The following is a 72,089-nucleotide window of genomic DNA, read 5'->3' as shown; positions in this document are numbered from 1 at the left end:
AAATATGCCTGGGCATGGAAGTTTCTAGCCTCCATAAAATTTATTGTTCCAAGATGACTAATGCAATTTGGCTTCTTTCAGCTTCTGATTGAACTACTTTGCCTAACCTCATACTAACTCTGGCAATGTGTTCTAAAATTTCTGGATCCTTCTCATTCTCTGGCTCATTCTCTCAATTTGTGTCTAGCTTGTTCTCTCTGTTTCTGTAACTGTCTCAGGAAAATTACTATACATACACACCACACATCATACCACAACCTTTCTCTCTCTCTCTCTCACTGCTCTCAAGTAGCCTCTTTTTCCTATGGGAGTTGGCCATATCTCATTTCCATGGGATTTGACTCATTTTGTCGAACTTTCTGATTTGGCATTATGTCTGATCCTCCATTAGAAGTCACATTCAAACATGGATACTTCATTCTGCAAACTAGCCTTACCTTCACTGTTAGGGATTAAAGACATGTAATAAGAGCATGTCTGTATTCCAACCTGATTAAACTGTAATCCAGAGAATGTCTTCATTCTGGCCAGATCACTTAGACCTAGAAGGTCTTTAGATATTATCTCTTGTGAGAAGAGCCATGTTGCTGGAATAAAATTCCTCTACACCATGAGCTAACACTTTTCAACTCAAGCCAAATATAAGTGAGCTAAGAGGAAAAGCAACAATATTTTTCTAGGAAAAGCATTTGATCACTGTACCTCTTTCAGTGTTATTCAAGTATCTTTAATTTTTACTTATTTTTTTCTGTTCAAGAAAATGTTTTCCTTTTGAGGCTATCTTGATGGGTATGTGTTTACTGAAAACTTTCCCATTTTAGAATTCTGAATTGACCCATTTTATATCTGTTAATGGTTCTTGTTTTGTTGACTATTTTCTGATATAGCTACATCTTTCTCATATTTCAGTCTATTTTTATTCAGCTTCATTTTTAAGTTTCACCACATAATTTTATGCAAATTGCATTTAAATTTTTGCTTTCTTAATATGAAGTTGACCTTTTGAATTAAATACTTTTCAATATAATATAATTATTAATGTTCTTGGATTTAGGTCTATTTCATTTGATGTCTCTTTACTTAATATGATTTACCTCTTTTCTTGTTTTCTTAATTGATCAAACATTATTGGTAACACATTATTTTGTTCCCTATATTATATGCCTATATGCTTATATTAATGACAATTCCCTAATCCTGTTCTATTTAATAAAACTTTTATTTTGATATTCCTCAATACTATATTAATTTATGACAATGGGATCAAATATGTTGTATGCTTAAAACATAATTGTTCTGTCAGATAGTATCTTTTCTGTAAAAGTCAGTCATATTTTCAGGGATAAAGAACAAAATTTAATTAGTCTAATCAGAGTATGAGTAATTCAAAAGTAGGATTCAATCTTTCTTAGTGTCTACCTTTGTGTTTTCTAGTTGCTTGTGATGTGTAACCCTACATGATTCCCAAATTATGAAGTACTAGAATTATTAGAAGTGCTCTCCAAATTTTTTCAAAATTTTTATTAGTTATTTATTTATTTACATTTTCAATATTACCTCCCTTCCAAGTTTCCCCTCCATAAACCCCCTATCTCATTCCCCCTCTCCACCCACTCCAGGCTCAGTACCCAAGTATTCCCCAACACTGTGTCATAGAGCCTTCAGAGGATCAAGGGTGTCCCATCCCATTGATACCAGTGAAGGCTCCTTAAGCTCCTTCACTCCTCAACGTAGTTTTATTTCAGCATTTCCTGTCATCAGTTCTGGTGTGTGCATGTGTGTGTGTGTGTGTGTGTGTGTGTGTGTGTGTGTGTGTGTGTTTTATACATGCATGTATGTATGCAAGGAGTGTATGGAAGAAGCAAGAGTTTGACATTAGGTGTTTTCTATTTACCCTCCTCTTTTTCTTCTTCCTCCTCATCCTACTCTTACTTCCTTATTCACTTTTTTTTATTAGTTTTTGTAATCAAACCCACGTAGATAAGACCTTACATATTTAATACAGTGTGTTACCCCTGTACAAATGGAAAAAACTTAAGTTCAACATTTCTAGACCAATATGGCTGTTAATTTCTGTACAGTGCCAACTCAACACAGTAAACGGGGATACTTTTTTCCAAAGTTGACAGCACAGCTAAAGTTTCAAAAAATTCAAATTATATATCTGTATATATATATATATATATATATTTATATTTATATAAAAAGACCAATAATAGCAGTGTGTTATGCATCAACAGCAGCAACAGCTTTTCCAGGTTCTGCAGTCATCTGAACAAAACTGTAGAGACATCCAGCACACTCCATTAAAAAAAAAAAGTAAAAAAACAAAACCCGAGAAAACAGCACAGTTCTGTTACTCTTGTGGTACCTGGCACCATTTTTTTTAAATTAGCTTCTCAATCATCATCTGGAAAGAAAACATTCTGAGCAACATCATTAAAAACAGCTCTGATAAAGCACGGTCACTACTACGTATCATAAAGCAGGTACAAGCTATTTTACATCCACAGAAGTATGATACAGTACTGTCCTACATCTATAATACTAGAGGATACAATTTAAAAGGCATTATTTGAGACTTGATTCTACTTTTCCAGCAGAGGGCCCAAAGGATGGTGTGACACAGCTTTGTAAAGAAACATACTCTAGACAGGATTTCCTTTCACTAGTGGCACAGTTCTAAGGATTCATTCTCTCCATGAATGTCAGCTAAAACCGTTATTAAAAAAATGAAATATCCCTAGAACAAAACCGTATAACCACCGGATTCACATGAAGATGACCTAGTGGAGACAAGCTGGACCTCACCTTACCAATAAGCTATCAAATCTGTTATGTTTAAACAGTGAGACCTCCAAGGAAGGAGATGCCAAGTAGTGCTTCAAAGCTTCGGACCACAATCAAACACAGCATCCTTTTCAACAGAAGCAGAAGCTCATCTGAATATGCTCAAGGATGCTGACATCAACATTTAATCATCTCCTCACTCATCCAGGAAGAAGGGGAGATCAGTTACTACTGTATTTTATTGTGTTCAACCAAATCACCATGTTACAAAAATAGCAAGCTGCCATAATAAAAAATAAGGCTCCTCTATCCAGCACCAGATAGCATCATTTTACTTTCAAGCCTTGAAACTGCACACTTGTATATAAACCAACCGAAGATGAGGATTGAGAATTCATCTTGGTGGATTTTTCCTTTGATGAATATGAAGTGTCCTTCCTTATCTTTTTTGATGACTTTTAATTGAAAATTGATTTTATTTGATATTAGAATGGCTACTCCAGCTTGCTTCTTCTGACCATTTGCTTGGAAAGTTGTTTTCCAGCCTTTCACTCTGAGGTAGTGTCTGTCTTTGTCTCTGAGGTATGTTTCCTGTAGGCAGCAGAATGCAGGGTCCTCATTGCGTATCCAGTTTGTTAATCTATGTCTTTTTATTGGGGAGTTGAGGCCAATGATGTTGAGAGATATTAAGGAATAGTGATTATTGCTTCCTGTTATATTCATATTTGGATGTGAGGTTATGTTTGTGTGCTTTTCTTCTCTTTGTTTTGTTGCCAAGACAATTAGTTTCTTGCTTCTTCTAGGGTATAGCTTGCCTCCTTATGTTGGGCTTTACCCTTTATTATCCTTTGTAGTGCTGGATTTGTAGAAAGATATTGTGTAAATTTGGTTTTGTCATGGAATATCTTGGTTTCTCCATCTATGTTAATTGAGAGTTTTGTAGGATACAGTAACCTGGGCTGGCATTTGTGTTCTCTTAGGGTCTGTATGACATCAGTCCAGGATCTTCTGGCCTTCATAGTTTCTGGCGAGAAGTCTGGTGTGATTCTGATAGGTCTGCCTTTATATGTTACTTGACCTTTTTCGCTTACGGCTTTTATTATTCTTTCTTTATTTTGTGCGTTTGGTGTTTTGACAATTATGTGACGGGAGGTGTTTCTTTTCTGGTCCAATCTATTTGGAGTTCTGTAGGCTTCTTGTATGCCTATGGGTATCTCTTTTTTAGGTTAGGGAAGTTTTCTTCTATGATTTTGTTGAAGATATTTACTGGTCCTTTGAGCTGGGAGTCTTCACTCTCTTCTATACCTATTATCCTTAAGTTTGATCTTCTCATTGAGTCCTGGATTTCCTGTATGTTTTGGACCAGTAGCTTTTTCTGCTTTACATTATTTTTGACAGTTGAGTCAATGATTTCTATGGAATCTTCTGCTCCCGAGATTCTCTCTTCCATCTCTTGTATTCTGTTGGTGAAGCTTGTATCTACAGCTCCTTGTCTTTTCTTTTGATTTTCTATGTCCAAGGTTGTTTCCATGTGTTCTTTCTTGATTGTTTCTATTTCCATTTTTAATTCCTTCAACTGTTTGATTGTGTTTTCCTGGAATTCTTTCAGGGATTTTTGCGATTCCTCTCTGTAGGCTTCTACTTGTTCTCTAAGGGAGTTCTTCATGTCTTTCTTGAAGTCCTCCAGCATCATGATCAAATATGATTTTGAAACTAGATCTTGCTTTTCTGTTGTGTTTGGATATTCCGTGTTTGCTTTGGTGGGAGAATTGGGCTCCGATGATTCCATGTAGTCTTGGTTTCTGTTGCTTGGGTTCCTGCGCTTGCCTCTCCCCATCAGATTATCTCTAGTGTTACTTTGTCCTGCTATTTCTGACCGTGGCTAGACTGTCCTATAAGCCTGTGTGTCAGGAGTGCTGTAGACCTGTTTTCCTGTTTTCTTTCAGCCAGTTATGGGGACAGAGTGTTCTGCTTTCGGGCGTGTAGTTTTTCCTCTCTACAGGTCTTCAGCTGTTCCTGTGGGCCTGTGTCTTGAGTTCACCAGGCAGGTTTCTTGCAGGGGAAATGTTGGTCCTACCTGTGGTTCCAAGGCTCAAGTTTGCTCGTGGGGCACTGCCTAAGTCCTCTCAGCTGTGGCAGCAACCGGGAAGATCTGCGCTGCTCTTTCCGCGAGCCTCCGTGCACCAGGGTTCCAGATGACGTTTGGTGTTTTCCTCTGGAGTCTGGATGCGCACAGAGTGCAGTCTCTTCTGGTCACACAGGCGTGTCTGCCTCTCTGAAGGTTCAGCTCTCCCTCCCACGGGATTTGGGTGCAGAGAATTGTTTTTCGGTCTGTTTCCTTCAGGTTCCAGCGGTGTCTCAGGCAGGGTTCCTGCCGCTCTCGGGCCCTCCCCTACGGGAACCCAGAGGCCTTATACAGTTGCCTCTTGGGCCAGGGATGTGGGCAGGGGTGGGCAGTGTTGGTGGTCTCCTCCGCTCTGCAGCCTCAGGAGTGCCCACCTGATCAGGCGGTGAGGTCTCTCCCACGGGGTTTGGGAGCAGAGAGCTGCTGCAGGCCGGGATCCGCGGGTGTGCCCTTATTCACTTTTATTATTCTCCTTCTTCTTCCCCTCCTACTCCTCCTCTTCTCCCTTTTCTTCCTCATTTTTCTTCAACGATGCCTCTCAATAAAACAAGAACTCATGATCTGCCAGTCCCCAGCACTCTAGTACCTGGATTTCAAGCATGTACTGCCAGAGCTTGATTTTCTCTGGATGTTTATATCCATACTCAGGTTCTGGTTATTTTTTATATTTTTGTTTGTTTTTTGTATATATTTGTATTGCTTGCATCTATTTCTGTATACCATGTATGTGCCTGGGGGCCACAGAGACCAGAAGGAAGTATCAGATTCCCCATAAATAGAGTTATAGATGGTTGTAAGAAAATACGTAGTTGCTGAATCAAACTCTGATCCTCTGGAAGAGCAGGAATGCCTCTTTACTACTAAGGCATCTCTCTAACCCCATTCTTGAACTGCAGGCACTTTAGCCTCTGAGCCATCTCCCTCATACCCAAAATGTATATTTTTTGAATATTGTCCTCTTGGAATTACAATATTGATAAGAATATTGTTGTGTTTTTCTTAAAATGGTACAGATTGAAAGGACAGTTGTACTATATATTATACTCCCTGGATTTTCCTGACAATTTAATAATAACATGAAGAAGTGTAACTTTCATTCAAATTTAAGTTGACCTTTTCCTATTGTGGGAACAAATATATGTCATTCCTATAATTAAGACCTAAAAGAAATAGGACTTCTTTTATATGACACTTTTGTGATATTTTAACTTGGAAGTAAGCTATCATGCTGCAAAGTAACCAGTCACTCTCTCACAGAATAACCATAGAAAAAAGTATTTAATGTAATGTTCCAAACTAGTAAACAGCATCAACCAACATCTCCAAACATTTAAGTGGAGAACAGGAGTCTCTTTATGTTTCCAACCCTAAGTTATAACATAACTCAGCTGAGGAGATCAAGAGCATGGCCCTTGGAAACCTTTCCCAAGTAATGAGAATCATGTGAAAAGTAGCATTACTGCTGCTTTGATTTATTAGTTTATAGACAGCTCATTTTTCATGAATAGGAAGTTTAAGCATATAACATTCTGCTTAGTTTTATGGATGCTCATGAAATTTGGACAAATATCCCAAGGGCAATACTTCCAAATAGTGTGAATCACAGATGTGTTTCCCTTTTTACTATAATCTCAGAGGAGTACATCTTGGCTGCCTTATCAGTCTCAACCTCCAATCTTTGTTTTGCAAGTCCCAAGAGATTGCCAAGCTCCAGGTTGCCTTCTTTGCCTCTTGACTGAAGCCTCTGACAAAATTCATGGCATAATTCCCAGTTCTAAGAAGTTGCAGGTGTCAGAAAAAGAAAAGGGACCTAGAGAATATTGGATCCTCTCTCTGCACATTGCTTCACTCTGGTATTTCAGCCTCTGAAGGGGATATTTTGCATTTATTTTTCATTTTGTTCTGTGGTTACCAATATTGGCTGCACAAGATTACTGTATCAGAGCCCAACATATTAGATGGAATTGCATTTTAAATAATCACAAAACCAAGAAATGCCATGTAAAATGCATGTGTTAAAATATAGAGACCAAATTTGGAAGAGATAAACTTAGAGTCATGAGCAGTGATATAGAGGACAAGTAATCATGAACAGAGATATAGCAAAAACAGCAGAACCAGAGAAGAGAATAAAATTGCTTAGTAAATGGTCTCTGCCTATGCAAAGAAATGAAAACCAGGATCTAAGAGTGCTGGCATACCTGAGAGCAGAGAAAAGACCACTAGGTCTGCTTCAAAGGACCACATGGAACCCTCAGGACACAGGAACCCAGAAGCAGTCTGAGACAGGATCCATCAGGTTTCTGCCTGTGACCTGATCTGACATGGTCCCACAGTTCTTTGTACCCAGATCCCATAGAGGAGAGAGCTGGACTCTCAGAAGTATGAAAAATCCTGAGAACACAGAGAGACCAACACTACTTCTCACATTTTTGGCCCAAGACGAACCCCCCTAGAGTCCTCTGGACACAGGATCTTAGGAGAATTCAGGAACAGGATGCTTCTGGTCTGGTCTGGCTTCCAGAGCAGAAAACCAGTCTCCAGGAGTTCTGACACATCTAAGAGCAGAGGTAAGACCACCACTTCTACTTTGAGGGAAGAGCCTAGAGTCCTCAGGACACAGGAACCTAGGAGCCATCTGGGACAGGATACTTCCAGGTTCTGCCTGCAGTAGGAACTGATGCTGTGACACAGCTCTTTGTATCCAGATCCCCTGCAAGAAAGCTGTTGCTTACAGGAGGGTCAAGCCACTGTCAGAGACAGCTGACCACCTAAGAGTAGAGATAACCAGATAGCTAGAGGCAAGCACAGGAAGAATCTAAGGAACAAAAACCAAGACTACTTTCTATCATCAGAGCCCAGTTCCCCATTAAAGAAAATACTGGATATTCCAACACACTGGAAAAGCAAGACGTAGATTTAAAATCACATCTCATTATGGTGGTAAAGGACTTTAAGAGGGACATAAATAATTCCCTTAAAGAAATACAGGACAACACTGGTTAAAAAAAAAGTAGTGGCCCTTAAAGAGGAAACACAAAAATCCCTTAAAGAATTATAGGAAAACCCAACCAAACAGGAGAAGGAATTGAACAAAACAATCTAGGATCTAAATGGAAAGACAAACGATAAAAAAAAATCACAAAGGGAGACAACCCTGGAGAGAGAAAACATAGGAAAGAGATCAGGAGTTATAGATGTAAGCATCACTAAAAGAATATAAGAGATAGAAGAGAGAATCTCAGGAAGAGAACAAACAATAGAAAACATTCATACAACCATTAAAGAAAATGTAAAACATAAAAGGATCATAAGCCAAAATATCCAGGAAATCAAGGACACAATGAGAAGATCAAACCTAAGGATGATAAGTATACAAGAGAGCAAAATCTCCAACATAAAGAGCCAGTAAATATCTTCAACAAAATTATAGAAGAAAACTTCCCAAACCTAAAGAAGGTGATGCTAATAAACATACACAAAGCCTACAGAACTCCTAATAGATTTGACCAAAAAAGAAAATTCTCCCATCACAAAATATTCAAAACACCAAATGCACAAAATAATGAAAGAATATTAAAAGCAGTAAGGGAAAAAAGGTCAAGTAACATATAACGGTAGACCTATCAGAATTACACCAGATTTCTCACCCCAGATTATGAAAGCCAGAAGATACTGGAAAGATATCATACAAACCCAAAGACAACATAAAGGCCAGCCCAGACTACTCTGTTCAGCAAAACTCTCAATTACCATAGATGGAGAAACAAAAATATTCCACGATAAAACCAAATTTACACAATATTGTTCCACAAATCCAGTCCTAAAAAGGATAATAGATGGAAAACTCCAATGGAAGGCGAAATACTATACCCTAAAAGAGGAGAAAAAAGTAATTTTCCTGCAAAACACCCCAAAGAATATAGAAACACAAGCATAACTCCATCTCTAAAAACAAAAATAATAGGAGGAAATAATCATTGATTCCTAATATTCCTAATTCCAATGGAATCAATTTAAAAAGACATAGACTAACAGATTCAATATATAAAAAGAACTCAGCATTTTGCTGTATACAGGAAAGACACCCCAGTGACAAAGACAGAAACTTCCTCAGAGTAAAAGGCTGGAAAACAGTTTTCCAAGCAAATGGTCCCAAGAAACAAGCTGGAGTAGCTATTCTGATATCAAATAAAATTGACTTTTAACCAAAAACTTTTAAAAAAGACAAGGAAGGACATTTCATACTCATCAAAGGAAAAATCCACCAAGATGAACTCTCAAAACCAAATATTAATTCTCCAAAAAAAGGGCACCTACATTCATAAAAGAAACCTTACTAAAACTCAAAGCACATATTGCACCTCATACCATAGTAGTGGGATATTGTAACATCTAACTCTCATAAATTGACTGATCATGGAAACAGAAGCTAAACAGAGACAGAAAAACCGAAGTTATAAACCAAATGGATTTAACAAATATCTATAAACATTTAATCCTAAAACAAAAGAAAATACCTTGTTCTCATGGTGCCCTCTCCAAAACTGACCATATAATTGAACAAAAAAGAGGCCTAAACAGATAAAAGAAGATTTAAAATAATCCCATGCTTCCTATCAGATCACAACAGACAAAGGCTGGTCTTCAATAACAACAAAAACAACAGAAAGCCTGCATATACATGGAAGCTGAACAGTGATGACTTTGTCAAAGAAGAAATAAAGAAAGAAATTAAAGACTTTTAAAACTTAGTGAAAATGAAGGCACAACATACAGAGATTTATAGGAAACAATGAAATCAGTGCTAAGAGGAAAATATATAGCTCTGAGTGCCTCCAAAAGCAAACTGGAAAGAGATTGACACCACACCTAAAAGCTTTAGAACAAAAAGAAGCAAATATACCGAAGATGAGTAGAGTGCAAAAACTAATCAATTTCAGGCCTGAAGTTAACCAAGTAGAAATAAAAAGAACTGAACCAAGAATGAACAAAACCAGGAGATAAACAAAACAAGAGAGATAAACTTTTATCCATACTAAACAGAGTGCACAGAGTATCCAAATTATCAAAATCAGTAAAGAAAAGGGAGATATAACAACAGAATCTAAGGAACTTCAAAAAATAATCAGATCCCTCTTCAAAATCCTATGTTCAACAAAACAGAAAATTTGGATGAAATGGACAAGATTTTATGCAAATACCAAGTACCAAATTTAAGTCAGGATCAGAAAAAAACAACCAAACTGTCCCAAATCTTATATAGAAAAAAAAAAAAGCCCAAAACCAGATAGGTTTAGTGGAAAATCTATCAGACCTTCATAGAAGACCTAATACCAATACTGTCCAAACTATTCCACAAAATTGAAACAGAAAGAACACAACACAAACCCTTCCATGAAACCACAATTATGTTTATACATAAACCACGCAAAGACACAACAAAGAAAGAGAACTTTGGACCAGTTTCTATTATGCATATCTATACAAAAATGCACAAAAAAATTCTCACAAAGTGAATCCAAGAACACATCAAAGTGATCACCCATCATGATCAAGTTGGCTTCAACCTTTGGTTGCAGGGATGGTTCAATAAAGGGCAATCCATCAGGGTAATCCACTGTATAAACACACTCAGAAAAAATCACACATGATCATTTCATTAGATGCTGAGAAATCCTTTGACAAAATTCAAAACCCCTTCATGGTAAAAGTCCTGAAAAGATCAGGAATTCAAGTCCCATACTTAAACATAGTAAAAGTAATATACAGCAAACCAGTATCAAGCTAAATGAAGAGAAGTATCATCAAGCTAAATGAAGAGAAACTTTAAGCAATCCCACTAAAATCAGGGACTAGGCAAATCTGCCCACTATCTCCTTCTTATTCAATATAGTTCTCAATGTCCTAGCCAGAGCAGCTAGACAACAAAAGGAGGTGAAAGGGATATAAATTGGAAAGGAAGAAGTCAAGATATCACTATTTGCAGATGACATGATAGTATACTAGGTGACCAAAAGAGTTCCACCAGAGAACTTTTTGCTAAGCCTGATAAACACCTTCAGCAAAGTGGCTGACTATAAAATTAACTCAAACAAATCAGTAACATTTCTCTACTCAAAGGATAAACAGACTGAAAAAGAAATTAGGGAAATGGCACCATTTATAATAATCACAACATAAAATACCTTGGCGAGACTCTAACCAAGCCAGTGAAAGATCTGTATGACAAGAACTTCAAGTTTCTGAAGAAAGAAATTGAAGTTCTCAGAAGCTGGAAAGATCTCCCATGCTCATGGATTGGCAGGATTAATATTGTAAAAATTACCATCTTGCCAAAAGCAATCTACAGAATCAATGCAATCTTCATCAAAATTCCAACTCAAGTCTTCGTAGAGTGAAAAAGACCAATTTTCAAATTCATATCTAATATCATAAAACTCAGAAAAGCAAAAACTATCCTTAACAATAAAAGAATTTCTGGGAGAAGTACCATCCCTGACCTCAAGCTGTATTACAGAGCAATAGTGATTAAAAAAAAAAAAACTGTATGGTATTGTTACAGAGAAATGCAGGTAAATAGATGGAATAGAACTGAAGACCCAGAAATGAACCCACACACCTATGGCCACTTGATCTTTGACAAAGGAGCTAAAGCCATCCAAAAGAGCATTTACAACAAATAGTGCTGGTTCAACGTGTGGAATTATGTTTGTGTGTATGTCTTTTTTGGTTTCCATGCAAGAAACTTTCTTGATTTTTTTGGGGGGTGTGAAATTTCCCTCCTACTGGTGAAGTTTTCCATCTATTCTCCTTTGTAGGGCTGGATTTGTATAGAGATATTGTGTAACTTTGGTTTTGTCATGGAATATCTTGGTTTCTCCATCTACATTAATTGAGGGTTTTGCTGAATATAGTAACCTGGCTGACATTTGTGTTCTCTTAGGGTCTATATGACATCTTCCTATGATCTTCTGGCTTTCATAGTCTGCTGAGAAGTCTGGTGGATTTCTCATAGATCTGCCTTCAGAATGTATTTGACCGTTTCCCCTTACTGCTTTTAAAATTCTTGTGGTGGGAGAAATTTCTTTTCTGGTCCAATCTATTTGGAATTGTGTAGATTTCTTGTATGTTTATGGGCATCTCTTACTTTAGGTTTGGAAAGTTTTCTTCTATAATTTTGTTGAAGGTATTTACTGGCCCATAAAATTGGGAGTCTTGACTCTCTTCTATAACTATTATCCTTAGGTTTGATCTCATTTTGTACTGCCTTTTCTGACTATTTTGTGCTAGGAGCTTTCTGCATTTTACATTATCTTTGATGGTTGTGTCAATGTTTTCTATAGTATCTTCTACCCCTGAAATTCTCTCTTCTATCTTGTATTTTGCTGGTGATGCTTGTGTCTAAGACTCCTGATCACTTCCCTAGGTTTTCTATCTCCAGTGTTATCTCCCTTTGTGCTTTCTTTCTTGTTTCTATTTCCATTTTTAAATCCTAGATGTTTTTTGTTTGGAGTGACGCCCTTGAAGCCCTCCATTGTTGATGTTATTATTATGGTTAGAATCAGCTGCAGAAGACTAATGCAAATCTGCTGGTCAGGATGAATGATATGATAAAGCTAAAACCAACATCCTGCTGACTAATAGATATTACAAACCTGTGACCTTTCTGACAACCTGTCAACATCAGCCTACTCCCTGACCACATGAATATTGTGTCCTTGGCCTGCGTAAATGTTTCATACTCCCCCCTCCCTCTGTTACCCATGTTATGGTATAAATTCAGCCTTGGGGAAAAATAAAATTGTCGCCTTGATCAGACTCTTGTCTTGGCGTCCTTCTTCGAGCCCCTTGTCCCTCATTCTCTTCCAGGTACCCCCGGACCCCTTTGTTTACAGTTTTTGTCTATTTCCTTCACATGTTTGGTTGTATTTTCCTGTAATTCTTTGAAGGATACTTTAAGGGATTTTTGTCTTTCCTCTTTAAGGGTTTCTATTTGTTTACCTGTATTGTTCTGTATTTCTCTAGGAGAGTTATTTATGTTCTTTGTGAAGTTCTCCATCATCAGCATAAAAGTAATTTTAAATCAAAATCTTGCTTTTCCTGTGTGTTTGGATATCCAGTATTTGCTTTGGTGAGAGAATTGGGCTCTGATGATGCCACTTATTCTTGGTTTCTCCTGCTTAGGTTCCTGTGCTAGCCTCACACCATCAGATTGTCTCTGGTATTAGCTTGTCTTGCTGTCTCTGACAATGACTTGGCTTGTGTGTCACCACTCCTGTATGCCTGCTTTCTTTCAGCTGGATCTGGGAACAGAGTGCTCTGCTCTCAGGTGTGTAGGCACTCCTGGCAACAGGCTTTCAACTCTAGGTGCAGGCAGAAATCAGAAGGGTCCTGCCCCTGACTACTCCTAGGTCTCTAAGGCCAGAAGACACATATGGCACTAAGGGATTTCCTCTTCTGTCAGGAATGTAGGCAGAATATAGTATTCTCCTCTGAGTTCTCTGGAGTGTCCGCACTTCTAAGGGACCAGCTCTTTCCCCCATGGGATTTGGGTGTAGGGAGCTGTGGTACCATTTTGGTTCAATTCAGTTCTGGGAGCAGCCAGAAACTGAAAGTGTCCTGTCCCAGAGGACTTCTGAATTTGTGTGTCCTGGGGACACCAGGAAGTTCACTTGGAGCAGAAAAGTTGGTCTTACCTCTGCTCTCAGGTGTATAGGTACTCCTGGCAACTAGCTTTCATCTCTTGCTGCAGGAAGAATCCTGAAGTGTCCTGCCCCTGACTGCTCCTAGGACACTGTGCACAGGGGGCACAGATGGCATGAGGTAATTTACTCTTGGGTCACAAATGTGGGCAGAAAGTTTTTGTCTTCTCTGGGTTTGAAGGAGTGTCTGCACTTCTGAGGATCCAGCTCTCTCCCTCACGGGATTTGGGTGCAGGGAGCTGTGGTACTGATTCAGTTCCAAATCAAACCATTCTTAATGCCCTATATAAAGCTCAAGTCCAAGTGGATCAAGGACCTCCACATCAAACCAGATTCACTCAAACTAATAGAAGAAAACGTGGGGAAGAGTCTCAAACACATGGGCACTGGGTAAAATTTCCTGAACAGAATGCCCATGGCTTATGCAATAGGATCAAGAATCAACAAATGGGACCTCATAAAATTGCAAATTTTCTATAAGGCAAAGGACACTCTCATTAAGACAAAACAGAAAACAACAGATTCAAAAAATATCTTTACAAATCCTACATCTGACAGAGGGCTAATATCCAATATATACAAAGAACTCAAGAAGTTAAGGCTCCAGAGATTCAAATAACCCTATCAAAAAATGGGATACGGAACTAAACAAAGAATTCTCTGAGCAATACTGAATGGCTGCAAAGTACCTAAAGAAACGTTCAACATCCTTAGCCATCTAGGAAATGCAAATCAAAACATCCCTCAGATTTCACCTCACACCAGTCAGAATGTCTAAGTTCAGAGACTCAGGTGACAACAGATGCTGGCTAGGATGTGGATAAAGAGTAACATTCCTTCTTCGTTGGTAAAATTGCAAGCTGGTACAAGAACTCTGAAAATCACTCTTGAGTTTCTTCCGAAAAGTGCACATAGTACTGCCTGAGGTCACACCTATACCATTCCTGGGTATATACCCAAAAGGTGCTCCAACATATAACAAGTACACATGATCCACTGCGTTCACAGCAGCCTTATTTATAAACGACAGAACCTGAAAAATCCCAGCTCTCCTTCAACAGAGGAATGGATACAGCAAATGTGTTACATTTACACAATGAAGTACTACACAGCTATTTTTGAAAAATGACTTTATGAAAATTTTAAGCAAATGGATGGAACTAGAAAATATCATCCTGAGTGAGGTAACCCAATTACATAAAACACACATGGTATGCACTCACTGATAAGTGGATATTATTTCAAAAGCTTGGATTACCCAAGTTACAATCCACACATCATATGAAACTCATGAAGAAAGATGACCAAAGTGCAGAGGCTTTAGTCCTTCTTAAAAGGGGGAAGGAAAAATATTCATAGGAGGAAATACAGAGACAAAGTTTGGAGCAGAGACTGAAAGAATGAATGGCCATTCAGAGCCTGCCTCACCAGGGGATCAACATATATATATATATATATATATATATATATATATATATATATATATATATATATATATATAATGTTGGATCCCTACATATCCAACACACACACACACACACACACACACACACACACACACACACACACAGAGCCACAAAATCTAGACAATATTGATGAAACCAAGATGTACATGCTGACAGGAGCATGATATAGCTATCTCCAGAGAGGCTCAGCCAGAATGTGGCAAATACAGATGTGAATGCTTGCAGTCCACCATTGGACTGAGAACTGGGTCCTGACTGGAGTAGTTAGAGATAGGATTGAAGGAGTTGAAGGGGTTGCAAACCCATAAGAACAACAATATCAACCAACCAGAGCTCCCAGGGACTAAACCACTACCCAAAGAGTACACATGGAAAGACCCATGGATCCAGATGCATATGTAGCATAGGATGACCTTGTTGGGCACCAATGGGAGGAAAAGCCCTTTGTTCTGCCAGTTCTGGAACCCCTGTGTAGGGGAATATCAGAAAGTGGAGGTAGGAATGGGTGTTTAGGTAGGTTGGAGACACTTTCATAGAAGCAAGGGGAGTGTGATGAGATAGGAGGCTTATGTATGGGAAACCAGGAAAGGGGATAACATTGGAAATATAAATTAAATCCAATAAAAACTCTTTAGAAAATTATTAGCATATGTAATTTGTATTATTAGTATATGTAGTTGGCATATTAACATGGTTCACTGAGTTTAATGTTTCATAACATAAATTCCCCAGTAAGATTATATTTGATAATGGAGGGGTTCGCATTTGAGATTTAGTTTAACCTTCTAAGTGGCAATTGACACTTGCCAGTGAATTTAGACCTCATAAAATCAACCTACAATGCAGACAGAGAGTTGGAAGGATACAGAATTCCTTTGGAATTTTGATTTATAAAAATTAACTAAAATCACCCAAGAAGAACACACAGAAAAACAGGAAAAAGCAGATGACAGAATACCTTAAACATGCTTTCTTACCTTTCAGCGTGAAGAGAGTTGAGCATATACATCAGAATGAGTTTCATGGTTTTAATCTTCATATTCTCATACTGGCTTTTTCTCCAATTTAGATTTAGATTTAGATTGTCATTACCTCCTGTGTAAAACATAGCTTTCAAATGAAGATTTGATTCAAATGAAAAACAACAGTTTCCTGTGGTTCTCAATTTTAAACAATATAAAGTGGCTGAAATAACTTTGGTAAACCATTATATCCCCATATTATAAGCCATGCTTATCATCTTGATTGACAGAAAAAATAAAATGCTCCAGAAATGCAAAACTGTAATTTCAGTGGATTCACTTTTAAAAAGCAAATGGAATTTAGTAGAAATATTATGAAATATAGAAAATCAACAGTGACAATGAGAGAAATTATGGTACTATAAAAACTTTGTTACTTACAGCTAAAATTCAGTTTTCAAAAGAATAATATGAAACATCACCTTCGATTAAGTCCATAATCTGAACCATGCAAGTACCTTTAATTGACTTATGAGAAATATATTAGACATTAGACTTAGTTTTACTTCTATTCAGAGTTGAACATATTAATTCAGCATACTTTATACATTAAAGAAACACCTATTCCAAAAATAAATAAAAATCAAGTAGGATCTGGAAAATGAAGTAATATGGAAATATATACACTATAGTATGGATTTCTTTTCCAATCTACTATCCATTATTATTTTTATAACCATAGAATATTTATTTTCTGCTTTACAGGATAATCAGCTGTAATTCATGTTTCTGAAAAGTAGGTCCAAGCACAAATAATTGTGTAATTCTGACTTCTTGTCAGCCAGGTGGATTGGTCCAAATAACTAGAAATAACTATCAACCACATTATTGTTTCCACTAACACCACAAAGAGGAAATATGACATTCTGGTACTATATTTGTTGTTATTATTATGCTCTTATACATCCAAATTGTCAAGAACAACACTAAATTATGTTTAGGAAACCATTATACTGGTTTAGCTAGTAACTGATAAAGAAACATTTCTTAAAGACAACCATTAAGATTAATTTTACAATTGATGAAAGAATATTTACGAAATAGAAAGTAACTGTGATGGTTTGAATATGCTTATCTCAGGGAGTGGCACTATTAGGAAGTGTGACTTTGTTGGAATAGGTGTGGCCTTGAAGGAAGTATGCCACTGTGGGGTTAGGCTGTGAGACCATCCTCAAGCATGGAAAGCCAAAGAACCCTCAAAGACATGGAAGCCAGTCTGCTCCTGTTTGCCTAGGAAAAATGTGTAGAACTCTCGGCTCCTCCAAAATCAAGCCTGCCAGATGCTACCATGCTCCCACCTTGATGATAATGGACTGACCCTCTAAACCTGTAAGCCAGCCTCAATTAAATATTATCCTTATAAGATTTGCCTTGGTACTTGTGTCTGTTCACAGCAGTAAATCATTGTAGGTTCCATTAGATAAAGGGGTAGTTTTTTTCCCCATATAATAATAATCCCATCTACCCAATCAGATTACCACAGAATAAGGCTGTCCTTCATTTACAAAAAGTATGACTGAAATCTCGCATACACATGGAACCTAAACAGTGCTCTACTCAATGATAACTTGGTCAAGGAAGAAATACAGAAAGAAATTAAAGACCTTTTTGAATTTAATGAAAATGAAGGCACAACATAGCCAAACTTATGCAACACAATGAAAGCAGTGCTAAGAGGAATACGCCTAAGTCTGAGTCCCCTTGAAAAGAAACTGGAACTAGCATATACTAGCAGCTTGACAGCACACCTAAAAGCTCTAGATCAAAAATAAGCAAATACACACAAGTGGAGCAGATGGCTGGACATAATGAAACTTGGGCATGAAATCAATGAAGTAGAAACCAAAAGAAGTATAGAAAGAATCAATAAAACCAGGCACTCGTTCTTTGAGAAACTCAACAAGATATGTAGACCCTTAAGCAGAGGGCACAAAGATAGTATCCAAATTAACAAAATTAGAAATAAAAAGGGAGAGTTAACAACAGAAACTGATGAAATTCAAAAAAATCATCAGATCCTACTACAAATGCCTATGTCCAACAACACCTGAAAATATGGATGAAATGGAAAATTTTCTAGACAGATACTAGGTACCAAAGTTAAATCAGGATCAAACAAATCATCTAAACCGTTCCATAACTCCTAAAGAAATAGAAGCGGTCATTAAAAGTCTCCAAACCAACAAAAGCCTAGGACCAAATAGGTTTAGTGGAGAATTCTATCACACATTCCTAGAAGACCTAATACCAATGAATACTGTGCAAAGTATTCCACAAAGCAGAAACAGTAGGAACACTACTCAATTTGTTTTATAAAACCACAATTATGTTTATACATAAACCACTCAAAGACCCAACAATGATAACTTCAGAACAATTTCCTTTATGAATATCAACCCCAAAATACTAAATAAAACAACCACAAACCAAGTCCAAGAACACATCAAAATGATCATTCACCATGATCTAATAGGTTTCATCCTAGCTTTCCAGGTATGGTTCAATATGTGGAAATCCATTATTGTAGTCCACTATATAAAAACATTCTAAGGAAAAAGATCACATGATCATATCAGCAGTTGCTGAGAAAGTATTTGACAAAACTCAACACACCTTCATTGTAAAAGTCTTAGAAAGGTCAGGAATTCAAGGCCCATGCCTAAGCATAGTAAAAGCAATATAGAATAAATCAGTACCCAACATCAAACTAAATGGAGCAATCTGAATAAAATCAGGGACTAGACAAGGCTCACCACTCTCTCCCTACTTACTCAATATAGAACTGGAAGTCCTAGTCAGAGCAATCAGACCACAATAGGAGGTGAAAGCGATACAAACTGAAAAGGAGGAAGTAAAAATATCATCATTTGCAGATAGTATATTTAATTGACCCCAAAAATTCCATCAGAGAACCCTAAACCTGATAAGAAATTCAGCATAGTGACTTGATATAAAATCAACTCCAACAAATAGGTAGACTTCCTTTATACAAAGGATATACAGGCTGAGAAAGAAATTTGGGAAACAACACTCTTCACAATAGTCACAGATAATATAAAATACCTTGATGTGACACAAACAAAGCAAATGAAAGATGTTGAAAGATGTGTATGACAAGACCTCCACGTCTAAAGAAAGAAATATCAGAAGATGGAAAGATCTCCCACACTCAAGGATTGACTGTATATATGTGTATATATTAAAAATGGCCATTTTGCCAAAAGCATTCTACAGATTCAATGCAATCCCCATTAAAATCCCAACTCAATTCTTCTTAGAATTGGAAAGAGCAGTTTGCCAACTCAATTGGAATAACAAAAAACCCAGATAGTGAAAACTATCTTCAGCAATAAAAAATCTTCTGGGGAAATCACCATCCCTGAACTCAAGCTGTATTGGAGAGTAATAGTGCTAAAAAAAAAAAAAACCTGTATGGTATTGATATAGACACTGGCAGGTAGAGAAGTGGAATAGAATTGAAGACCCAGAAATGAACCCAAACACGTATGGTCAGTTTTTCCAATATTAAACCTGCCAATCCATGAGCGTGGGAAATATTTTCATCTTCTGAGATCTTCAATGTCTTTCTTCAGAGACTTGAAGTGCTTATCATACAAATCTTTCACTTGCCTTGTTAGAGTCATATTGATGTATTTTCTATTATTTGTGACTATTGTGAAGGGCATTGTTTCCCTTGTTTCTTTCTCAGCCTGTCTACCCTTTAAGTAAAGGAAGGCTACTGATTTGTTTCACTTAATTCTATATCTAGCCACTTTGCTGAAGTTGTTTATCAGGTTTAACGGTTCTCTGGTATATTTTTTTGGGGTCATCTAATATACCATCATAGTGTCTGCAAATAGTGATATTTTGAATTTATCTTTTCCAATTTGTATCACTTTGACCTCTTTTTGTTGTCTGATTCCTCTGGCTAGTACTTTGAGTATTATATTGAATAAGTAGGGAGAGATTTGGCCTTGTCTAGTCCCTGGGTTTAGTTTAGGGGTTGCTTCAAGTATCCCTCCATTTAGTATGATATTGGCTATTGGCTTTAGTGTATATTGCTATTGCTTTTACTATGTTTAGGTATGGACCTTGAATTTTTGACCTGTCTTTACCATAAAGGGGTATTGAATTTTATCAAATGCATTCTTAACATCTAATGAGATGATCGTGAGTTTTTCCTTTGAGTTTGTTTTATATATTGGATTATGTTGATAAATTTCAGTATATTGAGCCATCCCTGCATTCCTAGCATGAAGCCTAACTGATCATGTTGGATGGTAATTTTGATGTGTTTTTGGATTCAGTTTTTGAGAATTTTATTGAGTAATGTTGCATTGATATTCACAAGGTAAATTCTCTTTCCTCAGTCTCCAGGGTACCACAGCAATCATGGCTTACTCACTGAATATACTTGCCAGTAAACCTTACTTTATTCTTATTCAACTTCATTATTTTTGGAAGTATTGCTATGTCTTTCTGTTTTTAAATATTCATTGTTAGAATATTGGTTTTGTAACTAAATATTACTAATCTTTTTCAGCATTATATAGTAAGTCTATAGACATGGAATCATGGGACCAATTGACACAGATCAATTTAGCATATAGTAAAGGCTTTATTTATCACAATGGAAATCAATAGGGTCAAACCAAATGGGTGAATTACATGAATGCAATTCCTTACCTAGTAGGTATATATTAAAGAAGAAATTAATGTGTGTGTGGGGGGGTGTGAATCATTGGTTCATCAGTTAAGAAGACTGGTTGCTCCTTCAGAGGTTGGGTTCAATTCCCAGAAGTCATATGGCAGCTCAGAACTTTCAATATCTTTAGTTCCAGAAGCTCTAACCCCCTGAAACAGACCACAAAGCAGGAAAAATAGCAATTCACATGAAGACACACACACACACACACACACACACACATATGTGTGTGTGTGTATATATATATATTTATATATATTCTATAAATCTCTATGAACTGATATTATATGTCTGTAGTTTTGTGGTTCTGAATCAAGAAACCATTAGAGAGCAAGAGTTTGAGGTCCCAGAAATCAACCCACACACCTATGTTCACTTGATTTTTGACAAAGGAGCCAAAACCATCCAATGGAAAAAAGATAGCATTTTCAGCAAATGGTGCTGGTTCAACTGGAGGTCAACATGTAGAAGAATGAAGATCGATCCGTGCTTATCACCCTGTACAAAGCTTAAGTCCAAGTGGATCAAGGACCTCCACATCAAACCAGACACACTCAAATTAATAGAAGAAAAACTAGGGAAGCATCTGGAACACATAGGCACTGGAAAAAATTTCCTGAACAAAACACCAATGGCTTATGCTCTAAGATCAAGAATTGACAAATGGGATCTCATAAAACTGTAAAGATTCTGTAAGGCAAAGGACACTGTGGTTAGGACAAAACGGCAACCAACAGATTGGGAAAAGATCTTTACCAATCCTACAACAGATAGAGGCCTTATATCCAAAATATACAAAGAACTCAAGAAGTTAGACCGCAGGGAGACAAATAACCCTATTAAAAAATGGGGTTAAGAGCTAAACAAACAATTCACAGCTGAGGAATGCCGAATGGCTGAGAAACACCTAAAGAAATGTTCAACATCTTTAGTCATAAGGGAAATGCAAATCAAAACAACCCTGAGATTTCACCTCACAACAGGGAGAATGGCTAAGATCAAAAACGCAGGTCACAGCAAATGCTGGCGAGGATGCGGAGAAAGAGGAACACTCCTCCATTGTTGGTGGGGTTGCAGACTGGTACAACCATTCTGGAAATCAGTCTGGAGGTTCCTCAGAAAATTGGACATTGAACTGCCTGAGGATCCAGCTATACCTCTCTTGTGCATATACCCAAAAGATGCCCCAACATATAAAAAAGACACGTGCTCCACTATGTTCATCGCAGCCTTATTTATAATAGCCAGAAGCTGGAAAGAAACCAGATGCCCTTCAACAGAGGAATGGATACAGAAAATGTGGTACATCTACACAATGGAATACTACTCAGCTATCAAAAACAATGACTTTATGAAATTGGTAGGCAAATGGTTGGAACTGGAAAATATCATCCTGAGTGAGCTAACCCAATCACAGAAAGATATACATGGTATGCACTCATTGATTAGTGGCTATTAGCCCAAATGCTTGAATTACCCTAGGTGCCTAGAACAAATGAAACTCAAGATGGATGATCAAAATGTGAATGCTTCACTCCTTCTTTAAAAGGGGAACAGGAATACCCTTGGCAGGGAAGAGAGAGGCAAAGATTAAAACAGAGACTGAAGGAACACCCATTCAGAGCCTGCCCCACATGTGGCCCATACATATACAGCCACCCAATTAGACAAGATGGATGAAGCAAAGAAGTACAGACCGACAGGAGCCGGATGTAGATCGCTCCTGAGAGACACAGCCAGAATACAGCAAATACAGAGGCGAATGCCAGCAGCAAACCACTGAACTGAGAATAGGACCCCCGTTGAAGGAATCAGAGAAAGAACTGGAAGACCTTGAAGGGGCTCGAGACCCCATATGTACAACAATGCCAAGCAACCAGAGCTTCCAGGGACTAAGCCACTACCTACAGACTATACATGGACTGACCCTGGACTCTGACCTCATAGGTAGCAATGAATATCCTAGTAAGAGCACCAGTGGAAGGGGAAGCCCTGGGTCCTGCTAAGACTGAACCCCCAGTGAACTAGACTGGTGGGGGGAGGGCGGCAATGGGGGGAGGGTTGGGAGGGGAACACCCATAAGGAAGGGAAGGGGGAAGGGGGATGTTTGCCCGGAAACCGGGAAAGGGAATAACACTCGAAATGTATATAAGAAATACTCAAGTTAATAAAAAAAATGCAAGGTTAAAAAAAAAAGAGTTTGAGGTCCACTTAAAAAACATATGAAGAACACATATCTAAACAAAAACAAAAAAGAAAAAAATATATATACAAAGGAGAGTTTCTTCAGCACTTCAATAATCGCAAGTGTTTTATTTGGCTTTCATACACCTATATCTGTATACCTATTGAATTTATTCTGTATATAGTCATATGTAGCTATCAATAATATACAAATTCATATGAACCAAGCCCTATTATGCAATAAATTGACAAATGCCAGTGTCATGCACGTGTATAAAGAAACATCTTTATTGTCCTCAATTAACAAATTATAGCAAAAATTACACCCTAAAGATTTCTCTTTTTCACATGCTCCAGATAGTTTTCTCCTTGCCTCCAAGATTCATAAAATAGTCCTTAGAACACATCTTGAGACAAGTCACAAATTTACCAAGAATTTAGTTCCACAGCCATATATTTCATCTTGTCTCTAAGCTTTATGCTTTCTAAATAAACTCCTTGATAATATTTAATTTTTTGAATTTCATTAAAGAAAAATGGAACTAAAAGTTATAAATAATTCGTGAAAACCAGTTGGAACATGTGAAGAAACATAGGAGAAAGAAAAAATTAACTAACATTTCACTTTTGGACAACCTCCTCTTACAAACTGATGATAGATATAAGGCCTTTCTCAAACAGTGAGAATGGCTAAGATCAAAAACTCAGGGGACAACAGATGCTGGCGAGGATGTGGAGAAAGAGGAACACTCCTCCATTGTTGGTGGGATTGCATACTGGTCCAACCATTCTGGAAATCAGTCTGGAGGATCCTAAGAAAATTGGACATTGAACTGCCTGAGGATCCAGCTATACCTCTCTTGGGCATATACCAAAAGATGCCCCAACATATAAAAAAGACACGTGCTCCACTATGTTCATTGCAGCTTTATTTATAATAGCCAGAAGCTGGAAAGAACCCAGATGCCCTTCAACAGAGGAATGGAAACAGAAAATGTGGTACATCTACACAATGGAATATTACTCAGCTATCAAGAACAACGACTTTATGAAATTCGTAGGCAAATGGTTGGACCTGGAAAACATCATCCTGAGTGAGCTAACCCAATCACAGAAAGACATACATGGTATGCACTCATTGATAAGTGGCTATTAGCCCAAATGCTTGAATTACCCTAGATGCCTAGAACAAATGAAACTCAAGATGGATGATCAAAATGTGAATGCTTCACTCCTTCTTTAAAAGGGGAACAAGAATAACCTTGGCAGGGAAGAGAGAGGCAAAGATTAAAACAGAGACTGAATGAACACCCATTCAGAGCCTGCCCCACATGTGGCCCATACATATACAGCCACCTAATTAGACAAGATGGATGAAGAAAAGAAGTGCAGACTGACAGGAGCCGGATGTAGATCGCTCCTGAGAGACACAGCCAGAATACAGCAAATACAGAGGCGAATGCCAGCAGCAAACCACTGAACTGAGAATAGGACCCCTGTTGAAGGAATCAGAGAAAGAACTGGAAGAGCTTGAAGGGGCTCAAGACCCCATATGTACAACAATGCCAAGCAACCAGAGCTTCCAGGGACTAAGCCACTACCTACAGACTATACATGGACTGACCCTGGACTCTGACCTCATAGGTAGCAATGAATATCCTAGTAAGAGCACCAGTGGAAGGGGAAGCCCTGGGTCCTGCTAAGACTGAACCCCCAGTGAACTAGACTGTTGGGGGGAGGGCGGCAATGGGGGGAGGGTTGGGAGGGGAACACCCATAAGGAAGGGGAGGGGGGAGGGTGATGTTTGCCCGGATACTGGGAAAGGGAATAACACTCGAAATGTATATAAGAAATACTCAAGTTAATAAAAAAAATGGGAAATTTCACACACAAGCCAGAGAAAATATATCTCAAAAATTGTTTCTGAGTAGTTCCAGAATCTACTCCTGTTTTCTTGTTTTGTGTCACAATCTTACTCATTCTTTCTAGAAAGTCATGGAAATACATGTGATCTTCTATTGTCTGTATACAACCACACACACACACACACACACACACACACACACACACACACACACACACACACACAAACCTAATACAAAATAAAATGGTGGAGGTATACCAAGAATTTAATGGAACTTAAAAAAAAAACTAATTATAGAGGGGCACAATTTTTTTCTTTAGTCTTATTCAGGAATGCAAGCCTATCTGTGACTTCATCCCTTCCAATTTGGATCCCTTTGACATCCTTTTGCTGTGTGATTGCTCTGGCTAGGATTTTGAATACTATATTGAATAAGTAGGGAGAGAGTGGGCAGCCTTGTCTAGTCCCTGATTTTTGTGGGATTGCTTCAAGTTTCTCTCCATTTAGTTTGATGTTAGCTACTGGTTTGCTGTATAATGCTTTTACTATGTTTAGATATAGGCCTTGAATTCCTGATCTTTCCAGGAATTTTATCTTGAAGGGGTGGTGAATTTTGTCAAATGCTTCCTCAGCATCTAATGAAATGATCATGTGATTCTTATCTTTGAGTTGGTTTTTATAGTGGATTGCCTTGATGGATTTTTCATATATTGAACCATCCCTGCATCCCTGAGATGAAGCCTACTTCATGATGATGGATGATTGTTTTAATGTGTTATTGGTTTCAGTTTGTAAGAATTTTATTGAGTATTTGCATAAATATTCTTGAGGGAAATTGATCTGAAATTCTCTTTCTTTGTTGGTTCTTTGTGTGGTTTTGGTATAAGAGTAATTTTGGCTTCATAGAAGGAATTTGGTAGTGCTCTGTTTCTATTTTGTGGAATAGTTTGGACAGTATTGGTATGAGATCTTCCATGAAGGTCTGATAAATTCTGCACTGAACCCATCTGGATCTGGGTTCTATTTGGTTGGGAGACATTTAATAACTGCTTCTGTTTCTTTAGGAATTATGGGGTTGTTTAGATGGCTTCCTTGTTCCCAATTTAACTTTGGTACCTGGTATCTGTCTGGAAAATTGTCCATTTCCTCCAGATGATCCAGTTTTGTTGAAAATAGTCTTTTGTAGTAGGATCTGATGGTGTTTTAAAAATTTCTTCAGATTCTTTTATGTCTCCCTTTTCATTTCTGATTTTGTTAATTTGGATGCATACTCTGTGTCCTCTGGTTAGTCTGGCCAAGGGTTTATTTATTTTGTTGATTTTCTCAAAGAACCAACTCCTGGTTTTGTTGATTCTTCGTATAGTCCTTTTCATTTCTTCTTGGCTGATTTCATTCCTGAGTTTGTTTATTTCCTGCCTTCTACTCCTCTTCGGTTTATTTATTTATTTTTGTTCTAGAGCTTTTCAGTGTGCTGTCAAGCTGCTGACATAGTAGAAAAGTGGATCTTACCTCTGCTCTCAACTGTGGCAGCACTCCTGAAAACTGTCTTCCAGTTCTAGACATTGGCAGAAATCAAAGGGTCCTACACCTGATTGCTTATAGGTCCTTGCAACGAGGGGGCACAGTTGGCACATGGCAATTCCCTCTTGGGTCTGGACTGGGGGAAGATGGTAGTTTCCTCTGATTTCTCAGGAGTATCCACACTTCTGAGGGTCTAGTTCTCTCCCCCACGGGATTTGTTTGCAGGGAGCTGTTTGACTGGGTTCTCTCTGGTCCTGGGTGCAGACCAGAACCGCGGGTACCAGAGGCTGTCTGTTCCTCTATCCCTGTGTCCAGAGGCACTGTGCAGTTTCCCCTTGGACCAGGGATGTGGGCAGAGATGTGCGGAGGTGGCAATCTGTCCTGCGGTCTCAGGATGTCTGTATTCCTGGGTCGTAATCTTTCTTTCTTTTTTTTTTTTTTCTGGAGCTGGGGACCGAACCCAGGGCCATCCGCTTGCTAGGCAAGCGCTCTACCACTGAGCTAAATCCCCAACCCCTAAAGTAATCTTTCTTTATATATGTTCTCTTCCTATATATCAAGATTCAGGCCCATGCTTTGAATGGGCATATATAAAATAAAATATCTGTTGCATGAAATATAAATGAGTTAGTTAATGAAAGAAATACATGCAGTTTTAGCTTATAAGTTTCAAAAGGCAAATACAAGGATTCAAATAAACTGCTTATTCCAACAGAAATTTAAAAGATACTTGCAATAGATTGAATTAGCTAATATCATATTCACAGTCACTTGATTACAATGGAGGTATGAGGTTGAAAATATAGTTGAATCCTTTTGAGTCTAATTTTACTATAGTAAAAACACTGTTCTGCACAGTTAAGGGTTTCAATTAGAGGAGATATGAGTATGAAATACTTGAGAGAAGCTTTTTAGATGCAAGATTTTGAATTAGTTTGGGATGCACAGATGAGCCAACAAGAAAACAGCCATATCAGATCAAGCCCTTCTCTGTTTTGTTTTGAACAACAGAAATTGGCAATTATTAGAATGCTGGTAGATTGAAAAGAGAGCAATTTTTGATGTTTACAAAGAAAACACCATAAAATCATTTTAAGCTATTGCCAAGGTAGCCTGAAACCAAGCAATATTGAGACTGCAGTGCTATTGAAAATGTACAGGAAAAAATGAATCTACAATAATTATAGCAAAGTAGAATTTTCAGTATTATCAATAAAATATAGGTCTTGTTATATTAATAATTTGTTGTTAGAACTTGTGTGTATACTAGTGAATCCTATCATTTTTCTATTCAGTCAAGTGGGCATTCTTGAGATGACATAAGGAAAAATGATCTGAAAAAAATATATTGTTTAACGCTTTGAAATTTTCAAAAAAGTATATTTTCATTGTTGACCACATTAAGTAAGTGAAAGAATTGTGTGACAAGAACTTCAAGTCTCTGAAGGAAGAAATTAAAGAAGATTGCAGAAGATGAACAGATATTCCATACTCATGGATTTGCAGAGTTAATATAGTCAAAATGGCCATATTGCCAAAAGCAATCTACAGATTCGATGCAATCCCCATCAAAATTCCAATCCAATTCTTCATAGAGTTGGAAAGAGCAATTTACAAATTCAATTGGAATAACAAAAAACCTACAATAGCAAAAACTATTCTCAACCATAGAAGAACTGCTAGGTCAATCTTGATTCCCAACCTCAAGCCGTTTTTCAGAGCAATAGTGATAAAAACTGTATGGTATTGGTACAAAGACAGGCATATAGATCAATGAACTAGAACTGAAGACCCAGAAAATGAAACCACACACCTATGATCACTTGATCTCTAGCAAAGGAGAGAAAACCATCAAGTGGAAAAAATACAGCATTTTCAACACATGGTGCTGGCTCAGCTGGTAGTCAGCATGTAGAAGAATGTAAATCAATCCATTTTATCACTTTGTGCAAAGTTCAAGTCCAAGAGGATCAAGGACCTCCACATAAAATGATTCACTCTATCAAATAAAAGGCAAAGTAGGGAAAAGCTCGAACACAGGCACAGAGGAAAGTTTCCTGAAGTTAACACCAATGGCTTATGCTCTAAGATCAAGAATTGACAAATGGGACCTCATATAATAACAAAGATTCTGTAAGGCAAAGGACATTGACAATAGGAAAAAATGGCAACCAACAGATTGTGAAAAGATGTTTCCCAATCCTACATCTGATAGAGGAACAATATCCAATATATCCTCAATATATAACTCAAGATGTTAGACCCAAGTGAATAAAATAAACCTATAAAAATGGGTGAACTAAAAATTGAATTCTCAACTGGAGAATATCGAATGGCTGAGAAGCTGCTAAAGAAATGTTCAACATCATTAGTCATCAGGGAAATGAAAATCAAAACAGCCCTGAGATTCCACCTCACACAAGTCACAATGGTTAAATAAAAATCTTAGGTGACAGTAGATGCTGGTGAGCATGTAGAGAAAGAGGAACACTCCTCCATTGTTGGTGGGATTGCAAACTGGTACAACCACTCTGGAAATCAGTCTGGAGGTTCCTTAGAAAATTGGACATATCTGAGGGCCCAGCTATACGACTTTGCTCAAAAATTTAACAAGGACACATGCTCCACTATGTTCATAGAAGCCTTATTTATAATAGCCAGAAGGTAAAAAAAAACCTAGATGTCCTTCAACAGAGGAATGGATACAGAAAATGTGGTACATGAATAAAATGGAGTACTATTCCTCTATTAAAAACTGTGACCTCATGAAATTATTAGACATGTGGATGGAAGTAGAAAATATCCTGAGTGAGGTAACCCAATCACAAAAGAACACACATGTTATGCACTCACTGAATAGTGGATATTAGCCCAAAAGTTCAGAATACTCAAGATACAATCCACAGACCACATGAAGCTCAAGAAGTGGGAAGACCAAAGAGTGGATGCTTCAGTCCTTCTTAGAAAAGAGAGCAAAATATTCACAGGAGAAAATACGGAGACAAAGTGTGGAGCAGAGACTGAGGGAAATGTCATCCATAGATGGCCCCATATAGGGATCTATCCCATATACTATCATCAAACCCAGACACAATATTGTGAATGCCAACAAGTACATGCTGACAGGAGCGTGATATAGCTGTCTCAGGAGAGGTTCTGCCAGAGCCTCAGATATACAGAGTCAGATGTTCTCAACCAACCATTAGACTGAAAACGGGGCCTTCAATGGAGGAGTTAGATAAAGCATCTAAGGTGCTGAAGGGCTTTTCAACTCCACAGGAAAAACAAAAATGTCAACCAACCAGACGGACACCAAGAGCTCCCTAGAGACTAAACCACCAACCAAAGAGTACACATGAAAGGACCCATAGTTCTAGCCACATATGTAGCAGAGGATAGCTTTATTAGGCTTCAATGAGAGGAGAAGCCCTCAGCCCTCTGAAGGCTCAATGCCCCTGTATAGGGAAATGCCAGTCTGGGGAGGTGGGAGAGAATGGGCTTGAGGGTGGGGGACACACTCATAGAGACAGTGGGAGGAGGAAGGGATAGGGGGATTCTAGAGGGGAAGTTGGTAAAGGGGATAACATTTGAAATGTAAGTAAAGATTATATCCAATAAGAAAAGAACCTGTAACTGAGATTACAAAAAGTAACAGAATTGATGAAGTACTTGGTCAAATTGATCTCCTGCTTCTTTCTGCAACGTTATTAAATTAACCAAAAAAAAAAAAAAAACCAAAAACCCCAAGTCAAAACATAACACAACTTGTATAAAATTAAACCAAGAAACACCTCTTGACTATTTCTTAGGTACTAGGTGATGTTCTCTGCACTAATTATGTATGCACATACAAAAGTACTATTAAGGCTAAAATTCTCAAAACGTCTTACTTAACATATTTATTTTTCAGTTACTCAGATTACTATCTGCAAAGGCAAAATCAGGCTATAGGTGTAGCATTAATAGTACACAGAATATACATGTCTCCCTATCCATTTATACTACACTGATATACACTGTGAAACACTGCTTTCACATAATAGAGAAAACTGAATAGATTTTATCATTACTAGGATGAAAGATATAACTCATAGAAGAGGATGTGCTTTGCTCATGCAAGAATAATTCAAGCAAACAAACAGGTGAAATTGTTATCATGTCAATACGTTTTCTACCAATTGTTTCAAAGGACAAAAAGCAAAAAATAAAAAATAAAAACAAATAATTTTCTGTGGCTTGTGGTGGGGAGCTGGCGGGCATCTACAGGCTATGACAAAGACCTGGGACAAGAATCATTGGAGGTGACCTTATCTGTGACTCACTACATTGGATATATAGAGACTGAATATGCTACCTCCTATAGCCAGGCAGGAATCTCAGTGGAGCAATAGGGACACCAACCCATTCACAACAGGTTCAATCCAAAATTTTACTGTCCACAAGAAAAATAAATGCAGGGGTGGGGATGGAGCAGAGACTAAGGAATCTCCAAACAATAACCAGCCTAACTTGAGAACAATCCTATTGGCAAGCCTCAATCCCTAACACTATTAATGATATGCTGTTATGTTTGCAGACAGGAGTCTAACATTATTGTCCACTGAGATATTCTACCCACTAGCTGACTCAGACAGATGCAAATACCCACAGTCAAACAGTGCATGGACCGTGGGAACATTTGTATTAGAATAGGGGAAAGAATTGTGGTCCCAAAATGGGAAAGAAACTGCACAGAAAGACAAACAGAGTCAACTAACCTGGACACTTGGGGCTCCCAGAGACTGAATAACCAACCAACAAGCATACAAAGGCTGGGCTGGATCTAGTTCTCCCTGTACAGATGTAGCACATGTGCAGCTTCATCTTCATGTAGGTCCTGAAATACTGGGTCAGGGGATATCCCAAAAGCTGTTGCCTATCTGTGGGACATGCTCTTCTTGCTGGGCTGTCTTGTCTGGCTCAGTGGGAGAAGATGTACCTATTTTTGCATTGACATAATTAATGTGCCAGGGCAGAGAAACCCAGGGGACTTTACCATCTCTAAAGGGAAAGGGAGGAAGGGAGAAAAGGCTATGAGTAGGATTGTGAAAGGAGGTGGCCAGGAAAGGGGTAGTGAGTGGGATGTAAAGTGAATAAATAGATAAGATATATGCTAAAAAAAGAACTAAAATTTCTACCAGTTGTTTAAAAGGAGGCAAAACAAAAATAATTTTCTGTGACATGTATATTCTATCTATTACCTACTTACTGGATTTAACTATGTTCATTAAGTTTTAGATTAGCATATACACACTATGCTTTCAGACTCGAACCTAACATGGCTGTCCTTGAGAGGATCTATCCAGTAGCTTATTGAGACAGATGCAGATACCTTAAACCAAGCATTGGATGGATACTGGGGACCCTGTGGAAGATTTAAACATTAACTGAAAGAACTGAAGGTAATGGCAAACTCATAGGAAGACCAGCATCATCAACTAACCTGGACGCCTGGGAACTCTCAGGAGACAAACCCACTAACCAATGAGCATACATGGGCTGGCTTGAGGCCCCTGGCACGTATATAACAGAGGGCTCCCTTATCCAGTCTCTGTGGGAGAGGATGCCCCTAGTACTGTAGAGACTTTAGGCACCAGGGCGGGGGAATATGCAGGGGTGCATCCTCTCAGAGGTAAAGGGGATGGGGAATGAGGAGAAGAACACGATGATGGGAGAATTGGAGAGGGCAGCATTTGTGATATAAATAGAATAATAAAAAATATATAGATTAGCATATGCATAAACAATATATTTATTGACACATTTACATACATGATTAACCTTAAATATTTTAGTCACATTTTTTCCAATATCATCTCTGTATATATAAATTGGTGTATATATATATATATATTTATATATACATATTATATATTTACCATATCAGTAATGAACCAGAAACCATTGACATAAAACACTCAAGATAAGTGTCTTCAGTTACCACTGAAATTTTCATTTACATTATATTGTTCACTCAAGTTTTAAAAATGTTCCTGCAACATGTATTTGTTCCTTGAAATGAATATTACTATATGTAAGAAGATATACTTTAAGTACATGAATTTCAAATGTTGAATTTAAAACAAAATTAACAGTTATTATACTATTATCAAGTCTTCACTTTCTATTTTGCTCTAAAAAATTTCAAGTCGTTTTCAAGAGCCATGGGAAAAATTCATCCTACATAAAATTACAATGCAGCTACTTTGCATTCTGTCAATTACTCATCTACTTGTATAATATATCTTGTATGTTCTAATCAAAATTCGTTTATTTTTTTGTAATAAAATGAAGTATTTAACTGGCTTTCAAGTTCTGGAGAGAGAGTCCACATTGCTACACTAAAGACATGGAAACAAGAATAGACTCTATAATGGAAACAGATTTGGTTTCTTTTCTTTTGCTTTTTTAATCATTCTCTAACATGAGGCTGAGGTTTAAATGGAGATTTTTTAGGAGGAGAAGCTGAAATGGTTAAGAATTTATACATTAATATTCAGGTACATGAAAGTCACTTTGTTTTTTTTGTTGTTGTTTACTATGCCTTTGATTAGCAACATTTAAATAGTATCTATTTTTTTAAGTTCACTTCCTATATTATGTGAGTTTTCTTCTTATGTAAAATTTATAGTTTACAGACCTCTAAGTAAATATGACTGAGTATATACATTTGAGAATGTTCTTTCCAGAAACTTTACTAAAACAATAGTAAAGAAATTGAAATTCTTATATGCTTAGAAAGAATTTTAGAATTGAAGTTACAATAACAATAGACAAGATGGGTCATTCACTTTTTGAAATAAAAAAGAATGCATTTGAATGGGTAAAACCCCATTCGGGAAACTAAAGAACTAAACATAAGGAAACTAAAGTAGTTACAACCTAAGTGCTATATAGGCAGGTACTGAAAATTAACAAGTCTATTTGCTAGAGAAATGGTATGCTCCTTAGTCTTGGTTAACTCAACACAAACTAGAGTCCCAAGGGAAGAGGAATACTCAATGTAGAGATTACTACATTGTAATCATGTAAACATGTCTGTGGGGGCATCTTATTGGCTGATGATTGTTGCAAGACCCATCCCTCTATATGAAATACTAATCCTGCATGGTGGTCCTAGGATATATGAGATAGCAAGAAAAATTAAACCATGGAAAGCAAGCAAGTAAGCAATATCCCTCCATGGTCTCGACTTCAGTTCCTATCTCCAGGCTCCTAACTTGATGGACTATAAACGATTAAATTAAATAAACCCTTTCTTTCACTTGTTGCTTTAAGTCATGGTATTTTGTCCCAGTAACAGAAACAAAACTAGGACAGATGTTTCACAAAAGAACAGGGTTCAGTTCCCAAAACCCATAAAGAACCTGTTGAGTTCAGAAGCACCTGTTGTACCAGTCCCATAGTATCTGATTCTTGCTTCTAGCCTCCACAGGTACCAGTCAAACACATGGTATACATACACGCAAACAGGTACTAAAATATGCATTCAAACTATTTTTAATTAATTAATTAGTTAAAAAACAAATTATGGCCCAAGAGTAGACATGTCTGTGTGTAGGTCTTGGGGCAGCATTATACATGTTTCAGTTTATAATTCACACATTCAAATTGCTTAAAACAATAGAAAGAACATCATGTAAAGAGTCCTTTGGAGATTTTATTGTTCTGTGTACACAAATGTTAGAATAGTATTTTACAGAAAATGAAGTCTCAGAACAATTATAGAGAAGACATCAGGGAAGCCCTAATATCAGTTAAACTACATTTATATGTCTAAATAGGATAAATGAAGTAGAATCTTAACAATGTTAGTCAGAAATTTATAGGGATATCCAAATGAAAGCCTGAGGCGTCTGATCGAAATGAGAAACACACAAAGAAACTGATGAGGAAAAAAAAAAAAGAGAAAATAACTTTGATTTAAGACACCATATATTTACCCAACATGGAATATAGCAGCAATATAAGATTGTAAATTGCAGCCCAGCCAAAGCAATATTACAAAACTTGCCTAAAATTAATGATGCATTTACTTTTTTTTTTTTTCATTTTTTTCGGAGCTGGGGACCTGTCGCGCGCCCAACATCTCGCCAGCAAGAACGAAGCGCAGCAACAGGATTCTTCTTCGAACAAGCCTTTATTGTACAGCTCTCTTGAACAGGGACAGGGGACCCCGAGGGAGGAAAAGGCACTGCTTATATATGCTTAGGAGACTCGTGTCGCTACCCGATTGGTGCAAGTCCCAATGCCCAATTTGCATGCCCCAAGAGCGGGCTGTGACGTGCTTGGCTCATGAGCACTGTGTCCTTTGGGGTGGACAACAGCTGTGCCCTGTTGACTCACTCACAGGAAATCGGCCCCACATTGGGCGCGGTACGGTGGCTACCAACAAGGACCGAACCCAGGGCCTTGCACTTGCTAGGCAAGCGCTCTACCACTAAGCTAAATCCCCACCCCGATGCATTTACTTTTAGTGAAATAAAAATGAATTTGGTAATTTTAATTTAAATTTTATGAAGTTCCAATGAAATACTGATGTGTGAAATTATATAAGGTCTTCCAATATGGAAAGGCTTTTAATTTAACCCATAAATTCAAATAAAATAAAAAATTTAATGACACACTGAGCAGCTTTTCTTTACCTCATACCACTGATACCCAGTTGTTTTTTGCTTAAAATCTTGGTACCCATTCATTTGAGTTTATTATCCAGTCATCTTGAAAACATGTGTAACTGCATTTATATATTTTATACTTACCCGTAGTTTTTTTTTTTTATTAACTTGAGTATTTCTTATATACATTTCGAGTGGTATTCCCGTAGTTTTTATACAGCATACAATTTCAATCAAAATTTTATGTAAAATTCCTCAAGAGAATTATTCTTTATACCTAACTTTGAATTTTGTGATTCATCTTTTCTTGTGAATGTACTAGTTGGAGCTGGTAACATGGCAGATGACTTGAATTCAATTTGGAGAAGCCACATGATAAAAGGAGAGAACTGTTTCCCAAATGTTGTCCTCTACCCTGTACACACCACAGTATACATGCATGGGCACATAGAATGAAGTAAAATAAAATCTTAAAAATGAATTAATTAGATTCTCGTACTAATCATTGGAAGGCAGTATAATATTTCATGTCATAAATTACAAGTAAGAAACAAACCTAATTGAGAACACTGCCATTTTCATTTAGCTACTGAACTTTAGCAAATCATACTGTTTTTAAATTTTAAATAGTTCTTAATAACATTGAAATTATTTTATGTATACCTTTATGCTGTGAAGATTAGCTGACATAACATGAGAAGGGCAATTAACAGTTATATATAGTAAGTTTAAAATGTTATCAAAATAAACAAGTTTATTTTGAAGATAGGGATTTTATTGCAAAATACCTCAATTGGTGCTTCATAAGTATGAACAGTATTTCATGACATTCTAAAGAAAGAGAGAAAGGAACTAAATTCATTCTTGTTTTTACCAGACTTTTAGAAAACTGTATTTTGAAAACTTACTGTTTAATTATATCTAAACACTTATATTTGGGCTGAGTTTCAGATATTACTGTTTTATTTTTTATTATTAGTATGTGTGTAATTTTTAAAGACACTTGGATAGGACATTTAACATCTCTCATAATCTAATGATTCCATATTGTATATCTGAATGCTGTCTTGACTTTCCTTTTCTTCCTATTTTTTTTTCTTTTTTTTTTCCGGAGCTAGGGACCGAACTCAGGGCCTTGTGCATGCTAGGCAAGCGCTCTACAACTGAGCTAAATCCCCACCCCCTCTTCCTATTATGTATGCCAGAAGTTTCTTAAACCTACTTCAAGGGATATTAATGGAAAGGTGTCTTGATACTCTGCCTTTTTATACTCGAAATTTCTGAAAATGTAATTGACAATATTCTAGTCAATTTTGGTTTAACTACTAAAATATCACATCAGATATCAATAAGTATTGAGTGTTTCTTGCTCATAGTTGTGGAGACTTGCAAATAAGAGGATCAAAGGGCCATCAGAAACTGTTTCAGATAAAGGCCTACTTCTTGGTTTTCTCATATCTGCTAGTCTTCTCCTTGAATCAGACAAACAGAAATCTGTTCCAACTCATTACAGAAGAGTGTGAATCTCATCAAAAGAGATCTTTCAGGTAATCTAGTGAGGTCACAGAGGATCTTTTAGGATCTCAAAATGTGACTTTTGAGAATGTATACACATTTAAATGGTACTGATAGCAATCATATAAGGTGCAATCTCAGACACTGTAATCTCATATGCTAAAACCTTTGAAACTAGAGTTAATATTTTTGTATGTTGGAAATCTGAACTATGGGGAAGAAATTAGAATATTCGCAAATGTATACAAAATGGCTACCAAAGTTTTCAGTTGCATACTTTTTCTTCACGCTTTTATCTTTTTTTTTTACTATTTTAATTTTTATTACATATTTTCTTTTCTTACATTTCAAATGTTTTCTCCTTTCCTAATCAACCCTGTAGAGTCCTCCTATCCCTTCCACCCTCCTCCTGCCTCTATGTGAGTGTTCCCCCACAAACCCACCAACTACCTCCCATCTCCCTGCCCAAGCTTTCATTGGGGCATTGAGCCTCCACAAGGCCAAGGGCCTCTCCTGTCATTGATCCTCAATAAGGCCATCCTCTGCTACATATGTGGCTGGAGCCATGGGTTCCTTCATGTGTACTCTTTGGTTGGTGGTTTAGTCTCTGGGAGCTCTGGGGGTTCTGGTTGATTGATATTGTTCTTCCTATGGAGTTGAAAACTCCTTCAGTTCCTTCAGTCCTTTGTTTAACTCCTCCATTAGGGGCTCCTTTCTTAGAGAACACCTGCCTCTGTATTTGTCAGGCTCTGATAGAGCCTCTTAGGGGACAGCTATATCAGACTCCTGTCAGCATGCACTTCTTGGCATCCACAATATTGTCTGGGTTTAGTGACAGTTTGAGGGATGGATTCCCAGGTGGGGCTGCCTATAGATGACCTTTCACTAAGGCTCTGTTCCACATTTTGTCTCTGTATTTTCTTCTGTGAATATTTTGTTCTCCCTTATAAGAAGAACTGAAGCATCTACTATTTGGTCTTCCTGCTTCTTGAGCTTCACCTGGTCTGTGGATTGTATCTTGGGTATTCTGAGCTTTTGGGCTAATATCTATGTATCAGTAAGAACACACCATGTATGGTCATTTATGATTGGGTTACCTCACTTAGGATGATATTTACTAGTTCCATTCATTTGCCTATGAATTGTATGAAGTCACTGTTTTTATAGATGAATAGTACAAAATTGTGTAAATGTATCACATTTTCTGTATCCATTCCTCTGTTGAAGGACATCTAGGTTCTTTCCAGCTTCTGGCTATTATAAACAAGGCTTCTATGAACATAGTGGAGCATGTGTCCTTGTTCTAAGTTGGAACATCTTTTGGGTATATGCCCAGGAGTGGTATAGCTGGGTCCTCAGGTAATATACCATGTCCTATTTTCTGAGGAATCTCCAGAGTGATTTCCGGAGTGATTGTACCAGCTTGCAATCCCACAAACAATGACAGAGTGTTACACTTTCTAAACAAATTCACCAGCCTCTGTTGTGACCTGAGCTTTTGATCTTAGCCATTCTGACTGTTGTAAGGTGGAATCTCAGGGTTATTTCTATTTGTGTTTCCCTGATTACTAATGGTGTTGAACAGTTCTTTAGGTGCTTCTCGACCGTTCAATGTTCTTTAGTTGTAAATTTTTCATTTAGCTCTGTACCCCATTTTTAATATGGTTATGTGATTCTCTACAGTCTAATGTCTTGAGTTTTTTGCATATATTGGATATTTGTCCTCTATCAGAGGTAGGATTGGGAAAGATCTTTACTCAATCTGTTCACTTCTGTTTTGTCCCCTTGAAAATGTCCTTTGCCTTACAGAACCATTGCAATTTTATGAGGTCTTGATCTTAGACCCTATATCATTGGTATTGTGTTCAGGAAATTTTCACCTGTGCCTATGTGTTTGAGGCTCTTCCCCACTTTCTCTTCTATTAGTATCAGTGTGTCAGATTTTATGTGGAGGTCCTTGAACCACTTGAGCTTTATAATGGATCACGTTGATGGTTCTCCGTATATTAATCCATCCCTGCATGCCTGGGATGAAGCCTACTTGATCATGGTGGATGATTGTTTTGATGTGCTCTTGGATACCGTTTGCCAGAAGTTTATAGAGTATTTTTGCGTCGATATTCATAAGGGAAATTTGTCTGAAGTTCTAGTTCTTGGTTGAGTCTTTGTGTGGTTTAGGTATAAGAGTAATTGTGGCTTCGTAGAAGGAATTCGGTAGTGCTCAATCTGTTTCAATTTTGTGGAATAGTTTGGATAATATTGGTATGAGGTCTTCTATGAAGGTCTGATAGAATTCTGCACTAAACCCGTCTGGACCTGGGCTCTTTTTGGTTGGGAGACCTTTAATGACTGCTTCTATTTCCTTAGGAGTTATGGGGTTGTTTAACTGGTTTATCTGTTCCTGATTTAACTTCGATACCTGGTATCTGTCTAGGAAATTGTCCATTTCCTGCAGATTTTCAAGTTTTGCTGAATATAGGCTTTTATAGTAAGATCTGATGATTTTTTTAATTTCCTCTGAATCTGTAGTTATGTCTCCCTTTTCATTTCTGATTTTGTTAATTTGGACACACTCTCTGTGTCCTCTCGTTAGTCTGGCTAAGGGTTTATCTATCTTGTTGATTTTTCTCAAAGAACCAACTACTTTTGGTTCTGTTGATTCTTTCTATGGTCCTTTTTGTTTCTACTTGGGAGCTCTGAGATGTCTCGTTGATTGATATTGTTGTTCTTCTTATAGGGTTACAAACACCCTCAGTTACTTCAGTCCTTTCTCTAATTCCTCCACTGGGGATCCCATTCTCAGGCCCAAGGTTGGCTGTGAGGATCTTTCTCTGTATTTCTCAGGCTCTGGCAGAGGCTCTCAGGAGCCAGCTATATCAGGCTCCTGTCAACATGTACTTTTAGCATCCCCAATAGTGACTAAGTTTGGTGACTGCATGTGGGATGGGTCCTCAAGTATGGCATTCTCTGGATGGCCTTTCCTTCAGTCTATACCCCACAATTTGTCTCCATATTTCCTTCCTGTGAGTATTTTGTTACCCCTTCTAAAAAGGACTGAAGCATCCACAATTTTGTCATTCTTCTTGAGCATCGTGTAGCCTGTAAATTATATCTTGAGTATTCTGACCTTTTGGGGTAATATACACTTACCATCGAGTGAATATATGTGTTCCTTTGCTCTTTAGTAACCTCACTCAGGATGATATTTTCTCGTTTCATCCATTTGCCTAAGAATTTCATGAAACCTTTGTATTTAATAGCTGAGTAGTACTCAATTGTATAGATGTACCACACTTTCTGTATCCATTCCTCAGTTGAAGGACATCTGTTTTATTTTCCAGCTTCTGGCTGTTACAAATAAAGCTGTTATGAACATAGTAGATCATGTTTTCTTGTTATATGTTGGAGCATCCTTTGGGTATATGCACAGGAGTGGTATAGCTGTGTCCTCAAGTAGTACTAGGTCCTGTTTTTTGAGAAAACACAAGACTGATTTCTTGAGTGGTTGTACCAGCTTGGCAATCCCACCAATACTAGAGGAGTGTTCTTCTTCCTCCACATTCTCACCAGCATCTGCTGTCACCTGAGGTTTTTTTTTTTTTTTTTATCTCATCCGTTCTGATTGGTGTGAGATGGAACCTTAGTGTTGATTTGATTTGCATTTCCCTGATGACTAAGGATATTGAACATTTCTTTAGGTGCTTCTCAGCCATTCCATGTTTCTCAGTAGAGAATTCTTTGTTTAACTCTGTAGCCCATTTTTAATAGGGTTATTTGATTCTTTAGAGTGTAACTAATAGAGATCTTGTATATATTGTATATTAGCCACCTATTAGATATAGGATTGGTAAAGATGTTTTCCCAATGTGTTGGTTGCCTTTTTGTCCTATTGACAATGTCCTTTGCCTAACATAAGCTTTGCAATTTTATGAGGTCCCATTTGTCAATTTTTAATCTTAGAGCATAAGCCAATGGTGTTCTGTTGAGGAAATTTTCCACTATGAATATATGTTAATGGTTCTCCCTGACTTTATCTTCTATTACTTTCAGTGTGTATAGTTTTATGTAGAGGTCCTTGATCCAGTTGGACTTGAGCTTTGTAGAAGAAAATATTAATGGATTGACTTGCATTCTTCTACAGGTTGACCACAATTTGAAAGATAACCATTTGCTGAAAATGCTGACTTTTCCTACTGGATGGCTTTAGCTCTTTTATCATGATACCATAAGTATGTGGGTTCACTCCTGGGTTTTCAATTCTATTCCATTGATATTCTTGCTTGCTCTGTACCAATAACATGCAGTTTTTAATCACTCTTTCTTTATAATGCAGTTTGAGTTCAGGGATGGAGATTCCCCCCAAATTTCTTTATTGTTGAGAATAGTTTCACTATCCTGTGTTTTCTGTTATACCAAATTAATTTGCAAATTGTTCTTCCTAGGTCTATGGAGAATTAAGTTGGAATATTCATGGTGATTGCATTAAATCTACAGATTGCATTTGGCCAGATGTCCATTTTTTACTAAATTAATCCTTCCAATCCATGAGCACTGGAGGTATTTCCATATACTAAGATCTTTTTTGATTTCTTTCTTCAGAGACTTGAAGTTTTCATCATACAGATCTGTTACTTCCTTGGTTAGAGTCACACCAAGGTACTTTATATTATTTATGACTATTATGAAGGATATCATTTCATTAATTTCTATCCCATCTTCTTTATCTTTGAGTAGAAGAAGGTCACTTATGTGTTTGCTTCACATTTATAACTGGGAATTTCGCTGAAGTTGTTTATCAGTTTTAGGAGTTCTCTGGTGGAATTTTTGGGGTCACTTAAATATACTATCATATCACCTGGAAATAGTGTTATTGAGACTTTTCCCTTCTAATTTATAACCCTTTAATGTCCTTTTGTTTTCTGGTTGCTCTGGATAGGAATTTGAGTACAATATTGAATAGGTAGAGAGACAGTGGATAGCCCTTTCTAGTACCTGATTTTAGTGGGATTGCTTTAAGTTTCTCTGCATTCAGATGGATGTTGACTGCTGGTCTGCTGTATAATGTTTTTAATATGTTTAGGTTTGGGTCTTAAATTCCTGATCTTTCCAAAACTTTTATCATGAAGGGTGTTGCATTTTCTCAAATGCTTTCTCAGAATCTAATTAGATGATCATGTGGGTTTTCCCCCCTTTGAGTTTGTTACATAGTGGATTATGTTGATGGATGTAGGTATATTGAACCATTCCAGCATCCCTAGGTTGTAGCCTACTTGATCATAATGGGTTATTGTTTTGATCTGTTCCTGGATTCGGTTTGGGAGAATTTATTGAGAATTTTTGTGTTGGTATTCATAAGGGAAATTGTTCCGAAGTCCTATTTCTTTGCTGGGTCCTTGTGTGATTTAGCTATATGCATAATTATGGTTTCAGAATGAATGGTGTAGTGTTCCCCCTGATACTATATATTCTATTTTGTGGAATAGTTTGTAGTGCATTGGTATGAGGTCTTCTTTTTAGGTCTGATAGAATTCTGCAATAAACCCATCTGGTCCTGGGCTATTGTTGGTTGGGAGACTTTTAATGACTTCTTTTTTGTAAGGCTTATGAGAATGTTCAGATGTTTTATCTGATCCTGATTTAACTTTAGTTCCTGGTATCTGTCTAGAATACTGTCCATTTCACCAAGAATTTCCAGTTTTGTTGAGTATAGGCTTTTGAGTAGCATCTGAAAATATTTTGAATTTTCTCAGTTTCTGTTGTTATGTCTCCTTTTCATTTCTGATTTTGTTAATTTGGATACTGTTTCTGTGACATCTAGTCAGTCTTCCTAAGGGTTTATCTATCTTGTTGATTTTCTCAAAGAACCACCTCCTGGTTTTGTTGATTCTTTGTATAGTTCTTTTTGTTTCTACTTGGTTGATTTCAGCTTTGAGTTTGAGTTTTGAGTGTATGCTTATTTGTTATATTAGCTTCTATTTGTTCTAGAGTTTTCAGGTGTGCTGTCAAGCTGCTAGTGTATGCTCTTTCTAGTTTCTTTTTGGAGACATTCAGAGCTATGAGTTTTCCTCATAGCACTGCTTTCATTATGTCCCAAAAGTTTGGGGATGATGTGCCTTCATTTTTATTAAATTCTAAAAAGTCTTTCTATCATCTTTAAAATATTTATTGTTAATTTGTTCTGAACCACATCCATCTCACCCTTAAGATGATTTTTCCTTTTGTTCTATATCTTTTGCTTACATGCCATTATATTAATCTTCACATTTTTCAACCTTAAGTTATATATAATACATACATTCATGTTTTTATTAATTTACTTACTTTGCATCTTGATCATCTCCCATCCGTCTCCTCATCCCACTTGATTTCTCTAATTTTACCTACCCTTATTCCACCTCCTTTCATTCTCCTCGGGAAATGGGAAGTATCCAATGCATATCTACCTGCCTTGGCATACCAAGTTGCAGCAGGACTAGGCACATATCCTATTGAGGCAAGACAAAGTATCCTAGTTTGAGGAAAAGGATCCAAAGTCTGGTGAAGTGGGTTGAATATGCTTGGCTCAGGGAATGGCACTATTAGGAGCTATGGCCTTGTTGGAATAGGTGACACCTTGTAGGAGGAAGTGCATCATTGTGGAAGTATGCCTTAAGACCCTCCTCCTAGCTTGCTGGAAGTCAGTCTTCTTCTGGCTGGCTGTGGATCAAGATGTAGAACTTTCAGTTCCTCCAGCATCATGTCAGCCTATATTCTGCCTTGCTTCCCATAATGATGATAATGGACTGAATCTCTTTTTTTAATTTTTTTGATTATCTTTTTTTTTCTTTTTTTCTTTATTAACTTGAGTATTTCTTATTTAGATTTCGATTGTTATTCCCTTTCCCGGTTTCCTAGGCAACATCCCCCTAACCCCTCACTCTCCCCTTCTTTATGGGTGTTCCCCACCCCATCCTCCCCCCATTACCACCATCCCCACAAAAATCACGTTCACTGGGAGTTCAGTCTTAGCAGGACCAAGGGCTTCCCCTTCCACTGGTGCTCTTACTAGGCTATTCATTGATACCAATGAGCTTAGAGCCCAGGGTCAGTCCATGTATAGTCTTTGGGTAGTGGCTTAGTACCTGGAAGCTCTGGTTGCTTGGCATTGTTGTTCATATGGGGTCTCAAGCCCCTTCATGCTCTTCCAGTCCTTTCTCTGATTCCTTCAATGGGGGTCCCATTCTCAGTTCAGAGTTTTGCTGCTGGCATTCGCCTCTGTATTTGCTGTATTCTGGCTGTGTCTCTCCGGAGAGATCTACATCCGGTTCTGGTCAGCCTGCACATCTTTGCTTAGAGAGACAGACAGATAGACCAGTGGAATATAATTGAAAACGCAGAGATGAACCCACACACCTATGGTTACTTGATATTTGACAAAGGAGCCAAAACCATCCAATGGAAAAAAGATAGCATTTTCAGCAAATGGTGCTGGTTCAACTGGAGGTCAACATGTAGAAGAATGCAGATCGATCCATGCTTATCACCCTGTACAAAGCTTAAATCCAAGTGGATCAAGGACCTCCACAACAAACCAGATACACTCAAACTAATAGAAGAAAAATTGGGGAAGCATCTCAAACACATGGGAACTGGAGAAAAATTCCTGAACAAAATACCGATGGCTTATGCTCTAAGATCAAGAATCGACAAATGGGATCTCATAAAACTTCAAAGCTTCTGTAAGGCAAAGGACACTGTGGTTAGGACAAAATGGCAACCAATAGATTGGGAAAAGATCTTTACCAATCCTACAACAGATAGAGGGCTTATATCCAAAATATACAAAGAACTCAAGAAATTAGACTGCAGGGAGCCAAAGAACCCTATTAAAAATGGGCTAAACAAAGAATTCACAGCTGAGGAATGCCAAATGGCTGAGAAACACCTAAAGAAATGTTCAACATCTTTAGTCATAAGGGAAATGCAAATCAAAACAACCCTGAGATTTCACCTCAAACTAGTGAGAATGGCTAAGATCAAACACTCAGGTGACAGCAAATGCTGGCGAGGATGTGGAGAAAGAGGAACACTCCTCCATTGTTGGTGGGATTGCAGACTGGGACAACCATTCTGGAAATCAGTCTGGAGGTTCCTCAGAAAATTGGACATTGAACTACCTGAGGACCCAGCTATACCTCTCTTGGACTGAATCTCTTAAAGTCTAAACCAGTCCCAACTATGTCCTTTAAAAGAGTTTTCTTAGCCATGGTATCTCTTCATAGCAATAGAAATCCTAAATAAGACTGAAGGCAACAGAGTCAGGGGCAACATATCCCCTGCTCCAGCTGTTAGGAATCCCACATGACAATCATGTTGCACAACAATTACATATGGGCAAACGGTCTCCGTTCATCCCCTCACACATTCTTAATGGTATAATGAGGCACCACCTTCTCTTTCTTTTCAGTTCCCTTTAATACTAGACTCTTTTCTTCCAGCAATTCTATCCTTTTTATTTTCTTTATTTTCCATGATTATCATGTTACTTTATATCATAGTATGTTTACATTACATTACTGTTTTGGTTACATCTCTATTGATGTGATGAGACACCATGGCTATGACAAATTATAGAAGAGTTTATCTGGTGTTTCCTTCCAATTTCAGAGACCAGGAAATGGCATGGGATTTTGAAATCCTAAAGCCCACCCCAATACAGACCGTGTACAATGTATTGTATCCCAACACTTACTTCCTCTTCACTCTCACCTGCTTCCCAAACGAGATCATAGAAGAAAAAAGTTAGCTTAGGCAATGGGGGCTTTGTTAAAATTCCATAGGCTCAACTAACTACTCTGGGAGCTTGTCAGATTCCTTTGTTCCATATAACACTTAATGTGATCATTGCTATAGATTTATAAACTAATCAAAGATAAATGAAGCCAGTCATCATTTAAAATGGTAATAACAGTATCCAAAAGAGATATGCTCATCTCTCCAAATACAATTGGGAGATGAGATTTAGAATTCTATCTGTACAGTTAGACATGGAACACACATTCAGTTTTTCTTATGACTATTTCAAAATAATTATTTTCAGAACTTTGAAAAAGATACTCCCGGATTTTAGAAGGTACAAATTCATATCAATCAATCAATCAATCAATCAATAATTTAAAAAGAGAACTAATTCAATATTACTAGCTTTTTTGATAAATGTTTTAAGAAAGGAAGCCTGGAGCCTATCTTCTTGTGTTTGCTAAATACAAGGAAACAAAGAGGGAATTTGTATGTACTAGGCACATGACCAGTCTATTAGCTAGAGTCCTGGTAGGGTAGCCGTGTCTTTTAAAGCAGAATTCTTTATCTACTGTTCCTGCTAAAAGTGTGACTGTCTTCAACTCTATGACTTCTTTTTTTTTCTTTTTTTTTTATTATTTTTTTTATTAACTTGAGTATTTCTAATATACATTTCAAGTGTTATTCCCTTTCCCGGTTTCCGGGCAAACAGCCCCCTCCCCCCTCCCCATCCTTATGGGTGTCCCCCTCCCAACCCTCCCCCCATTGCCGCCCTCCCCCCATAGTCTAGTTCACTGGGGGTTCAGTCTTAGCAGGACCCAGGGCTTCCCCTTCCACTGGTGCTCTTCCTAGGATATTCATTGCTACCTATGGGGTCAGAGTCCAGGGTCAGTCCATGTATAGTATTTAGGTAGTGGCTTAGTCCCTGGAAGCTCTGGTTGCTTGACATTGTTGTACTTTTGGAGTCTCGAGCCCCTTCAAGCTCTTCCAGTTCTTTCTCTGATTCCTTCAACGGGGGACCTATTCTCAGTTCAGTGGTTTGCTGCTGGCATTCGCCTCTGTATTTGCTGTGTTCTGGCTGTGTCTCTCAGGAGCGATCAACATCCAGCTCCTGTCGGTGTGCACTTCTTTGCTTCATCCATCTTGTCCAATTGGGTGGCTGTATATATATGGGCCACATGTGGGGCAGGCTCTGAATGGGTGTTCCTTCAGTCTCTGTTTTAATCTTTGCATCTCCCTTCCCAGCCAAGGGTATTCTTTTTCCTCATTTAAAGAAGGAGTGAAGCATTCACATTTTGATCATCCGTCTTGAGTTTCGTTTGTTCAAGGGATCTAGGGTAATTCAAGCATTTGGGCTAATAACCACTTATCAATGAGTGCATACCATGTATGTCTTTCTGTGATTGGGTTAGCTCACTCAGGATGATGTTTTCCAGGTCCAACCATTTGCCTACCAATTTCATAAAGTCGTTGTTTTTGATAGCTGAGTAATATTCCATTGTGTAGATGTACCACATTTTCTGTATCCATTCCTCTGTTGAAGGGCATCTGGGTTCTTTCCAGTTTCTGGCTATTATAAATAAGGCTGCGATGAACATAGTGGAGCACGTGTCTCTTTTATATGTTGAGGCATCTTTTGGATATATGCCCAAGAGAGGTATACCTGGATCCTCAGGCAGTTCAATGTCCAATTTTCTGAGGAACCTCCAGACTAATTTCCAGAATGGTTTTACCAGTCTGCAATCCCACCAACAATGGAGGAGTGTTCCTCTTTCTCCACATCCTCGCCAGCATCTGCTGTCACCTGAGTTTTTGATCTTAGCCATTCTCACTGGTGTGAGGTGAAATCTCAGGGTTGTTTTGATCTGCATTTCCCTTATGACTAAAGATGTTGAACATTTCTTTAGGTGTTTCTCAGCCATTAGGCATTCCTCAGCTGTGAATTCTTTGTTTAGCTCTGAACCCCATTTTTTAATAGGGTTATTTGTTTCCCTGCGGTCTAACTTCTTGAGTTCTTTGTATATTTTGGATATAAGGCCTCTATCTGTTGTAGGATTGGTAAAGATCTTTTCCCAATCTGTTGGTTGCCGTTTTGTCCTAACCACAGTGTCCTTTGCCTTACAGAAGCTTTGCAGTTTTATGAGATCCCATTTGTCGATTCTTGATCTTAGAGCATAAGCCATTGGTGTTTGGTTCAGAAAATTTTTTCCAGTGCCCATGTGTTCCAGATGCTTCCCTAGTTTTTCTTCTATTAGTTTGAGTGTGTCTGGTTTGATGTGGAGGTCCTTGATCCACTTGGACTTAAGCTTTGTACAGGGTGATAAGCATGGATCGATCTGCATTCTTCTACATGTTGCCCTCCAGTTGAACCAGCACCATTTGCTGAAAATGCTATCTTTTTTCCATTGGATGGTTTTGGCTCCTTTGTCAAAAATCAAGTGACCATAGATGTGTGGGTTCATTTCTGGGTCTTCAATTCTATTCCATTGGTCTATCTGTCTGTCTCTGTACCAATACCATGCAGTTTTTATCACTATTGCTCTGTAATACTGCTTGAGTTCAGGGATAGTGATTCCCCCTGAATTCCTTTTATTGTTGAGGATAGCTTTAGCTATCCTGTGTTTTTTGTTATTCCAGATGAATTTGCAAATTGTTCTGTCTAACTCTTTGAAGAATTGGATTGGTATTTTGATGGGGATTGCGTTGAATCTGTAGATTGCTTTTGGTAAAATGGCCATTTTTACTATATTAATCCTGCCAATCCATGAGCATGGGAGATCTTTCCATCTTCTGAGGTCTTCTTCAATTTCTTTCCTCAGTGTCTTGAAGTTCTTATTGTACAGATCTTTTACTTGCTTGGTTAAAATCACACCGAGGTACTTTATTTTATTTGGGTCTATTATGAAGGGTGTCGTTTCCCTAATTTCTTTCTCGGCTTGTTTCTCTTTTGTATAGAGGAAGGCAACTGATTTATTTGAGTTAATTTTATACCCAGCCACTTTGCTGAAGTTGTTTATCAGCTTTAGTAGTTCTCTGGTGGAACTTTTGGGATCACTTAAATATACTATCATGTCATCTGCAAATATTTATATTTTGACCTCTTCTTTTCCGATCTGTGTCCCCTTGACCTCCTTTTGTTGTCTGATTGCTCTGGCTAGAACTTCAAGAACTATATTGAATAAGTAGGGAGATAGTGGGCAGCCTTGTCTAGTCCCGGATTTTAGTGGGATTGCTTCAAGTTTCTCTCCATTTAGTTTAATGTTAGCAACTGGTTTGCTGTATATGGCTTTTACTATGCTTAGGTATGGGCCTTGAATTCCTATTCTTTGCAGGACTTTTATCATGAAGGGGTGTTGAATTTTGTCAAATGCTTTCTCAGCATCTAATGAAATGATCATGTGGTTCTGTTCTTTTAGTTTGTTTATATAATGGATCACATTGATGGTTTTCTGTATATTAAACAGTCCCTGCATGCCTGGGATGAAGCCTACTTGATCATGGTGGATGATTGTTTTGATGTGCTCTTGAATTCGGTTTGCCAGAATTTTATTGAGTATTTTTGCGTCGATATTCATAAGGGAAATTGGTCTGAAGTTCTCTTTCTTTGTTGTGTCTTTGTGTGGTTTAGGTATAAGAGCAATTGTGGCTTCGTAGAAGGAATTCGGTAGTGCTCCATCTTTTTCAATTTTGTGGAATAGTTTGGATAATATTGGTATGAGGTCTTCTATGAAGGTTTGATAGAATTCTGCACTAATCCCGTCTGGACCTGGGCTCTTTTTGGTTGGGAGACCTTTAATGACTGCTTCTATTTCCTTAGGAGTTATGGGGTTGTTTAACTGGTTTATCTGTTCCTGATTTAACTTTGATACCTGGTATCTGTCTAGGAAATTGTCCATTTCCTGAAGATTTTCAAATTTTGTTGAATATAGGTTTTTATAGTAAGATCTGATGATTTTTTGAATTTCCTCTGAATCTGTAGTTATGTCTCCCTTTTCATTTCTGATTTTGTTAATTTGGACGCACTCTCTCTGTCCTCTCGTTAGTCTGGCTAAGGGTTTATCTATCTTGTTGATTTTCTCAAAGAACCAACTTTTGGTTCTGTTGATTCTTTCTATGGTCCTTTTTGTTTCTACTTGGTTGATTTCAGCTCTGAGTTTGATTATTTCCTGCCTTCTACTCCTCCTGGGTGTATTTGCTTCTTTTTGTTCTAGAGCTTTTAGGTGTGCTGTCAAGCTGCTGACATATGCTCTTTCCTGTTTCTTTCTGCAGGCACTCAGCGCTATGAGTTTTCCTCTTAGCACAGCTTTCATTGTGTCCCATAAGTTTGGGTATGTTGTATCTTCATTTTCATTAAATTCTAAAAAGTTTTTAATTTCTTTCTTTATTTCTTCCTTGACCAGGTTATCATTGAGTAGAGCATTGTCCAATTTCCATGTATATGTGGGCATTCTTCCCTTATTGTTATTGATGACCAGTTTTAGGCCGTGGTGGTACGTTAGCACGCATGGGATTATTTCTATCTTTCTGTACCTGTTGAGGCCCGTTTTTTGACCAATTATATGGTCAATTTTGGAGAAAGTACCATGAGGAGCTGAGAAGAAGGTATATCCTTTTGCTTTAGGATAGAATGTTCTATAAATATCCGTTAAGTCCATTTGGCTCATGACTTCTCTTAGTCTGTCGACATCACTGTTTAATTTCTGTTTCCATGATCTGTCCATTGATGAGAGTGGTGTGTTGAAATCTCCCACTATTATTGTGTGAGGTGCAATGTGTGCTTTGAGCTTTAGTAAGGTTTCTTTTACGTATGTAGGTGCCCTTGTATTTGGGGCATAGATATTTAGGATTGAGAGTTCATCTTGGTGGATTTTTCCTTTGATGAATATGAAGTGTCCTTCCTTATCTTTTTTGATGACTTTTAGTTGGAAATTGATTTTATTTGATATTAGAATGGCTACTCCAGCTTGCTTCTTCTGACCATTTGCTTGGAAAGTTGTTTTCCAGTCTTTCACTCTCTGGTAGTGTCTGTCTTTGTCCCTGAGGTGTGTTTCCTGTAGGCAGCAGAATGCAGGGTCCTCGTTGTTTATCCAGTTTGTTAATCTATGTCTTTTTATTGGGGAGTTGAGGCCATTGATATTGAGAGATATTAAGGAATAGTGATTATTGCTTCCCGTTATATTCATATTTGGATGTGAGGTTATGTTGTGTGCTTTCATTCTCTTTGTTTTGTTGCCAAGACGATTAGTTTCTTGCTTCTTCTAGGGTATAGCTTGCCTCCTTATGTTGGGCTTTACCATTTATTATCCTTTGTAGTGCTGGATTTGTGGAAAGATATTGTGTAAATTTGGTTTTGTCATGGAATGTCTTGGTTTCTCCATCAATGTTAATTGAGAGTTTTGCTGGATACAGTAACCTGGGCTGGCATTTGTGTTCTCTTAGGGTCTGTATAACATCAGTCCAGGATCTTCTGGCCTTCATAGTTTCTGGCGAGAAGTCTGGTGTGATTCTGATAGGTCTCCCTTTATATGTTACTTGACCTTTTTCCCTTACTGCTTTTAATATTCTTTCTTTATTTTGTGCGTTTGGTGTTTTGACAATTATGTGACGGGAGGTGTTTCTTTTCTGGTCCAATCTATTTGGAGTTCTGTAGGCTTCTTGTATGCCTATGGGTATCTCTTTTTTTAGGTTAGGGAAGTTTTCTTCCATGAGTTTTTTGAAGATATTTACTGGTCCTTTGAGCTGGGAGTCTTCACTCTCTTCTATACCTATTATCCTTAGGTTTGATCTTCTCACTGTGTCCTGGATTTCCTGTATGTTTTGGACCAGTAGCTTTTTCTGCTTTACATTATCTTTGACAGTTGAGTCAATGATTTCTATGGAATCTTCTGCTCCTGAGATTCTCTCTTCCATCTCTTGTATTCTGTTGGTGAAGCTTGTAACTACAGCTCCTTGTCTCTTCTTTTGGTTTTCTATATCCAGGGTTGTTTCCATGTGTTCTTTCTTGATTGCTTCTATTTCCATTTTTAATTCCTTCAACTGTTTGATTGTGTTTTCCTGGAATTCTTTCAGGGATTTTTGTGTCTCCTCTCTATGGGCTTCTACTTGTTTATTTATGTTTTCCTGGAATTTTTTCAGGGATTTTTGTGTCTCCTCTCTATGGGCTTCTACTTTTTTATTTATGTTTTCCTGGAATTCTTTCAGGGATTTTTGCGATCCTTTCAGGCATTTTTGCAATTCCTCTCTGTAGGCTTCTACTTGTTCTCTAAGGGAGTTCTTCACGTCTTTCTTGAAGTCCTCCAGCATCATGATCAAAAATGATTTTGGAACTAGATCTTGCTTTTCTGGTGTGTTTGGATATTCCATGTTTGTTTTGATGGGAGAATTGGGCTCCGATGTTGTCATGTAGTCTTGGTTTCTGTTGCTTGGGTTCCTGCGCTTGCCTCTCGCCATCAGATTCTCTCTAGTGTTACTTTGTTCTGCTATTTCTGACAGTGGCTAGACTGTCCTATAAGCCTGTGTGTCAGGAGTGCTGTAGACCTGTTTTCCTCTCTTTCAGTCAGTTATGGGGACAGAGTGTTCTGCTTTCCGGCGTGTGGTTTTTCCTCTCTACAGGTCTTCAGCTGTTCCTGTGGGCCTGTGTCTTGAGTTCACCAGGCAGCTTTCTTGCAGCAGAAAAGTTGGTCTTACCTGTGGTCCCGAGGCTCAAGTTCGCTCATGGGGTGCTGCCCACGGGCTCTCTGCAGCTGCAGCAACCAGGAAGATGTGTGTGCAGGGAGCATTCTCTTCTGGTTTCCCAGGGTTTTCTGCCTCTCTGAAGGTTTAGCTTTCCCTCCCACGGGATTTGGGTGCAGAGAACTGTTTATCCGGTCTGTTTCTTTCCTGTTCCGGTGGTGTCTCAGGCAGGTGTCCTGCTGTTCCTGGGCCCTCCCCCACGGGAGCCCAGAGGCCTTATACAGTTTCCTCTTGGGCCAGGGATGTGGGCAGGGGTGAACAGTGTTGGTGGTCTCTTCCGCTCTGCAGCCTCAGGAGTGCCCACCTGACCAGGCGGTTGGGTCTCAACCCTATGACTTCTATTCCTTAACAATTTGTTGAGACTTAGAATCTTCATTTCCATTTGAAAGTGATAGTTCTGATATTGGGCATAAAGGCTCAATCTATAGTGTGAGGCAGAGCAGTGATTGCTGTATTGCTGTGAGTTCAAAGGCAGCCTGTGCTAGAGAATGCAACCTTTTCTTAAAAAAATCAGTCCCCACCCAAAAAATGCATCAACATGTTACCTTTATTTTTTACTCTCACGGAGTTGTATGTAATCAATACCCAAACATGAACAAAAGAAGAACAACATACTCATTTTATTTCCAAATTTAGGGTTTGGGTGGCATGCCCCAGAATATTCTTCAATTCATGAACATACAGATGATGATTGGAGACAGTGTGTGGACTATAAACTTTGGTCCCTCAGAAAAGATCCTGAATTCTCCTGTTTCTTCTTTGGAACCTCCTTTTCCTCCCCTTCCTCTTGCTCTCATTTTTTAATTATTATGCTTTATGGTTTTATTAACTTTATGACAAAATCCACTTAGCAATTGTTTTTTATTAATACTAATGCTCTTTTTTATGATAACAATGCTTTCCCAGAGCACACAGATACTCAAATCTTTTCCTTTCATGTCCACTTTGTAGGTCTGGTGTGGGTAACATTTCTTGCAGAAAATCTTCACTATATTGAGAGGATAGCTATCCTCACAGAATGAAGTCACTTTTCATGTTCTGTACTTCATTCTGCATGCATTACTTCTAGAAGGAAAAGAGAAAACTGAAACAACTTGATAGAAGTAACTCACCACGTGGCTCATTTTCCTAAGTTCAATATTAAGAACAAAATCCTGACCTTTCTTACATCTTCTAATGCAGTAAGGCTTGTGATTAAAAATATAATGGCCAGTCACCCCAAATTCTTCTTTAAGTTACTGTTCTTCTTAGAATAAACTATGGGTAACCATTGAGTTTTACCTCTGTGCTCCTTGAAAACAGTGTTTAAAGGATACCTAACCCTTTGTCTTCACAGAGGTAACAAAATTCCAAGGACCAACCTGTGTTCCCTGTTCAAGGAGGAAAACCACCTTTCTTCAACAAACCCTTGTTTGTTTTTCTAAAACTTCATGTTTTTTCTTCACTTCTTTAAGAAGTAATGTTAATAAACATGTACATTCAAATTTTCTACTGCAAAACAAGGCTACCCACCCATCTTCAATAAGCTAGTTAATACTGCTGAATTAAAAGGGGAAGATGGAAAAAATTATTCAGTGTGTGCATATTGGGAAGAAGGACACAGAGATCCAGAAACCTCTCTAGTCTGTCTGGGAGTGGGGAGTCCTGAGTTGAAATTAAAGTTTAAATGAAAGGCCAATAATTTGCATATCTAATCAGTTGCTCTCAAGCTGTGGCTTTTCTCACCATGTATCAGTCATGATATGGACTTCATTCTCATGCTGTAAGGTAGCTGGAAAAGTTGTTATAACCATGTGAAACCTCTTCTAGGAAACAAGTTTCCTCTCTGGATAGAGCTTTTTTCTTCTCTTCCAGCATAGTAATCCTTAGAATTTCCCATTTCTCTGGTGTTTATTTATTGTTTCATTAGTCTGATAGCTTGAGACACCTAAGTATCTATTTAGGATAACTTCATTTTTGACAGTCTGGTTATACTACTTCCCTTGAATGTGCTATTACCAATAACTAGTTGCCTTTAAAGTTTGTTTTGTGTGCCTCTCTCTCTCTCTCTCTCTCTCTCTCTTTCTCTCTCTCTCTCTCTGTGATTTTCTTGGACACTGGGAGATATTATGTAATATGGTACTTTTCTAGTTTTGTTTCTAAATCCAGTTGTAGCTTTTAAATCTTAATGATCTAGCTTGGAAAGGCAATGATGATACACTAAGTAGTCAAGGAAGTTCCATCTACTTACTAAGTTTTATTTTGCTCTACTGAGTGATGAGACATCCAAGTCTTCATGGTTAGAAATAAAATGCATCTCAAAACTGGAAGGCATTGAAAAATGTAATGAATAACATCAAGAATGAATAACTTCTTTCCTCTTAAAGCCTATCACATTCAGCAGTGGCGTCAAGAGCCCATCTTAGAGATTCTGCAATAATTTGTGGGACTCTATTCCATGGTAAGTATCTCTACATATCATGTGTAATCTATTAATTTTTATGCTAAAACGTTAGCTCTTTAGAAACATATTTCTTCCATAGAATAAAAATATTGGAATCTTTCTATCATCAATTTCTCATCATGGATTTTGATTTATAATATATAGTATGAGCTAAATGATTGTTTGTGGAATGAACATATATATATATATATATATATATTTACTTTTACAGTTACCATCTGTCTATTATAAGGATATTTGTATAATTACACATCCAAATTTCACTAATACTGATGCAACTAAGACAGTCAAATGACTAGTGCTCGCATATAATTAATTAACATAATCAGTCATTTTATGTAGGCAGACTACAGTAATATATGAGGTATTTTCAAAATTTAAATTCTAAACTCTAAAAATGATATTTACTAAATATATAGTCTTAAAGAACACAAGAAGCTTACAATAAAAGTATAATTATAAACATATGCAACTTTATAAATAGCAAAGGATTTCCATTTGTAGGTCAATATTGAGAGAGCCCAGAATTTGACAATGGAGAATTCTTGTCAGTCCAGCTTTATGTTCCCAATATTCCTCAGTTTTCTCTCTGAAATAATTGATGGTTTAAGATCTTTATTTTAATTTGGGGATATGTGGTAACACTATTTTTAGTGAAGAAAGTGGAGGTCTCAATTTTTATGGTGAACAATGTGACCACTCCTAGTGAACTTAATGTACTTTTAATTACAACTTTGCTTGAAAGAGACTATTTTTCAGCTTTTTATTTCATGTGCTTTTCATTTTGTAGAAAATTATACATAGTTTGTAAATAATTTACAAGCAACATTAATTTTTTACTAGTGTAACTTTCCAAACTAAAATTAAGAAATAACTGTAATTTCAGCATTGAAGACAATATTACTCCAATTCCCAAAGTAGAAGAGGCAACTAAGATTTTTCGAGTACCCAAATAAATGCATATCTATTGAATGATACAATTTTCTTTTGCATTAAGCAAGCCCATTCTAGGAATTAATGAGGATATTTGTGAGGCAGCATGATCTTTGTCTGGGAAGGTACTATCACTTAAAATAGCAATAATAAGATGTAACTATACTCATTATATGTGATTCTTACAAAAGTTGTGAAAATGCTCCAGACAAGGGGTTGAAGATAGAGCCTTAAATGGATAAAAGATTTTGTTTCACCAGCCTCGTCTACAGAGTGAGTTCTAGGATAACCAGAGCAAAACTTTCAAAAAAGAAAAAAAGAAAAAAAAGAAAAAAGAAAAAAATGTGTCTCTAACTGATTAAGGACATAACACAGCTGATGGTGATTATCACTCTAATAGGACTTTCTATTCAAGAACATAAAAAGATAAAATAACTAAAAATTTCAAACTACCTTATAAAACTCCTAATTCAATTCTGAGTGTTATAGCATACATATTTTTATCCCTACACTTGGGAAGCATAGGCAGACCAATTTCTATGAGTTTGTGGCCAGTTTAGTTTACATAGTTAGTTTCAAGAAAGTCAGACCTACAGAATGAATCTACCTAGAGTAAATAATACAAATTGGAAGCTATATAAATAGTGATCTTTCACCGGAAAATATATATTCAATAATGATCTTCAGTATTTAGTAGATCTAGCAACACTGCATTTCTTTGTATACTTTTGGTCTTTATTGAGTGTCATGTAAGATACATTGGAGGAGATAGAAAAAGGATTGAAGGAGCTAAACAGGCTTGCAACCCCATAAGAAGAATAATACCAACAAACCAGAGCTCCCAGGGACTAAACCTCCACCCAAAGTGTACACATGGAGAGACCCATGGCTCCAGCTGTGTATGTAGCAGAGGCTGGCCCAATGGGAGCAGAAGCCCTTGCTTCTGCCAAGGCTGGACCCCCCAATGTAGGGGAATGTCAGGGCAGGGAGGTGGGAAGGGGTGGTTGAGTAGGGGAACATCCTCATAGAGGAAGGGGGAGGAGGGATGAGATAGGGGGTTTATGGATGGGAAACAGAGAAAGGGGATAACATTTGAAATGTAAATAAAAAATATCCAATAAAAAGATATATTAACTTAGACCTTGCAAGATGTGCAGTTGTAAATTTTATTAGAAATATGCTTAAAACCTTCATTGTATTAACAACTGAAAACTAAACTTATATGTCTAAATTCAAAGATGATTTTTATTTGATATTTGATATAAACCCTTATAAAGCTAGGCATGTATTATACATATAGAATATTTGTGATAATTTTTTGTATCACTATATTCTTAAAATACACACAGTGTATATTAAATTGCTATAATGATAATCTAAAAAAAATTGGATGCTATTACAAATAGACATACAACAGTGGTTGACTCTACAACATCTTTTCTTACAATTTTCTTCAGAAGGCACATTCATATTTATCGAGGAATCTATGTAAAGTGTGAGATTTTTCCTTCACTACCAGAGTATTTTTCCAGTATTTCTGATGCCTTTGGTTTAATCTTCAACATTAGTATAGCTCAGTGGTAGAGTCCTTAATTAGCATATTCAAGGTCATGTGTACAATCTCTAGCATTCTGGGAAAGATAAATTATAGGTTACTCTTTGCACCTTTGAGAGTATTTATATTCCCAGCTTTTTTTTTCTTTTTGTAGTTAATAGTGGACTTGTGATTTGCCTCTGGCCCATAGTATAAAATCAAAAGTTATTAGGTACAATACAAGAAATTTACTTTCCTTATAAGATATATAAGTTGCAGGTATATTTATAGGCATTTGAATGAGAAATGTCCCTCATAGACTCAGGCATTTGAATACCATTCTTGAGAACTGGTGATATTTGGTGAGGTGTAAGATGTATAGCCTTGTTGGAAGAAGTGCCTAACTAGGGATTGAATGGAACACATAAAGGTCAAGAAGAAGGATGACCAAAGATTATATGTATATCTCCACCCAAACTTTGCAGTGTTGATGAAGCCAATAAATACATGTTGACAGGAGCCTGATATAGCCTTTCTCCTGAAAGGCTCAGCCAGAGCATGAAAATAGCGGTGAATGCTGGCAGCAAACCACTGAACTGAGAATGTGGTCACCACTGGGAGAGTTAGGAAAGGATTGAAGGAGCTGAAGTTGCATGCAACCCCATAAGAAAAATACCAACCAACCAGAGTTGCCAGGAACTAAACCATTATCCAAAGACTACACATGGACAGATCTATGTCTGTATCTGAATATGTAGCAGAAATTGGCCATGGTAGGCACCAGTGGGAGGAGAAGCCCTTGGTCCTGCCAAAGCTAGACCCCTCAGTGTAGGGGAATGTCAGGGCAAGGAGGCAGAAAGGAGTGGGTGGTTGTTCAGGGAACAAACTTATAGAAGAATTGGGAGGGGGGTGGGGTAGAAGGCTTATGAACTGGAAACTGGGAAAGAAAGGGAATAACATTTGAAATGTAAATAAAAAATTGTCCAAAACACAGGAACAAAAGGAAAGACAGACACAACTACTCCAAAGTATGATGAAGGAGAAAGTTTATTATAGATAAAAGGTTAAAGCAGGTAGAGGAAGAGACATCTGGGAAAGTTCAGAGTGTTCATGTCCCTGAATCGTATGAAAGGAGGGAAAGAAAGAGGGGATAAAGGATAACTAGGCCTAGCAATCAAGATGCCAAGGGTACAAAAATGGTGGGCCACCAAAATAACTTGATTATATAGGGAAGAGCCTCTAAAGAAAGGGTAGCCCAAACCCCAGCCTAAAATTTGAAAGTAGAGGATGGGATATGTGATCCATAGTCTATACCCAGTAGGAACAGAGGGATGCTGAGAGAACCTGGAAGAAATTTCTGTTTTGACAGGTTAACTATGCACCTCAGTCTTTTGTCCCAAGTTTCAAACTAAACAGGAGTAGGCCCTGAGATTCAAATTGAGTACTTTCAGTCAGTTGAAGAGTATATTCCTAGGGTTAAGAGGTATGTAAAATTCCCAAGGAACAGATGGAGGACTGAGCACTCTCATACCTTTTGGTAAATGCTTCAGGAAAGCAAATTTTGAAACCTATCTTCTGGTTTTTACTACCAAAAAAAAAATCAATGTCAAAGTCTTTTGCCAACCAGAAACATTTCAACAAAGGGACTATAGTGTAGTAAGCACATGATATCAGGCTACTAGCTAATTGTTCTATGAGGGTTAGTCAAGATACACAGCTTTGCTAGAGGAAGTATGCCAGTGTGGCTAGGCTTTGGGAGTTTATAGGCTTGTCCAACTTTCAGTTCATTCTCTGCTTCCTGTTTTGTGGAAGAAGATGTGATCACTCAGATTCCATATGTAACTACTGACTGCCATGTCTCCCTGGTCATTTTGTGTTCTCCACGGAACTGTAAAATCAATACATTCTATAAATGACTCCTAGTCATTGTGTTTTATCACGTAATAGAAAAATAACTAATACAGTACTGTAATTTGTCCTGAACTATTTCAAATTTCAATGCATATTATGTTCTTAAAAGTAGTCTAGCCATCAATATAATATAATGAAATATAATATATAATATTTCTTTAATCTTTAACGAAGCTCTAGTTCTTCCCACAGACCCAATCCGAGTTGTTTCCAGCTTCTGGCTATCTCAAATACTGTATCTATAAACATAGTGTAGCATGCGCCCCTGTGGAATGGTGGAGCATCTTTTGGCTATATTCCATTAACGTGGTATTTCTGGGTCTTTAGGTAGGTCTATTTCAAATTTTCTGAGCAACCTCTAAATTGATTTCCAGTGTGCTAGTACCAGTTTACAAGCCCACCAGCAATGGAGGAGTGTATCTCTTTCTACACATCCTTGCAAACATGTGTTCTCACCTGAGGTTTTACTCTTAGCCATTCTGACTGGTATAAGGTTGAATATCAGGCTTGTTTTGATTTGCATTTCTCTCATGACCAACGACGACTTTGAACATTTCTTTAGGTGCTTCTCAGCGATTCGGGATGCCTTTGATGTGAATTCTTGGTTTAATTCTATACCCCACATTTGATTGGGTTGTTTGGTTTTATGGCAGTTAAGTTATTGAGTATTTTATATATTTTTGATATTAGGCCTCTATTGGACGTAGGGTTAGTGAAGATTTTTTTTTCCAATCTGTTGGTTCCCGATTTGTCTTATTAACTGTGTCCTTTGCCTTAGAGAAGCTTTCCAGTTTCATGAGATCCCATTTATCAATTCTTTATCTTAGAGCATAAGCCATTGGAGTTCTCTTTAAGAAATTTCTCCATGAAATTTCCCCATGTCAATGAGTTCAAGACTCTTTCCCACTTTCTTTTCTATTAGATTCAGTGTATCTAGTTTTATGTTGAGGTCCTTGATCCACTTGGACTTAAGCTTTGTGCATGGTGAGAAATATGGGTCTATTTTCATTTTTCTACATACAGACAGACAGTTAGTCTAGCACCATTTATTAAAGGTGCATTCTTTTTCCATTGTATATTTTTGGCTTCTTTGTCACAGATTAAGTGTGCATAAGTGTGTGGTTTTATTTCTGTTTCTCCAATTTTATTCCACTGATCAACCTGTCTGTCTCTGTACAAATACCATGCAGTTTTTATGATTATTGCTCTGTAGTAGAGCTTGAAGTCAGTGATGGTTATTTCCCTGCCATTCTTTTACTGTTAAGAATTATTTTTGCTATTCAACTTTTTTTGTCGTTCCAGAAGAATTTAAGCATTGCTCTTTCCATTTGTTTGTAGAATTGTGGTGGAATTTTGCCAGAGATTACATTAATTCTGTAGATGGCCTTTGGTAAGATATACATCTCTACTATATTAATTTTGCCAGTCTATAAACATGGGGGATCTCTCCAATTTTTCAGATCTTTTTCAATCTATTTCTTCAGAGACTTGAAATTCTTATCATATAAATCTTTCACTTGTTTGATTAGAGTTACCCCAGGGTATTTTATATTACCTGTAGCTATTGTGAAGGGATATTTTCCCCTAATTTTTTTCTGCCTTTTTATCATGTGTACAAAGGAAGACTACAGATTTATTTCAGTTAATTTTATATCTGACTACTTTGCTGAAGTATTTATCAGCTGGAGAAATTCTCTGGTAGAATTTTTAGGGTCTCTTATGTATACTATCATATCATCTTCTAATAGTGATACTTTAATTCTTCGTTTCCAATGTGTATCCCCTTGATTTCTTTTTGTTGTGTTATTATTCTTGCTAGCACTCGAATACTCTATTGAATAGATACGGGAAGAGTGGGCATCTTTGTTTTGACCTTGATTTTAGTGAGATTTCTTCTAGTATCCCTCCGTTTAATTTGATATTGGCTGTTGTTTTACAGTAAATTGCTTTTATTATGTTTAGGTATAGGCCTTGAATTCCTGATATCTCCAATACTTTTTACATGATGTGGTATTGTATTTTGTCAAATGATTTTTTCTGCATCTAAGGAAGTGATAGTGTGATTTTTTTGAGTTTGTTAATATGGTGGATTATTTTATTTGGTTTTCATATATTAAACCAACCTTGTATCACTGGGATGAAGCCTACTTGATTGAGGTGAATGATGGTTTTGATTTTTTCTTGGATTTGGTTTGCAAGAATTTTATTGAGTGCGTTTGCATTGATATTCATAAGCGAAATTGGTCTGAAGTTCTCTTTTTTTGTTTGGGTCCTTGTTTGGTTTAGGTATTAGAATAATTGTGGCTTCACAGAATGAATTAAGTCGTCTTTCTCCTATTGTGATTTTATGGAATATTTTGAGGAATAATTGTATCAGGACCTCTTTGAAGGTCTGGTAGAATTTTCTCCTTTACCCACTCACTAAGCCTCTTGTAGATTCCACAGACCATCTATTCCTTGACTTTCCTCTTCCACTTACCTGTGATTTGTAGCCTCTAACACCATCAGGCATTCTCCATGAACAGATGAGCCAAGCAAGCCACACAAACAGGCAACACTCAGCCCTCACATACTGCGAAAACCCAGAGAAGAAGGAGGAAAATACTCACCGAAAAAGGAAAACCAAGAAATCGAACCTAGACCTATGGTCACTCCAAAATGCACATGTCTAAGTGCCAATATAAGAACAAAGTAACAGCCAAGACAATATGTTTTAACTAGAGTTAGGTACCTTACCATAGCAGAACCCAAATATCCCAACCTAACTGAAATACAAGAAAAAGACCATAAAATCAACAATATGACAAAAATAGAGGTCATTAAAGAGGAAATTAATAACTCCCTCAAAGAAAACTAGAAATACAAAGACAATTAAAGGAGATGAATATTTCCATCAAAGAAAGCCAGGAAAACACAAATGAACAGTGAAAAGAAACAAGTAAAACTGCTCAAGACCTAAAAAATGGAAATAGATGTAATAAAGAAATCACAAATGGAGGAGTTTCTGGAAAACTGGAAATTAATAGTTTATGAATTTGAATAGGAACTACAGAGACAAGCTTTCTTGCCAACAGAATACAAGAACTGTAAGAGATAATCTCTGTAATCTAAGATACAAAAGAAGAAATAGATACATTTATCAAAGAGAATAATAATTCTAAAAAAGCAAAAAAAACCCTGACACAAAACATCCATGAAATCTGGGTTATATCAAAACACTAAGCCTAAGAAGAGTAGGAACAGAGGATGAAGAAGATAGTTCAAAGGCACAAAAAATATTTTAAGCAAACTCACAGAAGAAAATTTTCTCAGCCTAAATAAAGAGTTGCCTATAGAGGTACAAAAAGTATACAGAACACCAAAGAGATTAGACTAGAAAAGAAAGTTCCATCACTACATAATAATCAAATCAATAAACATATATAACAAAGAAAAATAAAAATCTGCAAGAAATTTAAGTAACATATAAGGAAGACCTATTAGAATCACACCTGTCTTTTCGATGGAATCACTAAAATCCAGAAAAGTTTTGAGAGATGTGTTGAAGACTTAAAGAGACCAAAGATTCCAGCCAAGACTACTCTACCCAATAAAACTACCCACCACCAGCAGCAGCACCAACAATATCACCAACAACATCAACATTACAAGAGTAAAAAAATATCGGTCATTGATAGCTCTCAATATAAATGGACCCAATTCTCTCCAGTAAGAAGTCACATACTAATAGAATGGATATGAAAACAGGATCCATTCTTCTGCAGCATCCATGAAGCACATCTTGATGTTGATCAAGGACAGACATTACTTAAGGGTAAAAGGTTGCAAAAAGATATTCTAAGCAAATGGCCTGAAGATGCAAGATGGTTTTGTTATCATAAAATAACAAAAGAGATTTTACATCAAAGTTAATCAAAAGAGATGGAGAAGGACACTTCGTAGCCATCAAAGAAATAATCCAGCAAAATTACATTTCCATTCTTAACATCTATGCCCCCAAACACAAGGGTATACCGCAAGTTGTAAAAGAAACACTACTTCAGCTTTAAACCACATATTGATCTTCACACAGTGATAATGAGAGACTTCAATATCCCATTCCCACCAGTGGACATGTCATCCATAAAAAAAAATTAATAGAGAAATACTGGAGCTAACAAACATTATAAACCAAACTGACCTACATCTTTTACAGACACTTATGGAACATTTCACCCAAATATAAAAGAATATATCTTTTCAACACCTCATGGAGCTTTCTCCAAAATTGTCCACCTACTTGCTCACAAAGGAAGCCTCAACAGATATTAAAAAAAATGAATAACTTCATGCATATGATCAAACCACAAAGTATTAAAGCAGGATATCAAAAATAGAAACAGAAAGAGCCCAAATGCCTTTCAATGGAGGAATGGATACAGAAAATGTGGTGTCATCCTGAGTGAGATTTTGCAATCACAAAAGAACACACATGGTAAATAGTCACTGATAAGTGGATATCAGTCCAAAAGTTCAGAATATCCAAGATACAATTTATATGAATTAAAGAAGAAGGAAGGCAAAAGTGTATATGCTTCAGGCCTTCTTAGAAGTAGAAACAAAATACTCACAGGAGGAAGTACTGTGACTGAAGGAAAGGCCAACCAAAGACTTCTACACCTGGACTCCATTCCATATACAGTCAGCAAACTCAGATACAATTGTTGATGCCAAGAAGTGCATGCTGACAGGGGCGTGATATAGCTATCTTCTGAGAGGCTCTGCCAGAGTCTGACAAATACGAAGATGGGTGCCCGCAGCCAACCATTGGGCTAAGAAGGGGGTCCACAATGGAGGAGTTAAAGATAGGACTGAAGGGGCTGAAGGGGTCTGCAACCCCATTGGAAGAACAACAGTATCAGCTAACTAGATCTCCCAGAACTTCCAAGGGCTAAACCACCAACCAAAGAGTACACATGGAACAACCCATGGCTCCAGTGGCATATGTAATGTAGAATGGCTTTGTTGTGCATCAATGGAAGGAGAGGCCCTTGGTCTTGTGAAGGTACAATACCCCAGTGTAGGTGAATGCCAGGGAGTGGAGCCGGGGATGCAGGGTAGTGGGGAGGCAGGAGGGATTGGGGGGCAGAAAACTCTTATAGAAGCAGGAGGAGGGGGGATAGGATAGGGGGTTTCTGGAGGTGAAACAGAGAAAAGGGATAACATTTGAAATGTAAATTAAGAAAATATCCAATAAAGGAAAAGAAAACAATGAAAAAGCCATAAGGCATGACAGAAATAAAAAGAATCATAAAGACATGTTTTAAAAACCTCTAATAATTTGGAAAATACAAAAGTAATAGATAATTTTCTTGATAGGTACCACTTACCAAAGTTAAATCAAGACCACATAAGTAATTTATTTTTTTTTTTATTAACTTGAGTATTTCTTATATACATTTCGAGTGCTATTCCCTTTCCCGGTATCCGGGCAAACATCCCCCTCCCCCCTCCCCTTCCTTATGGGTGTTCCACTCCCGACCGTCCCCCCATTGCCGCCCTCCCCCCACCAGTCTAGTTCACTGGGCGTTCAGTCTTAGCAGGACCCAGGGCTTCTCCTTCCACTGGTGCTCTTACTAGGATATTCATTGCTACCTATGAGGTCAGAGTCCAGGGTCAGTCCATGTATAGTCTTTAGGTAGTGGCTTAGTCCCTGGAAGCTCTGGTTGCTTAGCATTGTTGTATATATGGGGTCTCGAGCCCCTTCAAGATCTTCCAGTTCTTTCTCTGATTCCTTCAACGGGGGTCCTATTCTCAGTTCAGTGGTTTGCTGCTGGCATTCGCCACTGTATTAGCTGTATTCTGGCTGTGTCTCTCAGGAGCGATCTACATCCGGCTCCTGTCCGTCTGCACTTCTTTGCCTCATCCATCTTGTCTAATTGGGTTGCTGTATATGTATGGGCCACATGTGGGGCAGGCTCTGAATGGGTGTTCATTCAGTCTCTGTTTTAATCTTTGCCCTTCTCTTCCCTGCCAAGGGTATTCTTGTTCCCCTTTTAAAGAAGGAGTGAAGCATTCACATTTTGATCATCCGTCTTGAGTTTCATTTGTTCTAGGAATCTAGGGTAATTCAAGCATTTGGGCTAATAGCCACTTATCAATGAGTGCATACCATGTAGGTCTTTCTGTGATTGGGTTAGCTCACTCAGGATGATGTTTTCCAGGTCCAACCATTTGCCTACGAATTTCATAAACTCGTTGTTTTTGATAGCTGAGTAATATTCCATTGTGTAGATGTACCACATTTTCTGTATCCATTCCTCTGTTGAAGGGCATCTGGGTTCTTTCCAGCTTCTGGCTATTATAAATAAGGCTGCAATGAACATAGTGGAGCACGTGTCTTTTTTATATGTTGGGGCATCTTTTGGGTATATGCCCAAGAGAGGTATAGTTGGATCCTCAGGCAGTTCAATGTCCAATTTTCTGAGGATCCTCCAGACTGATTTCCAGAATGGTTGTACCAGTTTGCAATCACACCAACAATGGAGGAGTGTTCCTCTTTCTACACATCCTCGCCAGCATCTGTTGTCCCCTGAGTTTTTGATCATAGCCATTCTCACTGGTGTGAGGTGAAATCTCAGGGTTGTTTTGATTTGCATTTCCCTTATGACTAAAGATGTTGAACATTTCTTTAGGTGTTTCTCAGCCATTTGGCATTCCTCAGCTGTGAATTCTTTGTTTAGCTCTGAACCCCATTATTTAATAGGGTTATTTGTTTCCCTGCGGTCTAACTTCTTGAGTTCTTTGTATATTTTGGATATAAGGCCTCTACCTGTTGTAGGATTGGTAAAGATCTTTTCCCAATCTGTTGGTTGCCGATTTGTCCTAACCACAGTGTCCTTTGCCTTACAGAAGCTTTGCAGTTTTATGAGATCCCATTTGTCGATTCTTGATCTTAGAGCGTAAACCATTGGTGTTTTGTTTAGGAAATTTTTTCCAGTGCCCATGTGTTCCAGATGCTTCCCTAGCTTTTCTTCTATTAGTTTGAGTGTGTCTGGTTTGATGTGGAGGTCCTTGATGCACTTGGACTTAAGCTTTGTACAGGGTGATAAGCATGGATCAATTTGCATTCTTCTACATGTTGACCTCCAGTTGAACCAGCACCATTTGCTGAAACTGCTATCTTTTTTCCATTGGATGGTTTTGGCTCCTTTGTCAAAAATCAAGTGACCATAGGTGTGCGCGTTCATTTCTGGGTCTTCAATTCTATTCCATTGGTCTATCTGTCTGTCTCTGTACCAATACCATGTAGTTTTTATCACTATTGCTGTGTAATACTGCTTGAGTTCAGGGATAGTGATTCCCCCTGAAGTCCTTTTATTGTTGAGGATAGCTTTAGCTATCCTGGGTTTTTTGTTATTCCAGATGAATTTGCAAATTGTTCTGTCTAACTCTTTGAAGAATTGGATTGGTATTTTGATGGGGATTGCATTGAATCTGTAGATTGCTTTTGGTAAAATGGCCATTTTTACTATATTAATCCTGCCAATCCATGAGCATGGGAGATCTTTCCATCTTCTGAGGTCTTCTTCAATATCCTTCTTCAGTGTCTTGAACTTCTTATTGTACAGATCTTTTACTTGCTTTGTTAAAGTCACACCGAGGTACTTTATATTATTTGGGTCTATTATGAAGGGTGTCGTTTCCCTAATTTCTTTCTCGGCTTGTTTCTCTTTTGTATAGAGGAAGGCAACTGATTTATTTGAGTTAATTTTATACCCAGCCACTTTGCTGAAGTTGTCTATCAGCTTTAGTAGTTCTCTGGTGGAACTTTTGGGATCACTTAAATATACTATCATATCATCTGCAAATAGTGATATTTTGACTTCTTCTTTTCCGATCTGTATCCCCTTGACCTCCTTTTGTTGTCTGATTGCTCTGGCTAGAACTTCAAGACCTATATTGAGTAAGTAGCGAGAGAGTGGGCAGCCTTGTCTAGTCCCTGATTTTAGTGGGATTGCTTCAAGTTTCTCTCCATTTAGTTTAATGTTAGCAACTGGTTTGCTGTATAAGGCTTTTACTATGTTCAGGTATGGGCCTTGAATTCCTATTCTTTGCAGGACTTTTATCATGAAGGGGTGTTGAATTTTGTCAAATGCTTTCTCAGCATCTAATGAAATGATCATGTGGTTCTGTTCTTTCAGTTTGTTTATATAATGGATCACATTGATGGTTTTCCGTATATTAAACCATCCCTGCATGCCTGGGATGAAGCCTACTTGGTCATGGTGGATGATTGTTTTGATGTGCTCTTGGATTCGGTTTGGCAGAATTTTGTTGAGTATTTTTGCGTCGATATTCATAAGGGAAATTGGTCTGAAGTTCTCTTTCTTTGTTGTGTCTTTGTGGTTTAGGTATAAGAGTAATTGTGGCTTCGTAGAAGGTATTCGGTAGTGATCCATCTGTTTCAATTTTGTGGAATATTTTGGATAATATTGGTATGAGGTCTTCTATGAAGGTTTGATAGAATTCTGCACTAATCCCGTCTGGACCTGGGCTCTTTTTGGTTGGGAGACCTTTAATGATTGCTTCTATTTCCTTAGGAGTTATGGGGTTGTTTAACTGGTTTATCTGTTCCTGATTTAACTTCGGTACCTGGTATCTGTCTAGGAAATTGTCCATTTCCTGAAGATTTTCAAGTTTTGTTGAATATAGGTTTTTATTGTAAGATCTGATGATTTTTTGAATTTCCTCTGAATCTGTTGTTATGTCTCCCTTTTCATTTCTGATTTTGTTAATTTGGACGCACTCTCTGTATCCTCTCGTTAGTCTGGCTAAGGGTTTATCTATCTTGTTGATTTTCTCAAAGAACCATCTTTTGGTTCTGTTGATTCTTTCTATGGTCCTTTTTGTTTCTACTTGGTTGATTTCCGCTCTGAGTTTGATTATTTCCTGCCTTCTACTCCTCCTGGGTGTATTTGCTTCTTTTTGTTCTAGAGCTTTTAGTTGTGCTGTCAAGCTGCTGACATATGCTCTTTCCTGTTTCTTTCTGCAGGCACTCAGCACTATGAGTTTTCCTCTTAGCACAGCTTTCATTGTGTCCCATAAGTTTGGGTATGTTGTACCTTTATTTTCATTAAATTCTAAAAAGTTTTTAATTTCTTTCTTTATTTCTTCCTTGACTAGGTTATCATTGAGTAGAACATTGTTCAATTTCCAAGTATATGTGGGCATTCTTCCTTGATTGTTATTGAAGACAAGTTTTAGGCCGTGGTGGTCCAATAGCACGCATGGGATTATTTCTATCTTTATGTACCTGTTGAGGCCCGTTTTTTGACCAATTATATGGTCAATTTTTGAGAAAGTATCATGAGGAGCTGAGAAGAAGGTATATCCTTTTGCTTGAGGATAGAATGTTCTATAAATATCCGTTAAGTCCATTTGGCTCATGACTTCTCTTAGTCTGTCTACATCTCTGTTTAATTTCTGTTTCCATGATCTGTCCATTGATGAGAGTGGGGTGTTGAAATCTCCCATTATTATTGTGTGAGGTGCAATGTGTGTTTTGAGCTTTATTAATGTTTCTTTTTCATATGTAGGTGCCCTTGTATTTGGGGCATAGATATTTAGGATTGAGAGTTCATCTTGATGGATTTTTCCTTTGATGAATATGAAGTGTCCTTCCTCATTTTTTTGATGACTTTTAGTTGAAAATTGATTTTATTTGATATTAGAATGGCTACTCCAGCTTGCTTCTTCTGACCATTTGCTTGGAAAATTGTTTTCCAGCCTTCACTCTGAGGTAATGTCTGTCTTTGTCTCTGAGGTGTGTTTCCTGTAGGCAGCAGAATGCAGGGTCCTGGTTGCGTATCCAGTTTGTTAATCTATTTCTTTTTATTGGGGAGTTGAGGCCATTGATGTTGAGAGATATTAAGGAATAGTGATTATTGCTTCCCGTTATATTCATATTTGGATGTGAGGTTATGTTTGTGTGCTTTCATTCTCTTTGTTTTGTTGCCAAGATGATTAGTTTCTTGCTTCTTCTAGGGTATAGCTTGCCTCCTTATGTTGGTCTTTACCATTTATTATCCTTTGTAGTGCTGGATTTGTGGAAAGATATTGTGTAAATTTGGTTTTGTCGTGGAATATCTTGGTTTCTCCATCTATGTTAATTGAGAGTTTTGCAGGATACAGTAACCTGTGCTGGCATTGTGTTCTCTTAGGGTCTGTATGACATCAGTCCAGGATCTTCTGGCCTTCATAGTTTCTGGCGAGAAGTCTGGTGTGATTCTGATAGGTCTCCCTTTATATGTTACTTGACCTTTTTCCCTTACTGCTTTTAATATTCTTTCTTTATTTTGTGCGTTTGGTGTTTTGACAATTATGTGACGGGAGGTGTTTCTTTTCTGGTCCAATCTATTTGGAGTTCTGTAGGCTTCTTGTATGCCTATGGGTATCTCTTTTTTTAGGTTAGGGAAGTTTTCTTCTATGATTTTGTTGAAGATATTTACTGGTCCTTTGAGCTGGGAGTCTTCACTCTCTTCTATACCTATTATCCTTAAGTTTGATCTTCTCATTGAGTCCTGGATTTCCTGTATGTTTTGGACCGTAGCTTTTTCCGCTTTACATTATCTTTGACAGTTGAGTCAATGATTTCTATGGAATCTTCTGCTCCTGAGATTCTCTCTTCCATCTCTTGTATTCTGTTGGTGAAGCTTGTATCTACAGCTCCTTGTCACTTCTTTTGGTTTTCTATATCCAGGGTTGTTTCCATGTGTTCTTTCTTGATTGCTTCTATTTCCATTTTTAATTCCTTCAACTGTTTGATTGTGTTTTCCTGGAATTCTTTCAGGGATTTTTGTGATTCCTCTCTGTAGGCTTCTACTTGTTCTCTAAGGGAGTTCTTTATGTCTTTCTTGAAGTCCTCCAGCATCATGATCAAATATGATTTTGAAACTAGATCTTGCTTTTCTGGTGTGTATGGATATTCCATGTTTGTTTTGGTGGGAGAATTGGGCTCTGATGATGCCATGTAGTCTTGGTTTCTGTTGCTTGGGTTCCTGTGCTTGCCTCTCGCCATCTGCTTATCTTTAGTGTTACTTTGTTCTGCTATTTCTGACAGTGGCTAGACTGTCCTATAAGCCTGTGTGTCAGGAGTGCTGTAGACTTGTTTTCCTCTCTTTCAGTCAGTTATGGGGACAGAGTGTTCTGCTTTCGGGCATGTAGTTTTTCCTCTCTACAGGACTTCAGCTGTTCCTGTGGGCCAGTGTCTTGAGTTCACCAGGCAGCTTTCTTGCAGCAGAAAATTTGGTCTTACCTGTGGTCCTGAGGCTCAAGTTCGCTCGTGGGGTGCTGCCCACGGGCTCTCTGCAGAGGCAGCAACCAGGAAGACCTGTGCCGCCACTTCCAGGAGCTTCAGTGCACCAGGGTTTCAGATGGCCTTTGGTATTTTCCTCTGGCGTCCGAGATGTGTGCACAGAGAGCAGTCTCTTCTGGTTTCCCAGGCTTGTCTGCCTCTCTGAAGGTTCAGCTCTCCCTCCCACTTGATTTGGGTGCAGAGAACTGTTTATCCGGTCTGTTTCCCTCAGATTCTGGCGGTGTCTCAGGCAGGGGTCCTGCTGCTCCTGGGCCCTCCCCCACGGGAGCCCAGAGGCCTTATACAGTTTCCTCTTGGGCCAGGGATGTGGGCAGGGATGGGCAGTGTTGGTGGTCTCTTCCGCTCTGCAGCCTCAGGAGTGCCCACCTGACCAGGTGGTGAGGCCTCTTTCCCAAGGGGTCTGGGAGCAGAGAGCTGCTGCGGGCCAGGATCCGCGGGCGTGGGACCTCCGGCAAACACAGGACGTGCCCGGTTCTAGATGAACTCTGCCTCTGTGTGTCCCGATCTCACCAGGCAGCTCTCTTGCAGCAGACAAGTTGGTCTTACCTGTGGTCCCGAGGCTCAAGTTTGCTCGCGGGGTGCTGCCCATGGGCTCTCTGCGGCGGCAGCAACCAGGATGCACATAAGTATTTTAAATAGTACTGTAAGCACTACTGAAATAGAAGCAGTCATTAAAATCATTAAAACTCTCCCAATTAATGAAAAAAAAAGCCCTAGGCAGAACTCTAGGAGATTTCGACAAAGAGACAGCTCTGATAATTTTCAATTTATTCCACAAAACAGAAACAGAAAAGATTTCATTCATTTTTACTCATTCAATTCATTTTATGAGGCCATAGATATTCTGATATCCAAATCACAAAAAACTCAACAAAAAAGAGAATCACAGAAAATTTTCCTTTATGAATAAAGATGCAAAAATACTCAATAAAATACTTGCAAATCAAATCCAAGAACACCTCAAAAAGATCATTCAGCATGATCAAGTAGGCCTCTTCCCATAGAAGCAGGCATGTTTTGGTATATGAAAAAATCAGTAAATGTAATCCACAATGTAACAAAGTGAAAGAAAAAATAATGATCATCAACCCTAACTACACCATGAGGTAACTTCTACAGTTGGAAATCACTTTCAATGAAGTAGCTGGATGGAAGATGAACTTAGAAAAACAATAATCCTCCAATACACAAATGACAAGTCGGGTAAGAAAGAAATCAGAGTGGATGAAGCAAAGAAGTGCAGACCGACAGGAGCCGGATGTAGATCTCTCCCGAGAGACACAGCCAGAATACAGCAAAAACAGAGGCGTATGCCAGCAGCAAACCACTGAATTGAGAATAGGACCCCCGTTGAAGGAATCAGAGAAAGAACTGGAAGAGCTTGAAGGGGCTCGAGACCCCATATGTACAACAATGCCAAGCAACCAGAGCTTCCAGGGACTAAGCCACTACCTAAAGACTATACATGGACTGACCCTGTACTCTGACCTCCTAGGTAGCAATGAATATCCTAGTAAGAGCACCAGTGGAAGGGGAAGCCCTGGGTCCTGCTAAGACTGAACCCCCAGTGAACTAGATTGTTGGGGGGAGGGCGGCAATGGGGGGAGGATGGGGAGGGGAACACCCATAAAGGAGGGGAGGCGGAGGGGGGAGGGGGATGTTTGCCCGGAAACCGGGAAAGGGAATAACACTCGAAATGTATATAAGAAATACTCAAGTTAATAAAAAAAGAAAGAAAGAAAGAAATCAGAGAAACAACACCTTTCACAATAGCCACGAATAATATAAAATGTCTTAGTATAACTCTAACCAAGCAAGTTAAATATCTGTAAAAGAAGTTGAAGTCTT

The sequence above is a fragment of the Rattus norvegicus genome, chromosome X (genome assembly GCF_021556685.1).
Source record: "Rattus norvegicus strain SHRSP/BbbUtx chromosome X, alternate assembly SHRSP_T2T, whole genome shotgun sequence".
Classification (NCBI taxonomy): Eukaryota; Metazoa; Chordata; class Mammalia; order Rodentia; family Muridae; genus Rattus; species Rattus norvegicus.
Note: the sequence above shows the minus strand (reverse complement) of the source record.